Source organism: Acomys minous (assembly GCF_964271855.1).
Source record: "Acomys minous genome assembly, chromosome: 7".
Taxonomy (NCBI): Eukaryota; Metazoa; Chordata; class Mammalia; order Rodentia; family Muridae; genus Acomys; species Acomys minous.
In genome coordinates, this window is record NC_140488.1 from 6,615,929 (window position 1) to 6,687,790 (window position 71,862).

A 71,862-nucleotide genomic window follows, 5' to 3' on the forward strand; every position below is an offset into this window, starting at 1 on the left:
ATTCTGAGAAGAGGTATATATGTGAGCCCAAAATAAGAGGCGGATCCTTTGGAGACTTGGGGATAATTTCGGCTATTCATTCCTGTGCCTCAAGGTGCTCCTAGAGAGAACTGCTGGAGGGAAGGCTTCGGGGCTCTGGGCTCCATTTGAGGCTATGGGTTCTGGTTGCTCCAGGTTCCTGCAGAAGAAATCCTGCTGATTCTGCCAGGATAACCATTCCTTAGAACTGATATCTTTATGGTTTCATTATTGTATTTTTAAAACTCTTTTTCTTATTATTTAGGTTAGTCGGGTTATCAGTGAGGTACTCTTGGTCAATAAGTTCATAATAAAATCTATTTGCTAAGAACATTGAGCCTACAGGGAAGAGTCAGGCAGATATCTTGGTGACTGAGAGAAGAACATACAGTGACTAGAGGAGGGAACCAAGGGAGAAGACCCAATTGGGCCAGGAAAATAGAAGGAAAGATGCAATCAATTAGGAGGGTCTGATCTCCCAGCATGCTCATCCTTTCACAGGATCAGTGCTTGCTCTGTGCCTTCAAAGGAGCACGGGGAAGGGGGGTAGGGGAGGAGCTGAAGTTTGACTTAGAGATGACTAACATGTGTTTCTTCGCCTGTTCCTTGTTTTTAGGATCTTGGAGAGCTTCAGAAAACAGATGAAGTCCCTGCTGTCAGTCAACTGTCTTAACCTTACCTTGTAAACCCAGGAGTCAACAAAGGGATTCATAGATGATCCAGGTAAAAACTCAAAGTATTGTCTTGATTCTCCACCCTAAATCCCAGATGGACATGGCTAGACACTGGTCATTGGCAGGTGACACATGTGGAATAAAAAATCAGCCCTAAACCAGAAAACCAAACCACTTTTCTCAAGGCATTTACTGTGCACAAGTACCCTCCTTACACTGGCTTGCCTAGCAGACGGCATACCCAATGCCTCAGGTTTAAATCATCCCATGATACCAGCCCTCTCCTAAAACCTAGAGGTTGTTTCCTTGCTGAAGTCCTACCCCACTCCCAGTCAGGTGAATTTCCAGCTCCTCTTCCACCTACCTTCCCCACAGGCTGGAACTTGGATTACACAAACACTTGAATTCGCTATTCTAAATACTGCAATTTGCCTGTCCTGTCTGCTGACCTCGGCCTCTCTGTATTTGACATGGTTTGATTCTGTAGGGTTGTGGGTTTTGTTTCATCACCAAGGTGACTATGTGGTTAATTACCCTTTGACTTTTGGGGTCAAGGCCTCCATCTGGGCAGGAAACATCAGTGACTCCAGAAATTTCACCCATTCACCACCCCCATGTCTCTGCAGTGTCAGGACTTGTGTGTGCCATGGAGGAATGCCCAGAGGCTAACTGGAGCCACCAAGTTGTTGGTAGTGTATTGAGCAGTCTCATCCACCAAGTTTCATTAGCTCCCTGGTTTCATCAGACTGCAGCTAAGCCAGGGGCCAGATCTACTGGTAGAAGGGTCTCACTCCAAGGACTAAGCCTAAACCCATTTACTGGTTAAGGTTCATAAGCTTAGGACAAGTTTATACTTGAGGCAGAAAGACAGAGCAGAGGTGGAATGCTGTCTTGCCTGATCATCTTAGCTTCTGTGCAGGGCTACATGCCAGTCTTTATTTCCCACACGCTCATGTCTCAAGTAACTGATTTTCTTTGGGCAACATTTTCCTAGTGTTGACTAAGCACCAGGGTCACAAGCCTTGAATATTTGTGGAAAGCCAGTTGAGTTGTGCAAGGCTCTCACTTCTGGGAGTAGTAGGAACATCTAAGACCTGAGCCAACCTCTACCCATCCTGGGAGCAGTTTAAAAGAGCACTGATGCACTTATGGCAGGTGCTGAACAAAGTCAAGAATGGTCTAGGAGAGCCAGGGGTTCTTCCCACTGGGGCACTTCCCACCTGGGGCTCTTCCCACCTGGGGCTCTTCCCACCTGGGGCTCTTCCCACCTGGGGCTCTTCCCATGTGGGGCTTTTCCCACCTGGGGCCCTTTCCTCATGGAGCCCCTTCCACTTGGGGCCCTTGCCATCTGGGGTTCTTCCCACCTGCGGCTCTTCCCACGTGGAGCCCTTTCCACCTGCATTGTGGGCAAAGATGCAGAGACAAAAGAGAACTTTGTGCTGCTTATGATATTGGCGATGCACGAGGGCAGAAAGTTGCAGAACCTTTGTATCATACCCAATGGTTCACCAAAGCTGAAGGCAGAGTGCATGCTGAGAGGAAAGAAACAACTACAGAGGGAAGGAAAAGATAGGACCAATAAGGGGGGACTGGGATTGCATTGCATAACAATAGATGATCATGCAGCAGAGCCTTGCTTACTGTTCCTGCTGAAAAGCCTAATCATTTAACATCCCCTGTGGCATAGTTAATGGAAACCTAGCTCTGAATCTGAGAGTTGATTTTTAATTTGGTGTTTGAGAATGAATAACATGTACTTTGATCAGTCTGTCCTTCTCCCTCTCCCCTAACTCCACACATTAGTTTTCCTACCACCACTCTCTGCCCACTGAATCTCTTCAGTGCAGCCAGTATGTGCACGGGTGTGGAGTCATTCACTGGGACACAGACAGCCCATGAGAGAGTCTATATTGCCAGAAAAACAACCCTCAATCTCCTTCTCCCAGCAGCCATTTGTTGTCACTGATGACCCGAGCTTGAGGTTAAAGTGTTGGGGCCACTCCATGGTGATGTGTAATTTGGGTGGCAAGAGTAGTCCTAGGTCAGTTAGTGCAAGGTGAGGCTTCTGGCCACACACATTAATCCTTCATCGGGCGAGCAGGCTCTTGCTTCAGTTAGTCAGAGAGCCTGAGGTGAGGGTTATCAGTGGGGTCTATCAGGCTGTCCTCTGACAGAGTTAGAATCCCAGCAGGAGTTGGGAGTGCAGCAGGGGCTCAGGAGCAAGGCTTCAGGTGGCTTGAGATCACAGTGGGTGGGACAGTTATTAACAGGAACATGTCTCCAGCCCAGTCAGGGTGAACAATACCTACAGGCTACAACACGTCAAGCCTACTTTCCCCTTCATTGTCCTCAAGATACACTTCAAAATATTGCTCAATACATAGCCCTGGCTATTGGCTGCTACTGTGGCATGAAAAGATGTGGAGGAAGGGTGTGGACTGAAGCTGATAGTCTTAATAATGCTCTTCCTTTTTTATTATAAAATGCATTTGGGACTAAGAATCTTTATAAATGTTGGATGCCACAGAAAACTCATGAATATGCAGCTGTAAATCTGCGTATATATAATATTCCATTATATATAAGCCAAGTCTTGTCCTTTCTATGTGGAAATGAGCAAGTGTAGAAGTTAAATTAAACCATGTCTGGAAGCCCTTGTGAATTTCATCATTTCCCCTGCATGAGCCACACTAATATGTAACTCCTGAGCTCTCCCTGGAGGGTGAATTGAACTTGGCCTCATGTTGAAAAGATAAACAAGGTCAAACTGACTCTACCACCCCATGTCTCCTCACTGGGTTATAGTGAGGTGCTTTCAGCTTGGGGCCACTTTATTGACATTGTTGTTGGAGTGGAGAAACACAGGAGAGGGTACAGAGCCACCTACTTTGAATCTTAGAGCTAATGACTACTGTGTTGAGGATGGAGAAGGCAGGCTAGGTCCCGGGGCTTCCTTTCCAGGCTCTTCAATCTAGAAGGTGTTGCAGCTGTTCTGTGGTGTTCGAGAGAAGGACAGAGCTCCTGGGCTGCAGCTGTTGACTCCTCTGCTCACAATCTCTGGAGAACTTCTCTGTGCCTCTACTTACCCTCAGCTGGTAGGAGTTGAGCATATGCAGGAGGGGCAACAACTACAGCAGGAAACTCTGGTGAGTGTCAGCATTTGATGAACTACCTGACAACGTGAGTGTGACTGTGCTCAGCCATTGCAGGGCTGCTCAAGGAGGTTATCTCCAAGAACAACCACATTCTAAGCAGTGGGCAGAAGCAGTCATGCCCACAGGTGGCCTCAGGCCTCCTGGAATTCCCATGCCTTCCTAAGAAGCGCTCAATCTTACCGCTGTCCTCAGCAGTCCTGTGCTTTGTGAGGAAAGTGTTCTGCTCCCCAATGGCATATTCTTCAGCTGAAGAGCAGATTGCTAAAACAACTTTGCAAATGCAGAGCTTAGGCTGTGATTCTGAGAACTATGGATGCTGTCCAGCAAATTAGAGTGAACTCCAAAGTCACACTGGGACCAGGGTGCTTGAGTAGCTATCAAAAGCCCACATGCCACCACCATCCTTCTGTTGCCCTCAGGGCCATACCTCTTTAAGACCTCATCTCCAAATGGGGTGATTTCTGGTAGAGCTATCCATGCCCCTGACCCCCCCACACTCCTACCACTCTTAATATAGTGTAGAAATGTTCTTCTTGGTACATGACCAACAAGCAAAATCACCTTTGTGGCCACAATTCTGGGGAGATGATCCCTGAACTGTACTGGCCAGCCAATCTAGCCTGCTTGTGAGCTCCAGGTGCAGTGGTAGACACTGTCTTTAAAAGTAAGATGGGGATAACACACACACAAAGACAAATCAACCAACCAAAAAGGTTGCAGGTGCAAAAAGGGTGCCTATATTCATAGCCACAGAGGAGGGTTCCAGCCATTGGAGTCTGTAAGTGTAGAAAACAGGCCAATGTGCCAGGAACAGGTACTGCATGAAATGTTTCTCTCTAGAACATAGGCTCTTCATCAGGACATAAGTGTGGGTCTACCAAGTCAGTAATATTCCTAGGATTTCAAAGTCAGCCTCACAGACACAAGACTTGCAGTACAATATAGTGTTTATTAAGCAAAGACATACCCTTTTTTGAACAGATATTACTTCTCAAATTGGTTGTCTGGAATATAGGTTACAAAGTGGCATAGGACCACAGAAGACATATATGAATAAATCAAGATTAAGGCCCGAGATTTAAAAAAAAAAAGGGCATGATGGAACAATATTTTTCTGCATTTCAAACCTCTGTGGCATTTCCTATTTTGGCAAAAACATTAGTACCCTAGAATTCTGCCCATTGATGGCAGCTTGCCCCAGCAAAAGCACAGATGTATATACGTATACTTGAAAAAGTGTGGGGCAAGCAGATGGAAATGAATAGTAGTTATCACACACTAATCTGGATGTAATAGTTTGCTTTTGCAGCTTCCTTTCCATTAAACTCATTATGCTTAAGAAACAACTAAAAACTAAACTTATGAGTAAAGAAAATAACCCACCCACCCTCTCACATCAAGGGACTCTTGTATGTCCCTTTCCCATATAGACCATGGACTTAGGTCTTCTGCCTCATCTTCCCCTTAGGGGTGAGGATTGATGGTGTTCTCTTCAGTCAGAAAATATGCAGAATTATCTTGACCAGGCTGCCTGGTCTCTCTCAGGTAAGCAGAAGAGGCATGCTGCAAAGAAAAAAAAAGCAGGGAGAGTGGTAAACTGAAATATTCTGTGGTGATAGGAGTATTCCTTTATTTCAAGCCAGTGAGCCACTGACAAGTATCTTTGCATTATTGGTTTACAAGGTACTAGCAGAGGAGAGAGAGAGGCAGGGGGGGATGGAGAGAGAGAGAGAGAGAGAGAGAGAGAGAGAGAGAGAGAGAGAGAGAGAAACAGAGACAGAGACAGAGACAGAGAGACAGAGACAGAGAGAGACAGAGACAGAGAGACAGAGACAGAGACAGAGACAGAGACAGAGACAGAGACAGAGACAGAGACAGAGACAGAGACAGAAAGAGAGCTTGGAAAGTTAGGATTCCTGTACTATTCTTCCTTCCAGATGCCCCTTGGCTTAATGGCCGTCCTGAGAACCCAAAACTTCCTTTTAGTCTGCAGCATCTGTGTCTGGCCTTCCACTCCCCAGCTTTTGTGAAGTCAGACCTAGCCAAAGTCTCAACTTTAGCCTTGGATTGAAGTCATTTCCGCACTTACACAGTGGAAGTAAAGGTGTCAGCTCCCACCAGGAAGTGGAGGAGGACAAGCACAAAGGCAGTGTTACAGGTATCAGTTGTAGAACTCTTTTTTGACTCTATTTTGAAGTGATTCAGGACCAAGTAAGTGGAACCAAATGGGGTGAATGAGGAAAATAGATTCAGGAGGAGTTGGGTTTCAAGCAGACAGCTGAAGACCAGGACAGGAGTGAGCAGAAAGGAAAGAGCCCAGTCAGAGTCATATGTCCACAGGATGAAACTCTTGCCCTTCCTACTCTAACTCTTTCCCAATGAGCTATCTGAAACCCTACGTTCACTGCCTGGACGATTAGATCAATTTGCTGTCAACTCTGATTCTTATAGTTCCACTCAAGAACATCATTGTATTGGTAATGGGCACGAAAAGGGCTACCTTTTGGAGTCTACTTTGCTAGTGAGCCCGTCAGACCATTTGCCAATTTTAATCTCGGTATGAGATCATAGGGACCCAATTTCTGGTGACACTGATTGCCAGGGACCAAAAGGCCTGAGGCCGACTCCCACCCATTCAGTATTTGCAGCAAACATCCTGCTGGGCCACTCATTAGGTATGCAAGGCATCTGGCTTAGTCCTGAGAAGACAGAGATCTGATCCTAAGATATTCACAGAGACATCCTGCTTTGTCTCACCTGAAAGACCCCTCCCCTTGCAAATGTTCCCGGGGCTCAACCCAGAAGATTTTGTACTTTTCCACTACTCCCTTGCGTACCCCGCCCTCACTAAAGCAGGTTTTAAAAAGCCTGCCCTTACCTTTAATAAACGAGCTCTTGACAAGCAATTGTTCGCTTGAGCTACTGTCTCTCTCCCGCCCATGTCTTTATGTACAGGTTGCGACCCCCCTCGATCCCCCAATAACTGACCAGCTGGACTGGTTGGTGGACTAATTATCGTTACATGGATTAATTTCATCTGGCAACCACGAAGGGATTCGAGGTGCGGGTTTCTCCCCGAACGGATTAAGGGACCGGTCCACAGGAGTTTTCATGACCAGCCGAGCTCGCCCGGCCGGCTTCGTCATTAGGTGAGTCATCCGTTCGCATATCTCAAGAATGGGCCATTCGCTGTCCAAGGAAGCAAAGTTCATAAAAGGCTTAAAGGACGTACTCAGAGAGAGAGGTATTAGGGTAAAAAAGAAACATTTGATCGAGTTTTTTGTTTTTATTGACCAGACCTGTCCCTGGTTCATGATTGATGGACCTACTATTCATTCTGAAAAGTGGCAGAAGGTGGGGCGTGAGCTTAATGCACTTATTAAAAAAGATGGTAATACAGCGGTGTCGAACAGTATTTTTTCTTATTGGGGCCTTATACGGGACATAATTGAGTCCGGCGAAAACGAAAGCGGAGAGAGGCAGCTCCTCTCCGTGGCTGAACTCTGCCTGCGCGAATCTCTCCCTCCTTCTCGTGTTCCTTCCTGTTCCTCTTTGCAGGGTTCCTCTCTTCCTACATCCTCGGAGCCCTTAAAAAATCTTTCCCCTGCGCCTGCGTCCAAGCCTTCCCCTTCCTCCCGCCGTCTTTATCCGTCGCTTCCTCCCACCTATGAGGACCCTATTTCCGCTATGGAACGCGGGTGTTCACCACTTTGTGCCTCTGTTTTTCCCCCAAAAAGGACACCCTCTGTCCGGTCCGGTCCGCCAGCCTCTCCTGTTCCCCCTTCACGCGCCTCCCGCCATTCCGCCATTTTCCTTTCTCAGGCCCCAGATGAGCCCTTGGATCCGGATGCTGCTGCCACCCTTGAGGAGGAGGCTGCTCGACATCATTCCGATGATGGCCTCCTCCGCGCGGCGCCAACCTTTCCCTCCTCTACCTTGCTCACTCTTCCCCCTCCCCTTACTAAGCCCTACCCTGCCTCCCGGCTCCCGCCACCTTGTTCCCTCCCAAACTGCTTTTGCCAGACGGAGGCTCATCTCCAACACCAGATCTCCCATGCGACGAAGATTCTTCAGCTTCAACAACGGCTTTCGCTTTTAACAACGCGCATTTCCTCCACAGCTCCGTTTATTTTCCCTGTCACCCGTTCCCAGAGCCAGCCCGCCCTGAGCGGGGCGAAAACTGAGGCCATTGATTCAGGCGCTGCTTTGGGAGACCCACCTGCCCCTACACCCTCCCAGTCGTCCGCGGCCCTTGTAGATTCTGATAGTGAGCATGATTCCTCAGGTTCGGAGGGAGAACAGAAAGGTGGTGGAACGGCTCCTGACCCTACCCCCACTGCTTATCATAAACTCAAATTTAAAAAGCTAGAAAAACTTAACACGGCTGTCCGTAGTTACGGACCTAATGCGCCGTTCACACTCTCCCTCCTTGATGATTTGGCAGATGGAGGTCATCTAACGCCCAACGAGTGGATCACCACTGCACAGACTGTCCTCACTCGAGGACAGTTCCTTTCTTGGAGGGCGGACTGGGCTGATCGTTGCCGTGACCTTATCCGAAAAAACGTACAGCAGGGACATCGCGAGACCCGTGAATGGTCTCTTGACAAACTCCTTGGCCAGGGCAAATATGCCACTGACGAAAAACAGCGTGCACTCCCCTTTTCCTTACTTTCACATTCTAGTTCTGCCGCTCTCGCTGCTTGGAGAACTATTGCTTCCACGGGCTCCGCCCTGTCCCCTATTACCAAGATTCTTCAGGGACCTCAGGAGCCCTTCAGCGACTTCGCTGCGCGCCTCCTGGAGGCTTCAGAAAGATCCCTTGGTCCTGGCCAGACAGACAGTAAATTTCTCACACAATTGGCCTTTGAAAATGCCAACTCAGCCTGTAAGGCAGTTCTTAGACACAAATATAAGGGCAGGGATCTTGATGAGATGATTCAGCTTTGCCGAGAGGTTGATCCCCTAACTGATAAGTTTACCAAGGCCATTATGGCCGTCGGAGCCCTCCCTAGCGGGGCCTCCTGTTACCGGTGCGGCCAACCGGGACATTTTGCCCGCGCCTGCCCAAATGAGCGTAACCGCCCACCCTCACAGGCTGGACAGCCGCCGGTCGTTCCGCCACCCACTGGATCCCGGGGACCTGTGGCCCGGCCCCCCCCTACTACGCTCTGCCCTCGTTGCCGTAGAGGTCGTCATTGGGCGAACACCTGCCGTTCCACTGTTGATGCCATGGGTAACCCTCTCCCCCCGCATTCGGGAAACTCCTCTGGGGGCCAGTCCTGGGCCCCTCACCCTATCCAATTCCAGCCTGCGTCGGGACCGGTGTCACAGGCTCCCCCCAATTTACAGACCCGCTTCCATCCACAGACCTCCTACCCCACCTCCCAAACCCAACCTCCTCCCATTCCAGCGGCGGCCCCTTGCCCTCCCCCACAGGATTGGACTTCCGTGCCACCACCTCTACAATACTGACGCCCGAGGATGGAACCTTGTCCTTGCCTGTCGCCCTCTTTGGAAACCCTCCCCCTCTTCCCCTCCTGGTCCTCGGCCGTGCCTCTTCTGCCCTTATCGGGCTACTCATCTATCCCCTCGTTTTAAAACACCCGCTCCCTTCTCCTACGCTCCTCCTTGCCGCCGCTACCCAGGGCCCTCTCTCCATCTCTCCTGGTCAGATTCTGGCCTGGGCCCTTCCGTTAACCCTGGCTGACTCTGTTGTCTCTCCTCCCGCCACCCCGACTCCCTCCCTGCCCCCCTCCGCTTTTTGGGTCCAACGCTTAACTTCTGATAGACCCCATCTTACACTAAGGCTTGATGGCCGCCCCTTTGAAGGCATCATTGATTCCGGGGCAGATTCGACGGTCCTGTCCCAATCTTCTTGGCCCTCGTCTTGGCCCTGTCAGCCCTCCCTTACTCACCTTCAGGGCATCGGAATATCTACCAATACCCTTCAAAGTTCTAAGGTCCTTCGCTGGACTGACCCTGATGGCCAGACAGGGACGGTGCAACCGTTCATTGTCCCAGGGTTACCCGTTAATCTGTGGGGCCGGGACATACTCTCTCAGATGGGGGTCTTTATCTATAGCCCCTCCTCTCCTGTCACGCATCAGCTTTTGGATCAAGGCTATTTGCCAGGCCAGGGCCTCGGCAAGCTGGGACAGGGGCGTCTCGAGCCCATTGTCCCTATGCCTAGGATTAGTCGCCAAGGGCTGGGATATGAACAAAATTTTTTATAAGGGCCACTTCTCCCCCTGCACTCCAGGCCGATAAAATTACTTGGAGAACTGATTCTCCTGTCTGGATCGATCAGTGGCCCCTTCCTTCCCGTAAACTGGCCGCAGCCTCAAGGCTGGTGCAGGAGCAACTTGATGCAGGCCATGTTGAGCCCTCTACTTCCCCCTGGAACACCCCCATTTTTGTCATCCAAAAAAAGAATGGTGCCTGGCGACTCCTCCAGGATCTCAGGGAAATTAACAAGACCATGATGCCCATGGGAGCTCTGCAGCCTGGTCTCCCCTCTCCTGTAGCTATCCCTAAAGGATTTCATAAACTTGTTCTCGACCTTAAAGATTGCTTCTTTTGCATTCCCCTACACCCTGATGATTCCAAACGTTTTGCCTTTAGCCTCCCTGTTGTTAATCATGTTGGGCCCTCACCCAGATTTCAATGGCGGGTACTTCCTCAGGGCATGGCCAACAGTCCCACTCTTTGTCAAAAATATGTAGCCCAGGCCATCGACCCGCTACGCCTTAGGTACCCACATTTATATATTATTCATTATATGGATGACATCTTACTTGCTGGCCCTAACACGGCTGAGCTCTCTCTCGTCACCCAGGAACTTGTTAAGAGTTTGGGTCATCTGGGACTTAAAATTGCCCCAGACAAAATACAACTACACCCCCCTTTTCTTTTTCTGGGCTATGAACTTGGGACCTCTTCAGTCAGGACCCAAAAGGTCCAGCTCCGCCGAGACACCCTTAAAACACTTCATGACTTCCAGCAGCTTTTGGGGGACATAAACTGGCTGCGCCCCTACCTTAAGCTCACTACTGGAGAGCTTAAACCCCTTTTTGATATTTTAAAAGGCAACTCTGACCCTTCTTCACCACGCAGTCTCACTGCTGAAGCTTCAGTGGCCCTACAAAAGGTCGAAGACGCCATCTTCCACCAGTCCATCTCCTATTATGACCCTACCCAGCCTTTCGCGCTCATAATTTTTCCTTCCCTCTTTGCCCCCACAGGACTGCTCTGGCAACGGACCCCTCTCTTTTGGCTTCATCTCCCCTCCTCCTCCACTAAGGTCCTTCCTACCTATCCTACTCTGGTTGCGTCTCTCATTCGACAGGGGCGGGAAGCGGCCACCAGGCTTTTCGGAAGGGACCCTCACTCTATTATCACGCCTTACTCGGCCACACAAATAAGGTGGCTTTTTCAAAATTCAGATGATTGGGCGGTCTCCTGTATTTCTTTTTGCGGCCTATTAGATAATCATTATCCCCCAGATAAACTAATTCAATTCCTGCAGCGACAACCTGTCATCTTCCCGAGAGTCACCCGCTCCAGACCCCTCCCCCAAGCTTCCCTGGTTTTTACTGATGGCTCCTCTACCGGGGTTGCTGCCCTTTCTGTGGACGGAGCTATCCTGCAAAAACAAACCCCCCATACCTCTGCTCAGCTTGTTGAGCTGGAAGCTGTTGCACACGCCTTTACATTGCTTCCCCATACTCCCTTTAATCTATATACTGATAGTGCCTATGTAGCATCCTCTGTTCCACTCCTCGAGACGGTTCCTCGTATTAAGCCTGCTACTAATGCCTCTCCTCTCTTCTCCCGTATCCAACAGCTTATTCTTTTGCGCTCTCAGCCTTTTTTCGTTGGTCATATTCGCGCTCACTCTACCCTGCCAGGGCCTCTGACTACACTTAATGCCCAGGTGGACTCAGCCACGCGCCCCCTGCTTTCAGGGCTGGCCGTTCCATCCGCCAGTGACCCCGTTGCTATGGCCAGGGAGGCTCACGCCCTCCACCACCTTAATTCCCAAAGCCTCCGCCACATGTTCTCCATCACTCGGGAACAAGCCCGGGCTATTGTTAAAGAATGCCAGGCATGTGTCACCTTTCTTCCCGAGCCACATACGGGAGTCAACCCTCGTGGCCTCATGCCTGGACAGGTCTGGCAAATGGATGTTACTCATTTCTCCTCTTTTAAGAAACTTAAGTATATTCATGTGTCTATAGATACTTTTAGTGGATTTATTTGCGCCTCTCCACACGCTGGAGAGTCTACTAGAGATGTTATTGATCATGTTTTGTATTGCCTTATTGTACACTGGAGAGTCTACTAGAGATGTTATTGATCATGTTTTGTATTGCCTTATTGTATGATGGAGAGTCTACTAGAGATGTTATTGATCATGTTTTGTATTGCCTTATTGTATGATGGAGAGTCTACTAGAAATGTTATTGATCATGTTTTGTATTGCCTTACTGTTGCCCCCAAACCCTTTACCTTAAAGACTGATAACGGCCCTGGGTATATAAGCTCTGCCTTCAAGTCCTTTTGTGCCCAACTGCAGATTAAACATGTTACGGGGATACCTTACAATCCCCAAGGACAAGGAATTGTCGAGAGGGCCCACCAGACACTTAAAACAATGCTTAATAAATTACAGTTTTCCAAAGGAATCCTATATCCCTCTACAGCAGGGCCTCGCCTGCTTCTCAATCATGCATTGTTCGTCCTAAATTTTCTACAAAAGGATGATCTTGGCCATTCGGCGGCCGATCGCCTTTGGCACTCTTCCACCTCCTCCACCTATGCCAAGGCTCTGTGGAAGGATCCACTGACCCACCAATGGCATGGACCCGACCCAGTCCTTATTTGGGGCAAAGGTCATGCCTGCATTTATGATCAGAAAGAACAAAATGCGCGCTGGTTACCTGAGCGCCTAGTCAAACCTTTTAACCCCCCTCTCCCAGGGAACTCCCCTGAGGAAAAGATGTAATTGTGCTCTTTTTTAGGATAAAAAAGATACCGCCGATGCATCACGTTGCTACTCACCACGTCGCTCCTTTGCCTCTGCCTCCCTGAAGTGATTCTCGCCGCATTTCTGCGCCAACCTCAGCCTTATACAATCTATAATTTTATCTGGGTCATTATTAACCAAGCAGGAGATATTGTTAGTTCCTCCTCCTCTCAGGGCATTAATCCCCAGTGGCTCGATTTACAGGTTGACCTCTGTGCCCTGGCCCTGGGAGGCCCCTCTTCTTGGGGCGTGGAAGACATTTTTTTTCTCTCGCTCGGTTGGTGGTCCCAGTCCCGGCTGCTGTAATGACCTGGAGCGCATCATGCTCCACAAAACCTTACACCAAGATGGGATTGCTTGGGCCGGAGGGCTCTATGTTTTCCCGGGACCCTCTCATCGCTGTGGTGGGGCCCAAGATTTTTACTGTGCCTCTTGGGGGTGTGAGACCACTGGCGACACGTACTGGAAGCCATCCTCTTCTTGGGACCCTTAAAGACCTTTGCAATGTAGCTCGTTCAGTCACCAATGGCTGGTGCAACCCCCTGACCATTCGCTTCACTGAGCCCGGTAAACGTGCCATTTGGACGGGTCGTGGATTTAAATGGGGCCTCCGTGTTTATAAATCAGAGTACGATTTTGGACTTACGTTTTGGTTACACCTCCTGAAAAAGGTACCCAGTAAGGGCGCTGCAGTGGTTGGGCCTAATCATATTTTCCATCATCCTGTTCCCGTTCCTGCTCCTGACCCGCCCCCCCCCCGCCTAAACCCGCCACCCCCATGCCTCCCTCCCCTCCCACCCCCTCCCTTCCGACCTACCCTCCCCCTGGGCCCCCCCCCCCATTTCGGCTGATGTCATTCCCCAGTTGACAAATGCCTCCATATGGGCCTTAAAAAAAAAAAAAAAATGAATGACTCCTCCTTGTCATTTCCTGAATGTTGGATGTGTTTCTCCCCCTCCCCGCCCTTTTACGAGGGTATTGCTCTTCTTTCCACCTTGCTCTTTACTAATGTTACCCCACCCTCACCGGCTTAGCTCCCGACAATCGCATTACCCTCCAGCTTGTTTCCGGCATAGGTACTTGCCTCCTGGGTCCCCATATGCTCCCTCCCCCAACCTCTTCCCCTCAGCGACGTTCGCGCCCAGACTGTCATTCCCGACCTCTCCCTCCCCTACATTCTCGCGCCAAATAACACCCATTTTGCTTGTTCCTCTGGTTTAACCTCGATCGTCTATGCCCCTACCTTCCTTTCCTCCAAAGACTGGTGTGTCCTTGTTATTCTTCTTCCCCGTTTTACTATTCATGACCCCGACTCATTTTTAAATTTTCTGAAAGGGGGAATTTCCCCAACCCTAACCTTGCCTCCCCCTGGCTTACTACTCTTCTCCCCACCCTGCTCGGGCCCCTCGTTGGTGTTCTCCTTCTATTATCCTTTGGCCCATGGACTTTAAACCGTCTTACAGGGTTTGTTAAAAGTCAGGTTGAAGCTGCCACCAAGAATATCCAGGTTCACTACCGCAGCCTGGAGACTGAGGACTCAAATGAGACTTCTATTTCCATCCAGGAGATTTCACCTACGCCTCAGTCGGTTAACTACGGGCGGCCTTTGCAGTTCCTATGGGCGGCCTTTGCAGTTCCCGAGGATGCAGAATGCTGGATGGTGAGCCTGGTTGTGCCCTCGGTGCCTTTGGTAAACCTGTGCAAGCCCTCCCCTATATCTTTTGGCCTGAGCCCACCTTGACCTGACCCGCGATAGTGCCTGGTAAGTCAGAGACGGAGCGATCGAATAAGTCTCGGTTATCAGACGTCGGTCGGTCCTTGGTGGGAGGACAGACCATAGGCGTGGTAAGATTGAGCATCGATCCTCTAGCAGGCTCAGGCCATCGCGAGGCCCCCTCTCCTTGGGAATTTGGCCGGTCCAGAATAACTGTTGTCCTGAAACATTGGACATTAGTGATTCTTAAATATACCGCCATCCTGTAACAATGACTGGTGACCTCCTAAAGGTCATTCGCTGGGCTGTAAGGTCTCCCTCAGGCCAAAGTAAACAAAAGGGGTGAGGATGCCAGGGACCAAAAGGCCTGAGGCCGACTCCCACCCATTCAGTATTTGCAGCAAACATCCTGCTGGGCCACTCATTAGGTATGCAAGGCATCCGGCTTAGTCCTGAGAAGACAGAGATCTGATCCTAAGATATTCACAGAGACATCCTGCTTTGTCTCACCTGAAAGACCCCTCCCCTTGCAAATGTTCCCGGGGCTCAACCCAGAAGATTTTGTACTTTTCCACTACTCCCTTGCGTACCCCGCCCTCACTAAAGCAGGTTTTAAAAAGCCTGCCCTTACCTTTAATAAACGAGCTCTTGACAAGCAATTGTTCGCTTGAGCTACTGTCTCTCTCCCGCCCATGTCTTTATGTACAGGTTGCGACCCCCCTCGATCCCCCAATAACTGACCAGCTGGACTGGTTGGTGGACTAATTATCGTTACATGGATTAATTTCAACTGATGGTTCATTTGGTCAAGGCATGTATATGAAAATGGTACACATTTAGCTATCTAGAATTTCTAAACATTTAAAATGAAAATACTTTTGATGTCTTGCTTCTTTGCCAGATTGAATGTTTCTGCTCCTTATAAGGCTAGCTGGGACTTTACATGAAGAGCTAAATCTGCTGGGTTATTTTTATCAGGACCAGTTTTATTCTGTAAGTGTAGCCCTTAAAGATGGTCCCCAAGGTCTGTCTGCCCTGTCTAACATAAGGCAACTCCATAGATAAATGCCAAGCACACTCACTCAGCAAAGGGAATTTTAAGGAACTTTTTCAACATGATGAGACCTATCCAAGGTAGGTTCTAGACTGTATTGCAGTATTGCAAAATGGATAATCTCAGTAAGGAATCTGGATTCAGTGTTGAGCTTGGCACTAAAGTGAGGTGTGGCTGGGGAAGACTGAAAGTCAGATTGTATTTAGGAATCATTTATGCAGCTCAGTCATACAAGGATCTTTGTAGCTGTTACTACTGCAATAAAACCCAATGGTTTTACTCAGCAGTGAGTTCTACCATCACATGTGTGACTTCCTTCACATTGATAATGCTTTCAACTCTGCATACCAAAAAGAGAACATATTGCTGGGGCATTCTCCTTATGAAGAAGAGTCCCAGATCAAAAGAAAAAAGCTATAGGGCATTTCAACTCTATCATACAGATTCCCTCTTAGACTGTAGAGCCACAAGTTGAAATAAGTCACAAATGACTCTAAGTCTCACAGACAGGAATTTACACAAGCAAACTGAAAGTTCCATGCAAAACCTCTGAAAAAATGTCTGTAGTAAAATTATTCATAATTATCAAAAACTTGAAAGCAATCCAGATGTTCTTCTGCTGATGGAGGGATTAAAATTGGCAATATAGTCATAATGTGGAATAAATGAAAGTGATCCATTGTTTCCTGTGACATGAAATTTGCTAACTGTACATTTCTAAGAAAAGGAGACAGATGAAAATGTCCTCACATTGGTAATAAGAATGAAACCAATGTTGTTTTGATTATGTAATGTGTGACATTAAGGGCATCACAATGGAATGGATAGGTATTCTTTTTTGCTTTTGTCCATCTTCCCGTGTATTGCTCTTTCTATTCCAATTACTTTATTTTTGCGACAACTTCCATGAATCCCAGGATGGCCTTGAACTCATGGCATAGATAATGGCCATGAAGCCCTGACCCTTCTGCCTCTCCCTCCTGACTACTGCATTGAAAATTTTCTCTAAGTCCAAAATTAGTTCAAAATGAAAAACATTTACAAAATATAAGCATCAGGATCAGGCAGAGTGCCCCACCAGATACCTCCCAATTGCTCCACGCAGCTTCAGGATGCACACTTCACAACAATGCTATGGATACAAGCAAATTGCACTTCTTCAATCATTCAGTTAGTTTTATATATTCCATTTTAGTCCTTTTGGAAAATTCTAGTTCCCTGACAGTTTCAGTGCTCAGAGCTTTGACTAAACTTTTCTGCTATCAATCACTTCCAAATCACTTTTGCATCTTAATAGTATATTTGCAATTTTCTGGTTCCAAATGAAAAAATAAAATAAATATCAGTAAGCCATAGCAAGCACTCCAGATGCTGCTAAATTTCAATGTCTCTTGCTGGTTATCTGGCTTTGCTCCTCTGACTGGAAAGGCTAGCTGTGGGATCTTATAAGGATTGCTCCACAGCTGGTTTAAAAATAATGAATATAATTCCACAGAACAACCCTACAAGGTAACTTCAGATAAGTACGTTAAGTGCAATCACTCTTCATGTAAATGTTAGAAATGGTCACACACACACACACACACACACACACACACACACACACACACACCTACCTTTGTGCTGTTTTCAAAGAACTATTTGGAAAGGAGATCTGAAACTTACAGAAATAATGGAAGTGGTGCTACTAAAACTATTTGACAATTAAACCTACATTTGAAACTGAGGAGAAAAGAAAGATGAACCATAATAAGTGAAAATGTCACAATATAGCTTATCTGCAATGAGATCCATGTCTCAAGTGTTGCAGGTTTTATACAAGGGTATAATTAGGACTTTGTTATAGAAACACATAAAAAAAGCAGCAGTATTTTGGAGGGATTAACCACCTTCACTGCTACTTCCATTACATTGTCCTGGCAACACACATGCCTATAATTCTGTCATCTCTGCACTCAGGAGTGGAGCTAAAGGGCCCGTTCTGACTTCTAGGACAGGGTGAACAATACATAAAAAATTTGCGGCAAAACATCAACAAAACTAACAACAAAAACATGTTGTTACACTAAGACACTGCAAGGACATAAACAATAAAGTGTTATTTATTCAAAGACAGATCTATCACAATGTTTGCAGTATTAAAATCAAAAGCAAGTGAATAATACAAATTCAACAGAAAAAAGGAGAGTCTGCACATTTCTAACTGGGGTTTCTAAAATGTGTAAGATCAGTGATTGCTTGAATCTATGAGAAGATATTTACTTATATTTCTCTGAATCATCATCTCAAAGATTTACAGAAAATGAGCAAAATTGGACATGACACCTGTGATTTCACAGTGTTATAAACAGAACACTATTTTAAACCTCCTAACAACCTTGAAGGTCATCTGATTTATTTCATCCACTTCCAAGTAGCTCATTGTACCTACTCGATGTCAGGGGTGTAAAACCCGTGGAAGAAAGGCTTGTCCTCGTACCTGTGCACTTCCTTGTAGTTGCACTTATGTTTCTGCTTGTGCTCAACCGAGCTGATTTCCTGGTCTGAATTGTTCCAAGTGGCCTTTGCCGAGTGGCTGGTCGAATATCTACAATCTCAACCTGAGATTCCACAAGAAGAGAATACATTTGACTAGCGGGATAGAATAAGACACAAATAATAGGAAACACAGGCAGAACCCAAACACTTTAAACATAATAACATACTTCAAGCAATTGAGAAGCCAACACTGTGTGTGTGTGTGTGTGTGTGTGTGTGTATGTGTGTGTTTGTGTGTGTGTTTGCAACAGACATGAAGTACATAACAACATTAGAGGGATAAAGGTTCATAGTTCTACACAACGGTGGTCAGTGTACATACTTCTGAGTCTGAATTAGGATGTTCCATTTTCGCAGCTTCATCCTGGCAAATTCTTTGCAATTCATTCTTCTGGCGTCGTTTTTCAAGCCTCAATAAAGCCATAAAGAAAGAATTATCAAAATGTGTGTTGTGTACTGGCCAGGAAACTTGCTCTTTGTTGGATAGCTTTCATTGCACTAGACAGGGTTATATAAGCTGATGGAGGGAGAAAAAAAGTCAGTGACAGTTTTGCCAGCTGTGAACACTGTCATCAACAATAATGACTGGCATGGCACAATATGCCCACGTTTACAACAGTTGCATCAATGTTACGTGGCAACCGAGCAATTTCTGAATGGATTGATGGCCATACCACGGGAGGAAACATATGTCTGGTATTATAAATCTGATCAAGAACACAATGCTGGGGAGTTCACCAGCCCCAAGAGTGAATCTACTTGCCATTACCTTGCTAAATGGTCATAGCGTCAATGTGCTCTCTAAATTAATATCTTTATGCAATTCGTCTTTATGCCCATGGATTAGTGCAGTTCTCAGATCTCATCAGAGAAGTTCATTTACGCAGTATTCAGTGGTTAAAATTGAAACTCACAACTAGTCAAGCTATAGAGAATTAAGTGTTATTGGCATGTTTAGATATACATGGTACATCTGTAAGAGCCCCTTCCACACAAGGCTTAGGGAGTATTGCAGAAGGTAGGGCAGGAAGGCTGTAGGAATCAGAGATCAGGGAGATAACAGTGTCATGTGGACCATGACGGGAACACTGCACTCAGGAGCTCATAATAGTGGCATGGCCACATGAGACCCACAGAAGCCCTACCTCCTGTAATACTGCTCCAAAGAGTGTTTGTTCTAATTGACCTCTTTAGAACAATATAGAAATATGATCCAATGAGAAGCCACTGTTAGAACCCAATCTCTGCTCTGAACACAGTAAAGACATTCATAAACAGAAAGAACTCTAGCTCAAGGACGGGAACTAGCCACTCAGATGTTTGTTTTGATAAATCTCTGGGTATTGTGTTTATTTCATACTCCATTAATTTTCCATTTTTAATATATTATCTATTTTTCTCTTTATGGATTAAGTTTAACATCCAAATGGTATAACGAGAACACTTTTTTTACACAATGAGAAAGACCAAGGACAACCTATTTTAAGTAAAGCAAATGGTTTCAGAAGGCCTACTCAGGTTACATATGCTCATGGTAAGGTTTTGTCAACTAGTTCATATTTTATTTGCTTTCTCAGTGTCTCTACTTGTAAAGACAGAGTTGACAGAGGATAACTGTGAACTATTGATTATCCTTACTCCATATCTCAAATGCTATCACGTGTGCTTTCAATACTCCTGTTTTTAAAAATATGTATTTCTTTATTCAGTGTGTGTGTGTGTGTGTGTGTGTGTGTGTGTGTGTGTGTGTGTGTTCATGTATGTCACTTGTGTGGAGGACAAAGGAAAACATTCAGGAATCAATCCTCTTTCTACTACGTGGGTTCTAAGAGTTAGGCTCACAATCTCAGATGTACTGTGTATATTTTTTTCTTGTTCCATTATTGGACCAATCTAGAAAATAATGCAACAGACACCAGTTACATAGTTCCTCACATACATGAAAATACACAGATTTGGAAACCAGCAAATTGGTCATCTTAGATTCATTTGAAATCCTTAGTTGATCATGTTTTGTATGCAATTTCTTTAGTAAAAAAATGTGTTTCAGCTCTGCGTTACTTACAGCCATGATACCTCTTACCTGGGGCACTTCACAGGAATGTCATCATCCGAGTCAATAACTATAACATTGGATTGAATTTCAGTGGGGTGTTCCTGCAGAAAGATTAGCATATCCATTTCCGTTGTTGCCATCATCATGTTGGCATCTTTGAGAGTCAAACCCACAGTCAAGCCCCAGCCTAATTTCCACTCAAATGTATCTGCATACTAAAATATGCTTGACATATATAGCATCCATTACATATTCTAGTTACAACTGATCCACAGGTCAGTGTGAGGAAGATACCAGGTTTATAGGTATAAAAACAAAGTATACACAAAATGATTTATCCCAAGCCTAGTAGATCCAGAAGAGGAATTTCATTTTCACTCAAGTTCACCGCTCACGATTTTATGCCATCATACTGTAAAGACTGTAAAGACTCTTCTGACTGCTGTCCTTCTGTTCTCATCTTTTATAAAATACCCACCAGTATAGGAACAGTGTCCTAGAGGCCTAGAGAGAAAAACTGGAGTAAATCACAAGTAGACGTCCTGGTGCCTTGATGAAGGCTAGCGGAATATGGATCGGCCAAGTAAGATTCATTTTCTCTTTCTCAGAAGAGGAAGCAGATCTTCGGACTGAGTCCTACATCTTTGAAGTCTACATTCTCATGGCAGATGACAGACAACTTCCTTCAGTTTTCGCTTCTATACAACGTTCATTACTGTTTTCAATATGGAGAGGCGGTTTATTCTAAAACTGAATGTGGGAGTGATGGATCTGCTACACCACCACAAGAGGATCATGTACCACAGGCCAGAGGTCTTCATCTAGGCTGCTAACACTGCCCTGTCCATGGTGTTCTACTTATGCCCCCATTGGTGCCAAATCCTTGAGATTCCATCCACTGTAATCACTGTAATCAGTCCAGATTCCTGCCATTCACCTCCTAAACAAATATACAATTGCTCTTTCCTCACTGAATACTGAGTCCCTCTGCACTGATGTCCAGCTGCTGAAAGCAAAAATGATGTGCCCTTCAAAGTGAGGGAGACATAAAACATACTCACTGATTCGTGTGGCTTACGAAGGATGGAAATGGTTCCCACGAGATAGTACTGTTGCTCCCCTAACAGCCTTGGAGCTAATGACCGAATGTTTCTGCTGTTAGGAACATATTTCTTCCAAATCATAAATGACTCTAAAGATGACACAATGTCAATTAATTTAAAAAGTATACTGGATAAATAAGGTGGCAGCTAAATAATACATCACAATGCTGTTTGCCACCCCAATGGCATTTTTCAAGATTTTGAGCCATGGTATTTTTCTTGTCTTCTTTCATTGACAGCCAAGCTCTGCAGATTCCCCAGATGGTCATCACCAAAATATGAAAACCAAATGTAAACTTGTGCTGAGGTCAGTCGTTTGCTGTTGCTCAATTGATTGTTGTGGAAGTCTCTAAAAAAACTGTGTGTTTGTTTGTGTGTGTGTGTGTGTGTGTGTGTGTGTGTGTGTGTGTGTGCATGCATTTTTTCCATATGTTTTAAAGATATTTCACCTTTAATTTCTAAGAAACATGAAAAATATTTTAATTAGCATTTGGTTACCTGAAGCACAAACTATACCTCACCTCTGATTGTCTTGTATATTTTATGGCTCTGAAGCAGTTAACTTTTTATATGTCAATTTCTCTGCTTGCACATCCTTAAACCTTAAAAATTAAACATCAGGCCCCATAGCATACATGCCATAAATGTGGAAATAGCATAGATTTGTCTAGTGAAAATGTTAGAGAGATGACTTCTTTCCCCAGGTTAGTGTGCAGAACTTTAGTGTTTATATTTTATATATTGGTCCTTGAGAGGATGCTAGAATTCTAGACCCCCAACCCAACCAGTAATTCAATCTGTGGTATGATTTACAAGCTACACAATCCATTTGTAACTTTAGGTGTTCATAGAGTTGCCTTTAAGCTTGGCAGTGCATTAACCTTTTCTTTTTTTATTAAGTTTTAAAAATATTTTGTTTTCTAAGGTGAGACAGCCATCATTTACCAATGTCATCTACCATATTTCTATATGGGACCACTTTATAAAAGTCACTACTATTTTTTTAATGCCTAATAGGCATAGCCATAAATTGTGAGTCTATTGATGTTAGATGTTTTGTAAAGGCCAATAACACAAGAACATGTATGCTAGCAATCAGGGAATCCATCACACCTGATCATCATGTATATATCATGGGATGGACTGCTTACCATCATAATAATTCTGCAGGTACAAGATGAATTTCACATAGGCATACATTTTGTTTTTTTCATATTTGCCTCTGTCAGCATCTCTTTGCTGGGCATTCTGATATGCATTTCCTTTTCTTACCCAACAGCAAAATTCAACAAGACTTCCAACTAAGGAGAGCAAGAGGCAAAGTTATGTAGTCTGCGGAATTATTTCACACAATGAAAGTCTTCCTTAGTTAAAAGAACATCTTAAAGAACACAACTTTCTTCCCATGAACACTGATACTCACTGAGCTATCATTGTTGTATCTGTAGACTAGTATACTGGTATTTATATAGCACTACTAAAATCAGAGAATTACTTCTGTAATTAGGGCTTAGGATAAAGAACAAGACAGAGTGGAGGATGATTATTCCATAAAATAATTTTCTTGATTCTTTGATAATTTCATATATGCATGTGATATATTTTGGTCAAGTTTATGTCCCATGCCTCCCAAACTCTCCCAGATCCAGTTTCACATCTACTCATAACCCTTTGGGGGACAAATGACCTTTTCACGGAGTCACTTAAGACCATTGAAAAACACAGATATTTACATTAGGATTCACAGCAGTAGAAAAATTAGTTATGAAGTACTGGTGAAAATAATGTTATGGTCGGAGGTCAGCACTGCATGAGGAACTGTACTAAAGGGTCACAGCATTAGGAAGATTGAGAACCACTGGGACAGAGCATGCTCAGCCAGCCAGGGACCACGTCATTGAAGAAAACCCACTCACCTTCCCCCAGTATCCACGAAATGTCACTAGCTCCTTGGCTGAGAGTCAGGGCCCATGAACTACTACTCCCTATTCCTCCAGAGGAGATAGATTTTAATGTAAGAAATGTTGTGAATAAAATTATAGGCTATAAACTTAAATGAATATATGATCATCAGCTATATTACCTGATATTTTTTTGACAAAAATTGCTAAGGGGTAAGAGAGAAAGAAATTATTCAACTGAGTGTTACTGATCACTCAAAAATTCAAAATTAAATTGAAACAAAACAAAGCCATGTATACATACCTGCATTTGCCAAAGGAAGTTGGAGAATGATCTTCTGAGATATTTCATCCTTTTGATCATCAAGAATAATATCTAATAAAGTCTTTCCCACAATATCTTCCTGGAGAGAGTGAGAGAGAACAGCCTTTGCTTCCTATACTAATACTATTAGTCTGCCCTGTGAACCTAGCTCTGCCCTTGCCCACCTATGGCTATAGGTAGGTGCTGAGCTTCAACCCAATTGCATTGCCCTCCAGTAACTGCTCCATGCTACAGCCCATTCTGGCCATGGTTTTCCTATGTATTATCTACCTCAAACAGTTGAAGCCTTTCCTATCCATCTCGGAGACCACCAACGCTGTAACCACCACCATGTACTGTTTCCAGAATTTGTTTTTATTGACTTGACACGAAAACCAGTGGAGAAGATGATGAAATATGGGCATAGTTGGATACCAATGGGTTATATGAGGCTAAAAGTAAATCACCCGTAAACAGGAAACCATAATGACCCGCTTCTCCAGAATCTGGAAGAACTTACTGGACGGTGGCCAAGAAGAGGTAACACATTCTGTGATATAAAAACGACTTTTCCATCTATGTTCATGATAGTTGAAATGTTTTCCAATGGCTAATAAAGACATAATAATAATATAATTCAATAGTGGAACAATAATAAAATGATAGCTTTATTTCTAAGTGCATAAATAATTATAATAGAACACTGAAAATGTTTTCCATTTCTTACATATCGTTAAGGTAGGACCATACCTAATTAAATTCTTCCTCCTACACAACAGAATCTACTTAACCTTAGGCATGAGATACTTATCAAATGATGTGTCACTTAAACAAATGTCAGTGTGCACCCAATTAACACTAAACATGGGAATTTTTAGACATGAAAAGTGCACTTAACATACGAACATAGATAACATGGGTTTTTTGAAGTTTGATGTGATCTGAGAAGTGAAATGTAAGCAAAAGGTCTCCAAAGAAAATTATCATAGAAATATCAATTTGGGGGCTGAGGCTATAGCTCAGTGGTAGGACATTTCCCTAGTGTTTGTGAGGACCTGGGTTCCATCTTTAGCATAAAAGGAAAAGAAGACATCAACTTATAAGTTAAAATACATGGTAAAACACAGCCAGAGAGTTTTGTATGTGTTTATGTTGGTAGAGTACTTACCAGGTGCAAAAGGACCTGGTTTATAATCCCAGTAACAGAAAAAAACAAATAAACAATGACAACAACAACAAAACAACCACCCAAATCAACAACTACAACAACAACAACAACAACAACAAAACTAAAGTAAGCCTAAAGCCAGGACCTGATAGGACTCTGACTGCAAGTTTTAGGAAGATTTTCAGGGAATGTCACTGAAAGGTTAAAATGAAGAAACTATATGACCAGTCCTCAAGATATTAGAGGATACCATAGACGCTAATGGTTCTTCTTCTAGATATACATGAGGAAAAAAGCAGCGCCTCAAAGAACTGTGTTTGTCCACATTCTTGGCAGCATTATTCACAATAGCAAAAAGGTGGAGGCAATCTACTATGGTTTGGATATGGCCAGTCCTGCAAGCACTCATGCCTTGAAAGCTTGGCCCCCATTGCACACTGTGAGAGGTGGTAGGGTCTGTAAGAGGAGAAGCAGAGTGCTAGGTCACTAGGGATACTGCTTACCACTCTTTGGCTTTCTGTCTTACAGTATGGTTGTTCTCTCACTTGCTACCTCCACTGTAAATCCAGCTCCACCATGAAGCCATCTCACAAGCGATACAACCAAGCGGCCATCCACGACGGAAGCAGAATTTTGAACTTGCACTAAATAAACCTCATTTCTTAGAAGGCAGCTACGCTCACCACTATACCACCAATGCCACATCAAGCTTTTTGTCTTTATAGAGTAACCAAACTTAGAAGTTTTATTTACCGCAGAGAAAGCTTAACATATACTCCAAGCAACTGACAGATAAAAGGCTCTGAAAAATGTAGCATAACAAGTAGGTAAATCTTATTTAGCCTTTACAGGGAATTCTGCCACCAAATATTTTAGTGAGTGAAATAAGCCATTCCAGAAAAGAAGCATGTTTCATTTTATGACATCTGTAAAATAATTAAATTGTAAGGAGAAAGAAAAAAGTGAAAAGCAAACCATAAAAATAGTAAAAACTTTTAAAAAGAAAATGAAAATCAGCTCTTTGAAAAGAGAAATCCTGGTGATAAGCCCCTGATAAAGTGAATTGCATAATGAAAACCACAATCTTCAAAAAACAAGTTTATTTTATGTGTATGAGTGGGTTTTTTTCCCTGCATACATGTCTGTCCGACCCTCTGGGACTGGAGTTACAGAGAATTGTGAGCTGTTGCATGAGTGCTGGGAATTAAACTCAGATCCTCTGAAAGAGCATCAGTGCTCCTTTTTTTGGGGGGGGAAGGGGGAGACAGGGTCTCTCCATGTAGCCTTGGCTGTCCTGGACTCACTTTGTAGACCATGCCGGCCTCGAACTCACAGTGATCCATCTGCCTCTGCTTCCCTAGTGCTGGGTTTAAAGGCGTGTGCCACCACACCCAGCTAGCAGCCAGTGCTCTTAACTGATGATCAACAATTTTAAGAACAAAAGGTAGACATCATTACAGAACCTTCAGCCATAATAAATATGACTCGAGAACGTTATCATCAATTTTATGCCAGGACAATTGAAATTGATTGGATAAATAAGTTCTTAGGAAGTAGTTTACCAAAGATAACTCATGAAAGTAGAAAATTTGGATCATACCTTGATCACTATAGAATGGAACCATTACTTTCACATATCCACTTATTACCTGCTGTGGTTTCAAACTGGTTTGAGTGTATCCTCACCCAAAGGTTCACACACATGGAGATATTTGTAGCACAGAAATAGCAACTGACCAGCTCCTGGATTCATTATGTGTTAATCCAAAAGACTATGCTGCTTTTATTGGTGTCAGTGTATTGACACTGCTAGGTAAGTGCTGCGACTGAGCTATAACCCCAGCCTCAGTTGAAATTAAAAACAAAAGACGAAAGAAAAAAACTCCACCTTCTTTTCATGGCTCAAAATAATGGCCCAAGCTACACCTCGTTCCAGAGGCCTTAATTTTTTAAACATTTTTTCTGCTTAAAGACAGCTGTGCTCATACTTACAGAATGTTTGTGGCACGAAAAGCTTCTCTAAGAAAAGGTTTTCCAGGGAAGTTACTCACACATGACAGAAGCTAAAAGGTGGCAGAGGAGGCATTTCCCCCTGCACTTGTGCCGATAAACATCCCTGTGGTTTATAGTCACCTTCTATAGTAGTTCAAATATGCATTAGGTTTTATACAAATTATTGAAAGACTTCAAATGATAATTTTGAGGCCTCTACACAACACAAATTTCATTATATGATACTTACCAGTCCTTTTTTTTTTTATATAATGAACTGCATAAAAGGAAGAAAGAAGTCCATACGTGGCTTAGGTTTTCATTTAAGAATGTGTACTGTTGTAATACTTGTTGTATTACTTGAAGGCCTTTAGTCTTCCAGCTATGCTTTGAGATGTGCTGTAGTGCATCTTGTATTATACACAATCTACACATAGAGTACGCAACAAAAGCACCCTTACCATAACCGCCGTCTGATGGTACTCTTTATGGGTAGTGAAGACAGGAGCTTCATTTTTTTCAAAATTGGCCCTTACGTCTGACATTCCTTCTCAAAAAAGAAATGCGAGATGTTATATTAAGATAATGAGCAGTTGATATTAGAGTTCTCAAAGTTACGAATTAGAAAAAAAGTATTAGTTTTTGAATGGAGGTGGGATTTGTGTATACCATAGCTTATAGTGGAAGTCAGAAGAGAACTTTGGGAAGTTAGTTCTCTACTTTCACTTTTATGTGGGTTCTGAGGAGTGAACTGAGGTCATCAGGCTTACATGGCATGTGCATTTAACCACTGAGCTACCTTACCAAGGCAAAGTTATAATTAGTATCATAGAGAAGACTTAATCTGTGGAATACAATTCAGATTAAAAATGATGGCATTGAAAATTCACCCAACAACATGCAATTTTCCATTTGGTTCTGTGAAAACTCAGGATCCACAATATGCCAGAGAAGGTTAACAACTCTGCTTGGATCCATACCACCAGTCCCTAACTAAAAGCTGGAATTCTGCTCTTCATTTCTGGACAAAGGCCTTACACTGGGGGGATCTTCAGGACATTCCCAGGTCTGCTCAGTGAACACCACACCTCATCTTGTCCTCTGTTCCCCTTCACAGCCCTACCACCTCTCCTCCTTGACCTGAGTCAGTAAAGACATCAGTAACACAGCCTCCCACCTCAATGTTTTATGTCAGTAAGAATTAGCTCCTCTACTCACAAGAAAAAGAAATAGTCGGGGTGTACAACGTTTGTGCTGGGGGATTCTGACTCTAGGTCAAGAGTCTCACAGCATGCCCTCAGAGTGCACTCAAGTGCCTTCACTAACAAAGCAATGAGAATAGGGTGTGTAGCATTGGTGCCATAGGATGAAGAGTGTAGCAGCTATGGCCTGGCTGATGATGACTGAAGAAGAAATGCAATGTGATGGAGTGGACACAGGGCCTAGAAAATATTTTAGGATGTTTAGCCACAAAGAAGGCATAGAAATAGGGAAAGCCATAGAGGAATAATGTAGTCAAAAAAATAGTTGCTTCAGTGTATTCCATGAGATTGTTAACTGTGGTATAAATAGTATTGCTCAAGAAGAGGACAGACATTTTATAAGCACCAAGTTAGACAACTAAGCTTACATAAGGTATATACTTAACTACATAACTTTAGACTAGACTAAAAACTTATATAACTGAAATGTGAAATTATGAAATCCACAGTTTACAGTTGGTGAGTTCCCCATCCCTATATCAATGATTGGTACAAGATTAGACAAAAAAATAACTCAGTATTTTGCCATTACAACGGAGCTCCGAGTCAACCTTACCTTATCACCCACTTGAAGTAAAGTGGTCTTCTGTCTACTGTATCCAGGCAACTCTAGAATGCACACTGATTAGGAGATTGGCTGAGAACATAAAAGCCACTGACTATGATTGGTCCTAAGAGGTAGGGCTGTGATTGGTCAAAACACAAGTTTAAGTGACTGTGGTTACTGTTAAGAGCAAGGCTGTGATTGGCCTAAAACACAAACTTCAATGACTATGATTTGTTCTCAGAGTCAGTGTTGTCATTTGTTCAAACATAATCCTTAATGAATGTGATTGGTGGTTAGTGGTGAGGCTGTGATAGGTCTAAAATGTAAGCCCCAATGACAGTGGCTGGTTCTACAAGGCATAGCAGTTAGGCTCAATGAGTCTATAGGGAGACATTCAGCAGTTGCTGCTTTCCTGATTTGATCTTTTAAACATATGTCTCTATATGTTATATTTTGATTACTTTTATTTTATTAAATGTTTTCCCTGAATGTATGTATACCATGTGTATGTCTGACACCTATAGAGATCAGAAGAATGTATTATCTCATTGAACTTGAGTTACAAATAGTTGTAAGCCACTATAATGGGTACTGCGAACCAAACTCAGGTCCTGTGCTGGGGCAAAAAATGTTCACAACCACAGAACCATTTCTCTCTCCTCCTCGAGTTATATTCTGTTGCCTCTCTGCATAGTACCACACAGAAAAGACCACTGTCCCGGGACACTAGAAAAGGTCCATAGAGCAGACAAGTCTTTAGGCTAGAAATGTTCCCAGTCTTTGGCTAAGAGCTCTAAAGCTAGCTTGTGTTAATGGCTAAGAAATGCCCCCAATTCTTATGCCTATGCAAGATTTATAACACTAGCTGCTGCCAAAGGATGAGACAATTCAATATCTGAGCCTGCCTTGGATTACAAGTCTAACTACAAAGCAGGAGTGGACATTCTCTACTTCCTAGGATCAGACAATAACTGGAAGGCTCAGTAGGCAAAGAGTCTCAATACCAGAGGCCTGCACAAGAGCTGCCATACTGTAGGGTGTCACCTCCTGTTGCTCAGATTACTCTGGACATTTTTCATTTTGGTTTTATTTGCTTTAACATGGGAAACAGTGTAACCTAGCTGCCCCCTCAACTCACTTTAGGTCCTTAAACTACTGATCCTCCTGCCTCCAGTCCACAAGGACTAGGATTAGATGCCTCTGCCACCATGTAAGATTCTTCATGGCTTAGATGGAACACACATCATCCATATCACCATCCCAGTATTTTGTGATAACTTTGTGAAGTCTTTTCCCCATTAATCTAGCTGTGGAAAATAAAAAGCCCCAAATCCTGCACAGTAATTTATGAGTAAGAATAAAATACAGAATGGGCCTTTACTTACTAGATATCAAGAATTATTATAAAGCTTCAGTATTCGAGATTGTTGACAACACTGAAGACATGTAAAATATAAGGAAACAAATGTGAAAGACACATAGCACCAATAAGATCCTTGCCAGGCCTTCCACCCGCTGCCACACTGACCTTTGCGTTCTCAGCATTATCTACAGGGCCTAGAGGCATGGGAGCTCTGTTTATGGCAAAGGAGGGGAAGGACAAGTGGAACCTCAAGAACAAGGCCTTGCTCCACCTCTTGGCAAGACCACATATTACTCTCTGATCTTCAGCAAGTGAATTGGCATCTCTGTGCCTCAGTTTGTTTATCTGCCAAATAGGAATGAGGCTAAAAGTGCCTGCTTCAAAGAGTTGCTCAGAGAGTCAGTGAAGTGATCAGTTAAAGCTGGCCTGGTATTTACCAGTGAGCTTAAGACACAGTGAGTCTGACTTGCATTCTGTACATTGGGTGCCTCCTCTTTCTTGGAACTAGGGACCATGTATCTTTTGACATCACTGGAATCTGGCACCGGGGCTTGTGGGGTGCTACTGGAGAGGTCAAACTCTGGCATATCAGGATATCCAACTGAGTTCAGTCCATTACACTGGACTCCCTTTCTCAGTGGGGCTCTCCCTTCCCCTGATCTGAGACCTACAGATCCTCTCAGGAGTATCATGTAGCCCTCAGGGAGATTACAACCCCAACCGTTTCCTGGTAAGAAACTGTTCAGCAAGCACCTCCAGCCTCCAGCAAATGACCTTTATTATTACCTGGAAGTTCTTCCTCCATCCGTAGGATAATTATGAAAGGACCGCATGCTACTGCATGTTAATGAGATACTGTATCCCTGCATGTAAATCAAGTGTCCTGGCACATAGTGTATCAGACACCCTCAAACCTCTCCCCACTGCCCAAGGTTTACAAATAAAAGTCAGCTGGCTGACTGGCTGGCTGGCTGGCTGGCTCTCTTGTGCTCACGCCATCCTTCTACCATGACCTTCTGAGACTCCATTTATTCTGGGGAAGAATCACTGTTGAATGCCTGGGGCTTGAGTGTTGATCAAGGCAGGCACAGTGATGGCAGAGCTGCTACATTGCTGATAGCTAGGTGCTGACCACTGCTGAAGCACCACCAGCCTGTGTCTCACCTGACCTGTCTGCCAGCCAGTTTCAAACATCTACCTGCTTCTTCTGCCATGCTTGGCACAGCAGCTAGACAAAGGGCTATAACATGTTTGGTATCATCATGGCCATGTAGAACTCCAAATTCTCCACTGCCTTCTGATATCAGAGCTAAACTGTAACACTCCATGGAAAACTCAATTTCCACCTCCCATGGTAAGACCAGGAAAGTCACGTAGGACATGGGCCTCACCCTAAAGCACTTTAGCATGTCCTGAGAAAACCAGGACCTTTGACCTCAAGGTCCATTCCTTTTCATTCAGGAGCAAGAGGCATCTGGACAGAGCCACTGTCTTATCCACAACAGGTGTTTGCTAAATCTTTTTAGATCAAAAGTTGGATTTGCTTCCTCCCTCAGCAAACCTTGACCACCCTGTCCTCCCTTGTCCCTCAACTTCACCAGTCCTATCTCCTCCTCTTCCTGTTTTTTCTCTCCCTTATGCCTTCTTGCATTTCTGCCTATACCTATTTGCAGCCACATTAATTATTTTCCTGACATGCTTTCAACAAAATCAAACCTCTCTGTGAGTCTTCCTTTCCAAGCCTCACTTCACCTTCAAGTCCTGACCTTTCCTCTACAAAAGACTCGTGTTTCTCTATGAATTCTTCACCCTCTACACACTAGTCACTGGTTAGATTGTAGTCTCAGTTGTACTCCTTCAGTCCTTTCCATGGTGGCCCTCACCTCACTGCTCCAGACTGTAACTGCATTTGGAGACAAGGTCTTTAATGAGGGAACTGAGGTAGAATGGGTGGGCACTGGTGCAATGTAACTGCGGTCCCTATTACAGGGGGCAGATAAGACACAGTCATATACAGAGTGTGATCCTGTGAGTGCACTCACTGTAGACCGCCATCTACAAGCCAGGGAGAAAGATCTCAAGAAAGAACCAACCCTGGCAACATCTGGACCTTCAACTTCCATCTTTAAAAACTGAAAAAGCAATATATTTTTCTGTTCAAATCACTGTACTTCAAGGCTTTCCTCTGATATCCCAAAGTCACATATCCTATATTGTTCAGTGATGTCATATGTCAGGTACACTTCTAGGACCTACAAATAGAGATGACAATGAGCCAAGCACGAGCCACTACCTCTTGTACATTAGGCCAGCCTCTCTCCAGGAAGTCAAATATGCAGAACAGTGAATGAAGACTGGCTGTATGGAGAAAAGTGGAGCAGAGTAAGGTAGCCATTGAGGGCTCTACTGAGAGGATGTGCTTTTTGCTGAAACCTGAAGGACAGGAACTATCTTGTTCTGGATACACAGACTTACAGGAGTAAGCACCACCAAAGCACAGCTTCCTCTAGTATGTTTTAAGGTAGGGGTGGGAATCATGCAAGGCCTCCCAGGCCATCACAGGAGACTTTGACCATCAGTTTAAATGGCATGGAAAGAAACTGAAGGCTATGAATCAGGGAGCACCATAATCTTTTCTGTCTTCAAGTAACCCGTCAGACTTATTTCCTAATGAAAATGAGATGTCACACGTAGAAGTTAGGACACTTTTGGGAGGCTGCTGGAACAATCCAGGAGAAACGTGACACTGACTTGTATCAAACAGTGGGAAGGAAATAAAATTCTAGATGGAGTTTGATGGAAGAAATGTGAATATTAGATGACAGCATGAAATTTAATGAATACTTACAAACTGGAGTCAAGGAGGGTGCTCAGAGTATTAGTCAAAGAAACATGAATGATGGAGGTGGTTTAACTGAGATGAAGAAGACAGGGTAGAGCCGGTTACATAGAAAGGTCTAGAGTCCTGAGTCAATATCAAGGCTGGAAATGGGAATGGGCAATTATCATTTAATTACTATTAAGCCACAGGACAGGCTCTTGGCAAGATTCTGTATGTGGTACAAGAGAAGCACCTTCAGAACTAGGCCCTGAACAATCCTACATTTTAAGGCAGAATAGAGGACAAGGAGGAAATGCAAAAGGTGAAAAAGGCGGATGGCCTGGCAAGAAGTGAAACCACCAGGCTATGGGGGAAACCAACAAATGGCAGCATGAAGATTGGGGAAAGGGGGGGGCAACTGTAATCCCAATCCCTCCCTTGAGAGATTTATACAGGTGGTTGAGTTTAAGAATACCCTGGGCTTGGTAGGAGTGCCAACCCAGGCAGATATTCAGCAGGGATGAGTATAGTCTAGTGATATGAGGGGAGAAAACTTGCAGTAGTCTCCTGGGAGACAGAAGGGTGGATGCTCTCTGGAACTTTGGCGTGATTGCAGGGCTGCATCAAGAACCCATCTGAGGATTAATGGCCCTTACTTTAATAAGAGAGTATTTACTCAGGGTGGCTGTGTGGGTTTCTGCAGCCACATTCAATTGCACTGGTGCAGGCTCAGAGTTGTGGTGTTTCCACATGAATATAAGGAAATGACACAGGACTGTCAAAAAAAGTATGCGGATTCAAGGAAAATATTCACACAACTAATTGTCAACTTCTGGCTGCACAAGGAAGGCTAGAAGGAAGGAAGGAGGGAAGGAAGGAAGGAAGGAAGGAAGGAAGGAAGGAAGGAAGGAAGGAAGGAAGGAACAAGCCATAATTTGGTAAGAGCCAGGATTTGGTGAACCAGACCCAGAATCTGTACCTGGCTGTTGGGGAGCTGAATGCAAAATAGGAAATACAGAGAAGAAAGCAGCTGTGGTGGTGAGGAGAGAAGTATGCTGCCAAGTAGGACCACAAAGCATGTGTCAACACAAAATCACCAAGAATGTGTACATCCCATGCCTTGGATTCACTGCGAAGCTGAGAGATGCCACGCCCATGACTGTCCCCTTACCCCACAGCCTCACTGCTCCCTTAGGCTCCCTTGCCCTGTCCATCACCCCAACACTGAGCTCCTCCCTCAGCTGCACTTCTCATCCCTTCCTCACCCATGTCCTTGAGCCTTTTCTCCTTTTTAAAATAAATAAATAAATCGCAGCACTCCTGTACTCCACTTGATTTATAAGTTGAACTTTCTGAGAGGGGTGCCTACATAGAAGGTGTTAAAAGGTCCAGGTTGCTTAGCCCTCATTTGGTAACTAAAAATACCAAATACTACACAATCAAAAACCATTGGAAAACCAACACAGTTGAGTGAAAAAGTCCACCCTTGAAAACTTTGTTCCAGATACACAAGTCATTTCAGGCTATGTGATAAGGTTTATTTTAAACAAAATTGATTTGCATTTCTCTGATGACTAACGAGGCTGAGCATTTCTTTAAGTGTTTCTCAGCCATTTGACATTCCTCTGTTGAGCATTCTCTGTTTAGTTCTGAACCTCATTTCTCAATTGGCTTATTTGGTTTGGTGGTGTTTAATTTCTTGAGTTCTTTATATATTTTGGATATTAGACCTTTGTCAGATGAAGGATTGGTGAAGATCTTTTCCCAGTCTGTAAGCTGTCGCTTTGTTCTACTGACAGTGTCTCCTGCCTTACAGAAGCTTCTCAGCCTCATGAGGTCCCATTTATTAATTGTTGACCTTAAGGCCTGGGCTGTTGGTGATCTGTTCAGGAAGTTGTCTCCTGTGGCTAGTCCCATGAAAGACTTTACTTACCAGGAAAGTGGGTCAGAGGGGAGGACATACTATTGGGACTTTAGGTGAGAGAAGCATGGGAGAAAGGGGAAATAGAAGGATCCAGAGGGTCCTGGAAACCTACAGGAAGAACATTATGACAGGCGGATCTGGATCCTGGGGTCCTGTTCAAACTATAGCACCAGCCAAGGACAATACATGCAGTAAACTTCCAACCCTACCCAGACCTAGCCAATGGACAGGACATTCTCCACTATTGAGTGGAGAGGGAGGTCTGACTTTCAAACAAACTCTGGTGCCCCATTTTTGACCAATCCCCTGCATGGGGAGGCCCGGTGGCACTCAAAGGAAGGATAGAAGGCTACCAAGAAGAGACTTGATACCCTATGAGCATATACAGGGGGAGGAGTTCCCCCTCAGTCACAGACATACGGGAGGGGAGTAGGGGGAAATCAGGACGGAGGGAGGAATGGGAGGATACAAGAGATGGGCTACCAATTTAGATGTAATACGAATAAAGTAATAAAATATTTTAAAAAATAAAAAATAAAAATAAACAAAATTGAGTCTATGTTTGGATTACAGTCTCATTCCTATGACATTTGATTATATACATGTATATTCCAAACACCAAAATCTGTATCTCTTCTTGCCTCAGGCATATGAAAGAAAGTAGACTGTTTGGCACTCTCCACTGCTTCTGGCATCCACTGGGGACATTGAGTGTTAGGCCCCAAGAGTAAGGGGAGAAAAGTATATTTGGACACAGGGAAGGTTCTTCGCTGTTGCTAAGATCCACGTGGCTCCTTCTGCAAATGTCACAGCTACTGGATAGAAGCTCAAGACAGGGTACCGAACTGGATGTCTTTGGAGTAAAATATGTATTAGAAGAGTTAGTAACACTCTGGAGAGACAGCAAGGATGAGGGTGCTCAAGCCCGTCTGTGGATTTGGAGTCCCTTTTTATACATTTTATACATTTCAGAGGAAGGGAAGCAGCCCCATGCCGGGCAACTTATGAGCAGTCCATGCTACGCACTATGATCAGGCTGTCTGTAATTCCTAGGTGGCAGGGATGAATGTGTGACCTTTAGGGTGTTGGGGAAAGGGGAGGAGAGAACCATTTAGTTAATGTGTTTCCATCATACCTGTGTTTGCAACACTAACTACTGATAGCTTGGAGTGTGCTGATCTTGGGCCTGTATGGAAAGTCAACTATCATGGCAGCTTTAAAAAAAAAAAGTATCACTTCAGAAAGATCTTTGAAGGAGAGTCTTGCATTAAAAGATCCATGATGGGTAGAGTCCTCATCCCCAGTGAGTGATCTCGCAGCTCTTCTGTCGCTGGTCCATACCTGCCACACCAGAGCGTGATGGTGTGTATGGATCAGAAGGACTTCTACGTGGGCGATGAGGCCCAGAGCAAGAGAGGCGTCCTGACCCTGAACCCCACTGAACACGACATCGTGACCAACCGGGACAATATGGAGAAAATCTGGCACCACACCTTCTATAACAAGCTGTGTGAGGCCCCCGATGAGCACCCTATGCTACTTTCCGAGGCCCCCCTGAACCCCAAGGCTAACCGTGAAAAGATGATTGAGATCATGTTTGAGACCTTTAACACCCCAGCCATGTACGCAGCCATCCAGGCTGTGCTGTCCCTGTATGCATCTGGTCCTACCACTGGCATTGTAATGGACTCTGGAGACAGGGTCCCCCACACTGTGCTTATCTATGAGGGCCACACTCTTCCTCATGCCATCCTGCATCTGGACCTGGCTGGCCGGGACCTGACCTCGTGAAGATCCTGACCAAGTGTGGCTACAGCTTCACAAGGAGAGCTGAAAGGGAAATCGTGCATGACATCAAAGAGAAGCTGTGGTATGTTGCCCTGGACTTCTAACAAGAGATGGCCACTGCTGCATCCTCTTCCTCCCTGGAGAAGAGCTATGAGCTTCCTGATGGCCAGGTCATCACAACTGGCAATGAGCAGTTCTGCTGCCCTGAGGCTCTTCTCCAGCCTTCCTTTCTGAGTATGGAATCCTGTGGTATCCATGAAACTACATCCAATTCCATCATGAAGTGTGACCTTGATATCTGCGAAGACCTCTGTGCCAACACAGTGCTGTCGGGTGGCACCACCATGTACCTAAGCATTGCTGACCAGATGCAGAAGAAGATCACTGCTCTGGCTCTTCGCACCATGAAGATCAAGGTCATTGCTCCTCATGAGCACAAGTACTCAGTATGGATCGGTGGCTCCATCTTAGCCTCACTGTCCACCTTCCAGCAGATGTGGATCAGCAAGCAGGAGGTCAATGAGTCCAGGTCCTCCATCGTCCACCACAAATGCTTATAGATGGACTGTTACTAAGCTGCGTTTTAACACCCTTTCTTTTGACAAAACCTAACGTGCCCAGGGAGGAAAAAAAAAAAAAAAAACGGGAGACAACATTGGAATGGCTTTATTTGTTTTTGTTTTATTTTTAATTTTTTCTAAAGTTTTTTTGTTTGTTTTGGCACTTTTGACTCAGGATTTAAAAACTGGAATGGTGAAGGCAACAGCAGTCTGTTGGAGCAAGCATCCCCCAAAATTCTACAATGTGGCTGAGGACCTTGATTGTACATTTTTTGTTTTGTTTTTTGTTTCGTTTTAGTCATTCCAAGTATCAATGGGATATGGCTACAGGAAGTCCCTCACCCTCCCAAAAGCTACCTTTAGTCCCTAGAGGAGGATGGCCAAGTCCACTCCCTGAGTTCACACTGGCGAGGTGACAGCATTGCTTCTATATAAATTATGTACTGCAAAAATTTTTTTAAGCCTTCTGCCTTAATACTACTTTACTTTTGTTTTTTAATTTTTGAATGGTCAGTCAGCCATCCGTGCTCCCCCTTTGTTTTTTGGTCCCCTCAACTTGATGTATGAAAGCTTTGGTCTCCCTGGGGGTGGGCTGAGGTGTTGAGGTAGCCAGGCCTTGCCTGTGCACTGACTTGAGACAATTTAATAAAAGTGCACACCTTACCAAAAAAAAAAAAAAAGATCCATGAGTAATGTGGGAGGCCCACAGTTCTTGACCATTCATTCTATACGAGGAGAAACACTGCTGCTTCAGACTAAATAGGGCACAGAGATTATTATATGAAAAAAGGCTGTCTGAGCACCAAACACCCACATGCAGAAGGCATCCAAAGGCTGATGAAATAATATCCTGGAACTATGCAGTGCCTTATATGGGTGACAGAAGGGTGACTAGGGTGGGAGTGTGGACCCTGAGTGCGTAGCTGCTGCTGGTCAACAGAAAGGGTGAAGCCACCAGCCTCGTTCTTTCTAGGTCTTGAAAACGAACAGGATTTGGTTTCCTTGCATTTAAAATTTGTTTGCAAAAATGGTGGCTTGATTTCATTGTACTCTCCCTTTGTGAATAGGAGTGCATATCACCAGTATTCCAGATCATCATCAAAGTTTGGGAGCCACTGAGAGTCTCTTGATGTTCAGAGCTGTGCTAGCTAGAAAGGCATCGTACCCTAAAAGGGACTATACCCAGAACCGAACCCACACTTAATTTATTTTTAAAAATATATTTTATTAATTTATTCATATTACATCTCAATGGTTATCCCATCCCTTGTATCCTCCCATTCCTCCCTCCCCTCCATTTTTCCCTTACTCCCCTCCCCTATGACTGTGAATGAGGGGGACTTCCTCCCCCTGTATATGCTCACAGGGTATCAAGTCTCTTCTTGGTAGCCTGCTATCCTTCCTCTGAGTGCCACCAGGCCTCCCTATCCAGGGGATGTGGTCAAATATGGGGCACTAGAGTTCGTGTGAAAGTCAGACCCCACTCTCCAGTCAACTGTGAAGAATGTCCTGTCCATTGATTGATCTGGGTAGGGGTTCCAAGTTTACTGCATGTATTGTCCTTGGCTGGTGCCATAGTTTGAGCAGGACTCTTGGGCCCAGATTCACTTATCATAATCAATTAATTTTCTTGTAGGTTTCTAGGACCCTTTGGATCCTTCTATTTCCACATTCTCCCATGCTTCTCTCACCTAGGGACACAACTGGATGTCCTCTCCTCTGTCCCACTTTCCTGGTAAGTGAAGACTTTCATGGGACATGCCCCATGACTCTTTCTGCTTCTGGGTTAACTCACTCATTATGATCATTTCTAGTTCCATCCATTTGTCCACAAATTTCTGCAATTCCTTGTTTTTAATAGCTGAGTTTAAATGATGAAATTTGAGATTTTGGAACTGATAAATTTCAGATAATAGTGATTCTTTTTAGATGCTGCTATAATAAATGGATGAAATATTTGGGAGCTATAGATGGGATGAACACAATTGTACATGAGAGAAACCTATAAGAACATGCTACAGATAGCCCAGTTACAGTCTCTCCAGAGTATCCACCTTCTTGTCTCCATAACCAATGAATATGTTACAAGTCCAGTGAAAAAATAAAGCTGCAAATGTTATTACATGCAATGATTATCAAATCATAAAATATGGACATGAGACGCTCTCTGGGTTGGTCCACTATGGTCCTTAGCATACTGCAAAGGAAAAGGATGACAAAAAGAGAAATGAGCCAGAAAAATGTCATGTGACAGGTCTGTACCTCCCGTTGCTAGATCTGAAGATGGTGGAAGGATCAAGGAGATCACAAACCAAGGCATGCAGAAGGTTTCAAAAGCAAAGTTTGGAATGGACAACCACCTTGCTGACACCATGGTTACATCCCAAAGAGACCTATGTTGGGTACCTACTATGCAGAATTGCAATATAATTAACTTGTGCTGTTTCAAGGCACTAGGTTTATGGTTAGTTGTTACAGCAGGAATACAGAAATACACATGAGAATAGAAACATTCTACTAGCGATTCTAAGCAATGCTTTATTCTTTTTCTTAATTGATTTTTTTTTTACCTTACATCCAGATCGCAGCCCCCTCCCTCCTCTCCCCTAGTTCCCGCTCTCCTACCCTCTTCTGCCTTTACTGCTGCCCTTTTCATCACCCACTTCCTACCAACCCACCCTGGCACATCAAGTTGCTTCAGGACGAAGCACATCCCCTTCCACTGAGGCCAGCTAGTGGAAAGTGATCCACAAGCAGGCAATAAAGTCCGTGTCAGAGACAGCCCCTGCTCTGCACTCAAGGGGACGCACATGAAGACCAAGCTGCCCATCAGTTACATATGAGTCAAGAGCCTAGGTCCAGCCCATGCCTGCTCTTCGGTTGGTGATTCAGTCTCTGTAAGCCCCCATGGGCCTAGGTTAGTTGACAGTCTTGGTCTTCCTACAAAGTTCTTGTCTCCTCTAGGTCCGGCTATCCATCCCTCCACTCTTCCACAGACTTTCTGAGCTCCACCTAATGTATGCCTGTGGGTTTCAATATCTGTTTCCTTCCGCTGCTAGTTGGAGTTTCTCAGAGGACAGTTACGCTAGGCTCCTGTCTGCAAGCATAGCAGAGAATCATACATGGTGTCAGAGGCTGCTTCTCTCCCAGGGGTCGATCTCACATTGGACCAGTCATTGGTTGGACATTCCCTCTATCTCTGCTCCATTTTTATTCCTGCACATCTTGTAGGCACAATAAATTTTGGATCAAAGGTTTTCTGGATTGGTTGGTGTCCCCTTCCCTCCACCGGAAGCCCTGACTGGCTAGGAGGTGGCCTCTTCAGTCTCGATGTCCCCTGATGCCAGGAGTCTCAGCTAGAGTCACCCTCATATACCCCCAGGAGCCTACCCTGTCGTGACTCTTCAGCTCGTCTCAGAGATGGCCTCTGCCCACAGTTTCTTTTCTCTCTGAAAGCCCTCTGTCCTCCTGGCCCTGCTCTCCCCACATCTGATTCCTGCCCGAGCTTCCCTCAGCACCCTCTCTTCTATCCTGTACCCTCTCTTCAACCACTTCTGCTCTCCATTCTACTTCCTCTTCTGAATGAGATTCAAGCATCCTCCTTTGGGCCCTCTTTCTAATTTAGCATCTTTGGTTCTGTAGATTGTAGTATGTTTATCCTTTACTATATGGCTAATATCCACTTATAAGTGAGTACATACCATGTGTGTCTTTCTGAGTCTGGGTTGCCTCACACAGGATGATCTTTTCTAGTTCCATCCATCTGACAATTTCATAATTACCTTGTTTTTAGTTGCCTAGTAATATCGCACTGTGTAAATAAACCACAATTACTTTATCCATTCTTCAGTTGAGTGACATCAAGAATGTGTCCACATTCTGGCTATTATGAGTAAAACTGCTATGAACACAGTTGAGCAAATGTCGTTTTGTATGGTGGAATATGTTTTGGGTACATGCCCAGGAGTGGTAAAGCTGGGTCTTGAGGTAGAGATATTTCCAATTTTCTGTGAAAGTGCCATATTGATTTGCAAAGTGGTTGTACAAATTTGCGTTCCCACCAGAAATAGAGGAGTGTTCCCCTTTCTCCACATCCTCACCAGCATGTGAGGTCACTTGAAATTTTGATGTTAGACATTCTGGTAGGTGTAAGATGAAATCTCAGAGTCATTTTGATTTGCGTTTCTTTGATAACTAAGGACATTAAGTACTTCTCTAGGTGTTTCTTGGACATTCGCTATACCTTTGTTGAGAATTCTTTTTTGCTCTATACCCCATTTTTAAAATTGTGGTGTGTGTTTTGTTGGTTTTTAATTTCTTAAGTTCTTTATATATTTTGAATTTTAGCCCCTTGCTGCATGTAGGATTGGCAAAGATCTTTTCCCAGTCTATAGGCTGCCAGTTTGTTCTGTTGACAGTGCCTTATGCATTACAGGAGCTTTTCAATTTCACAAGGTCCCCTTTATTAATTGTTGATCTTAGAGCCTGAGCTGTTGGTGTTCTGTTCAGGAAGTTGTCTCCTGTGCCAATTAGCTCAAGGCTGTTCCTCACTTTTTCTTCTAATATATTTCGTGTTTCTGGTTTTAGGTTGAGTTCTTTGATCCACTTTGACTTGAGTTTTGTGTAGAGCGATAAATGTGGCTCTATTTGCATTTTTCTATATACAGACATCCAGTTAGACCAGCATCATTTGTCGAAGATGCTTTCTTTTTTCCATTGTATGGCCTTGGCTTTTTTGTCAAAATCAAATGCCCATAGATGTGTGGGTTTACTTCTGGGTCTTTGATTTGATTCCATGGATCAACCAGTCTGTTTCTATGCCAGTATCATGCTGTTTTTATTACTGTTGCTCTATTGTACAGCTTGAGATCAGGCATGGAGATACCACCAGAAGTTCTTTTATTGTATAGGATTGTTTTAGCTATTCTGAGCTTTTTGTTTATCCAGTTGAAGTTGAGAATTGTACTTTCATGGTCTGTAAAGAATTGTTGGTAGTTTTATGGGAATTGAAAATAGACCTCTTGAAACTGAAAAGCTTCTGTAAGGCAAAGGACACTGTTAATAGAACAAAACAGCCGTCCAAAGATTTGGAAAAGATCTTCAAGAATCCTACATCAGATAAAGGGCTAATATCCAAAATATAGAACTAACTCAAGAAATTAAACATCAACAAAATAACCCAATTTTTAAAATGGGGTGCTGCTTAAGCAGGGAATTCTCAACAGAGATCTCAAGTAGCCTAGAAACACTTTTTAAAATGTTCAGCATCCTTAGTCATCAGGGATATACAAATCAAAACGACTCTGAGAGTCTGTCTTACATTAGTCAGAATGGCTAAGAAAAAAGAACTCGAGTAAAAGTAAGCTACCTGGTCTTCAACTCCCTCAGAGACTTGAGAAGAAATAAACTTGATTATCTGAATATGCCAGGAGTGCAGGTTAGTAACTCTCCAAATGAAAATATAACAGAGACAGTTTTCTACCTGAATAGTCTCCCAAAACTCTCTATAACGTTGAGCATCTTCTTCGGCCTTCTGGCCCAATATCTCTGACAGAAACTTAGTTTTACAATGAAGCTTAGTTGTTTAGGGGTTAAGATGTATTCAGGTCTAGATAGGTGTTCTAAGTTGATAATGACAGTATGTGATGGAGACTGATTTACATTCAGAAATGTAGATGCACCAAGATAGGAAAGATGTCTTCTTCAAGGCTGTCAAATACAAATAGCTAAAACACTAAGAATGTAACATTTATATAATTCCTGATTGTGTCATGGTTCTTCTTGCTATAGATAATCTATTGTGTGTGTGTGTGTGTGTGTGTGTGTATATATATATATATATATATATATATATATATATATATATATATATATATATATACACACATATATATGTTAAAATAATTTTTTTTAAGATCCTAACGTATAGCTTATATTTTAGCCCTTTGAGGTCACATAGTGTCTTTTCTTGGGAAGTTTAACTTTGCTTTCTATCTTTGTCTTAGTGTCAGATGGTCTCCTGACCCAGGACAGGTATGTAGGAGGAAAATTTAAAACAAGCATGCTTGGGTTGGGAGACAGGGTGTCTAATCCAACTCCAGAGCCAGCTCTTTAATAGAGTAGTACAGCATGAAGCAATAGAATTTCAACCAAAATTAATGAAAAGAGATGGGGAAGAATATGCCATTCTCACCAAAGGAAAAGCCTACCAACAGGGCATTCCAATTCGGAACATCTTTGACCAATATCCAAGGGCACCCAGAGTTATTTTAAAAAATATAAAAAAATCCAAAACAAACTTGTTATTAAAGGTAAAAGCACAGAACGATGCAGATACCTCAATTGTGGGAGAATTCAGTGCCCCATTCTATCCAACGGACAGATCACTGAGGCAGAAACATAATAGAGAAACAATGAATCCAATGGACCCAATGGTTATCTACAGAACTTTTCACCCAACAAAAAAGAGTACTCTCTCTTCTTTGTGCCGCATGGAACCTTCTCGAAAATTGGCAGTATATAGTCGGACACAAAGAAAAACCGTATACAAAAATTGAAATTACTCATTCTGCTTTCCCAGATCACCATGGATTAAGATGGATCTGAACAACAGAAATATCAAAAACCCTACACAATCATGGAAAATGAGCAACTCCCTACTCAGTGACAACTGGTCCAGGGAAGAAATTTAAAAAAAAAAGAAACTAAAGACTGTCTAAAATTCAATGAAAATGAAGGTGCAACATACCCAAGCTTATGGGACACAATGAAAGCAGTACTAAGAGGAAAGTTCATAGTACTAAGCGCCTTCATACAGAAATTGGGGACATTACATACTAGTCAATTAACAGCTTCTCTGGATGCTTCCACAACAAATGAGGCTGACACACCCAAGAGGAATAGATGGCTGCAAATAATCAAACTCAAGCTGAAGTCAACAAACTAGAAACAGAGAACAAGACTAAGAGTGAACAGAAGCAAGAAGCAGTTCTTTAAGAGGAAGAATGAAGGGAATCAAGGGGCAGTCCTATCAGAAAGTCAACAAGATAGACAAAAGACACACACTTAGCCAAACTAACTAAAAGGCAGAGAGAAAATATCTAAATCAACAAAATCAGAAAGGAAAAACAAAACAGAACAACATCTCCATAACCCCTAGGAAAAGAAGCAGTCATTGTATGTCTCCCAACCAGGGGGGGGAAAAAGCCTCAGGGCCAGATGATTTTAGCTCAGAATTCTACCAGACTTTCAAAGAAGAGCTAATACCAATACCCTTCAAAATATTGCACAAAATAGAAACAGAAGTAATATTGCAAAACTCACTTTATGGGGCCACAATCATTCTGGTACCTAAAACAGACAAAGACCCATCAATGAAAAAAAATTCAGGCCAATTTCCCTTATGAACACTGATGAAAAATATACTCACAAACTGAATCCAAGAACTCATCAAAGATATCACTGGCCACGACCAAGTAGGCTCCATCCCAGGCATACAGAAGTGGTTCAACATATAAAAGCCCATCAACGTAATCTGTCATATAAACCATGGAAGGAAAAATGAAACATGATCACCTCATTAGATGCTAAAAATCATGTGGCAAAATTCAACACCACTTCATGATAAAGGCCTTGGAGAGATCAGGGATAAAAGTTCTGATAAGATGGAACACTGACTACTTACTAATTACTCCCAAGCACAAGATTTTAATTTCCCTTTGGTGGTATACTGAATATAGACCTGAGGGTGCCTCTCATCATGCTAGAAACAAGTCTGCCCAATCTGTATACCAATTCTTCTGAGTGAGAAAAGAATGTCCACGCTTTTACTGGGTCTCAAAGGCATAAGCCTACCCCAGATGTCTTATAGACACAACTTTAACTTTTGTCCCTAGTCTGTATGTGCCTCAACAAGTTTTTACCTGGCTAACAGACTCCATCCAGAGCTGCTGAGAGCTGGACCTACGGGAAGTTGATATAAACCAATCTCAAAGATGGGACTACTCTCTGTCTCTTCAGCTGGATCAGCTAAACAGATGCTTTTGGTAAGTGCCCCATTACCTAGCCTTTGACTACCTTTTCAGCCTTTCTAGGCCCCAATAACAGCACCCCTAATGTCACTAGGGAAAAAAAGTGACAGAAGAGAATGACATTGCCCATTGTCCCACTTTATAGGCTGAAATGCTGAGTCAAGGCCAACTCTCTGGCAGGAGGGACAAATGGCCACAAGGAAAAAAGCTCTTAGTTCTGTTTAAACCAGTCAACCTTGCCACTGCATTTGGACTCGGCTGTTGGGTGGTCTGGTCAGAGAGTCTCTCAAAACTTGGGTAGAGCATTCATTGTTAATAACTCCAAATATGCCTACTTAAGATAACCAGAGCTGAACACTTAATATTCCTTCCAAAAAGGAAATAGGAAAGAGGCTTGGCCCTTCCTGGGAATGTCCAGTCCAAATGCAGCCCACCTAGGAAAGCACTCACAGCCCCACCCACAAGAGTTGCTGCAGCACACACAAACAGGTTCCCTCTTCTCCACTGCATTCAGTAGTTTTGCCAACACTTTACACTTCACTCAGCCCTCATCTTGTCCATCAACTGGCCAGACAGGAGGCAGACCTGTCACTGCTCAAGTCTCCTACCTTGGCTTACAAGCTCTGCCCACTATGCCTACATCATCAGCCTCAGCTGCACTTAAGCATCAAGCCCCGCCTTCCACTACTACCTAAGTCATCACAACCCCATTAAAAACAACTCCAGTAAAAGCTACCACAGCAGAGAAAGCTTCTGTTCTCCCACCTGCACCTACAGCTCTTTAACTCAGCACTCACAGCTTCTCCCTGTGAATGTACAATGCTTCACTACCCCCTACAGACAGGGTTCTCATCCCCTGGGGCTCAACCCCCACAACAGCTATGTATGTTGAGGTTCCATTTGTAACAGTGTCAAAATTCCAGTAATGAAATAGCAACAAAACACATGAGGGGCTGTGTTAAAGAGTCACAGCATTAGGAAGGTTGAAACCCACTGCCCTTCCTTGACCTTTGCAACCAAAGCCCCCACCCACTACACTATCTCAGCAGGTCACAGTGCCCCACTGCTACAGGTGTTCTCTGCCAAATGAAGGTCAAGTGAGGATTCAGCCTTCTGCCCCCTCCTCAGAAAGTGACCACTCACATCATAGCCTTGGCCTGGTGCTCTGCATTCCCTGCTCACTTATCTCACCACTCACACAGCCCAGCCCACAACAACTGCCACAGCAGAAACAGCCCTTGGACACTCTTCTCCTTCGGCAGGTCCAGGCAACACTCAGTAGTTATCAAAAGTTATACAGACACAATCCAGCACTGAGCTAAAGGCCAGACTACATCAATCAAGCCCTGCTTCAGCAGGAGAGCTCAGTCCACCACTCTTCAGTCAGCTCTCACAACCCCACACTAGTATACACCTACAGTACCCCATCCTGCTCTTAGGGTGACCCTGCCCCCTCTCAGGTCAACATCCAGAGCCCAGCCCTATTTTGTAAGAGTTAAGTCCCTTAACTCCATGCTGCAGGATCCATAGCCATGCCCCCAACACCCCACCACTTCTGCTTCCCTAGTAATTTACTGGGCCCAACACATCCAGGTTGGCCCTAACACCTGTGCCTCAGTATGTCTACCTTTCTGGCTCAGGTCTACGCACTCCAGAACACCGCCCATCCCCCTCCCCTGCCAGTACCTTTTCCCAAGGGATTCCACAGTGCACAAAGTTTCCTTCTCTAACACTTACTAGGTCCAGATCCACCCACCCTTCCACCCTAGCCTACAAGCCCCGCCCAGCACTATGACCTCCACAGTCACAGCCCCACCCACAAGAGCAGCACCAGTCCTCCTGCTGCAGGGCACCCTATCCTTACTTCCACGTTTTCTCAAGAATCCTTCTCCATTCAGCCCTGGCTCATCCCCTGACACTCCTTTTTGACTTCTTTCTGGGCCTGCTGTTATGGACCCTTGCCCCTGCCCTCTTTAGAGGTCCTCAGGATGTGCCTGATCCAATAGTGTCCCTAATGGTTAGAGCAGCCTGCTCCAGTGATCTCACAGTGGTCTGCAGAAGACCAAACCTCAAATTTCAACACTCAGGAAGCAGAGGCAGGCTGAGAACTGAGTTCAAGGCCAGCCTGGTCTACAAAGTGAGTTCAGGATAGCCAAGGATACACAGAGAGCCCCTGTCTCTGGGGGAAAAAAAGAAAAAGAAAAGAAAGAAGAAAGAAAAAGAAAAGAATAGATGTGTCAGGGGCTGGACAAAGGCACCTGAGTGGATGTCTGTAAACTTCCCTCAACAGTTTTACAGGAGCAGCTTGGGCAGGTCTAACCAATGGTACTCTGTGGTGCTGTGCATCCCCTCACCTGGGGTGGGTGTCTTTCGACTTGAACCTGGATGCATGGCCAGGACACTGTGAGCTGGAGGCCTGTGCTACCTGATGACCACAAGGCTGAGCCCAGAATGGGACCCTAAGACTGAAAGCCTAGGAAACCCCTCGAAGGGAAGGAAACTCTGGAGCAGAGTTTGTGCCCTTTGCCCTCCTGTGGCTGTGATCTCCCTCCTGGAGGGTCTCAAGCATTCTCTGTGTACTTTAAACAACTTACTTGAGATTTTATAGGTTATGAGAAAGCTTCTTGCGTTTTTTTTTTTGCAAATACCTATCCATCTCAATCTTTATATACAAACCCTTATATATCAAAATATGTTTATTTTAGCTGCATCACATTTCTATCTATTAATACCATGAGATTGAATAGTACTATAGAGAAAGCCGATCCCACTTTAATATAAAATTTCCTGAGAAGGCCTGCTTAGAACAACTAACTACTCTTTTTTCTTTTCTTTTCTTTTTTTTAAAAGATTTATTAAGTACACAATGTTCTGCCTGCATGTAAGCCATCAGGCCAGAAGAGGGCACCAGATCTTGTTATAGATGGTTGTGAGCCACCATGTGGTTACTGGGAATGGAACTCAGGACCTTTGGAAGAACAGCCAGTGCTCTTAACCTCTGAGCCATCTCTCCAACCCAACTAACTACTCTTTAGGGAATTGAGACACAACCGAGGCTACCTTCCTTTAGCAGCTCGTTACCCCTTACAACTTTAAGTATTTTGTTGTTGTTGTTGATGAAATTTGTCAGTGGCAAACTGTTAGTTTTTGGAAGTACTACGTTACTGTTATGTATCGTGTAAAACTGTATAAAAAGTAAACTAAACATAACATCAAAGTCAAAACATAAACTTCATGTGTCCATGAAGTTGACCTCATAGGTAGTTGATAGGGTGGGTGGAGAAGAGAGGAAGGATAGATACATTGTAACTCTCCCACAGACAGGGATCTCAACACATGGGTTGCACCCCCCAAACCAGCTATGTATGTTGTGGTTCCATTTGTAACAGTGGCAAAATTCCAGTAATGAAATAGCAACGAAACACATGAGGGTCTGTGTTAAAGAATCACAGCATTCAGAAGATTGAAACCCACTGCCCTTCCCTGACCTTTGCAACCACAGCCCCCACCCACTACTCTATCTCAGCAGGTCACAGTGCCCCACTGCTACAGGTGTTCTCTGCCAAATAAAGGTCAAGTGAGGATTCAGCCTTCTGCCCCCTCCTCAAAAAGTGACCACTCACATCATAGCCTTGGCCTGGTGCTCTGCATTCCCTGTTCACTTATCTCACCAATCACAGAGCCCAACTCACAACAACTGCCACAGCAGAAACAGCCCTGGGCCCCCTTCTCCTTCAGCGGTTCTGGGCAACATTAAGTAGGGACCAAAAGTAACACTGACACAATCCAGCACTCAGTGAAAGGCCAGACTATCTCAATCAAGTCCTGCATCAGCAAGAGAGCTCAGCACACCACTCTTCAGTCAGCTCTCACAACCCCACACTAGTATACACCTACACAGCCCTGTCATGCTCTTAGGGTGACCCTGCCTCCTCTCAGGTCAACATCCAGAGCCCAGCCCTATTTTGTAACTGATCACCTAGCCTCCCAGACAGGCAGCCCCTTACCTCCACACTGCAGGATCCATAGCCACGCCCTCAACACCTCACCACTTCCTGCTTCCCTAGTAATCAGGTGGGCCCCTCACACCATGGTTGGCCCTCACACCCCTGCCTGAGTCTGTCTACCTCCCTGCCTCAGCTCTAAGCACTCCTGAACACCGTCCCTCCCCCACCTCTGTGCGCATCTGTTCCCAAGAGATTCCACATTGTACAAAGTTGCCTTCTTTAACTCTTACTAGGTCCAGATCCACCCACCCTTCCACCCTAGCATACAAGCCCCGCCCACCACCATTGACCTCAGTAGTCACAGCCCCACCCACAAGACCAGCACCAGTCCTCCTGTTGCAGGGCACCCTATCCTTCCAAGTTTTCTCATAGACTCCTTCTCCATTCAGCCCTGGCCCATCCCCTGACACTCCTTTTTTACTTCTTTCTGTGTCAGCTGTTATGGACCCTTTCCTGCCCTCTTTTGAGAGCCTCAGGATGAACCTGATCCAATAGTGTCCTTAATAGTTAGTGCATCATGCTGCACTGATCTCACAGACTGCATGTCTGAAGACCAAGCCTGTAATCCCACCACTTGGGAGGCAGAGGCAGGTGGAGAACTGTGAGTTCCATGCCAGCCTGGCCTACAAAGCAAGTCAAGGACAGCCCAGGGGACACAGAGAAACCCTGTCTCAGAAAAAAAAAAAAGAAAAGAAAGAAAAAGAAAAAAGAGAAAGAAAAGAAAAAATGTGTCAGGGGCTGGACAAAGGCAGCTGAGTGGATGCTTGTAAACTTCCCTCAACAGTTTTACAGGAGCAGCTGGGGCAGGCATGAGCAATGGTACTCTGTGGTGCTGTGCACCCCCTCACCTGGGATGGGGGTCTTTGGGCCTGAACCTGGATGCATGGCCAGGACACTGTGAGCTGGAGGCCTGTGCTGCCTGGTGACCACAAGGCTGAGCCCACCCAGCGACCCTAAGACTGAAAGTCCTGGAATCCACTGGAAGGGAAGGACACTCTGGATTAGAGTTCATGCCCTTTGCCCTCCTGTGGCTGTGACCTCCCTCCTGGAGGGTCTCAAGCAGTGCTGGGTCTGCCCCACCTCCTGCCACCCACTCTTTGTCCTTCCTTCTGACTGTGGAGGCAGACAGGTGGCAAGCTCTGTGCTGCTCCTCCTGGGCCCTCCCCTTCTTGCCATTAGGCTCTGAGCTCAGTGAGGAGGCCCAGGTCAAATGTCCTGTGTGCCCTGAAACTCCACTGACATTGATGCTCTGCTCCTTCTCAACATCATGCACAGCAGTGGGGTTTTGCTTAAGGACAGGCCATGCAAACCTGGGGTTTGGTGCTCTTGTGCCTGTCTGTGCAGTTTGAGAGTCTGGGGTGGGGGAGGGGAAGTGGCACTCACTGGATAGGATGGAGGTTCTAGAGAAAGGCTCCACAAGGTCCTGCCAACAGAAGTGGCCATGCCTGAGAGAACACAGAGGAGGGAGTGTTCCCTTGCCCTATTCAGGTGTCACAACTGTGTGAGTTGACATCAGCATAGAGACAGTCAGTCCTCTGATTGTCCTGCCTGCTGACTCACTCTGAGGTCACTGCCTCCAGTACCAACCCTAACTTCAGCTGAGAAGCATTTACAGAAGAGACCATGCTGCCCCTTTTGGTCAACACATTCTGGACTGTTAGGTCCAAAGACATCTAGTTCCCCTTCACCAAAAGGAACCGCTTCCCTTCTGACAGGCAAAATGGGCAGATAGCTGTGTCTGATGCCTATGAGCACAACAAAACTCATGCTGGCTTTCTGGTTACTTCAGTATAACAAATGTCTGCTTAAAAATAAGTAAGTTTAAAAAAAAAACACACAGCAAGGATTACTAAGCATGGTTGCTGGGATCTCACTGAATGACTTACTTTGTGATCATCATATTTTACCTGGGTAAAGAAATCTTTATTTTGTTTTATAGATAGGATTTCTTTCTTCTCTCTCTCAGGAAGTTGTCTCCTGTGCCAGTATGTTCCAGGCTCTTCCCCACTTTTTCATCTAAGTGACTTAGTGTCTCTGGTTTTATGTTGAGGTCTTTAATCCACTTTGATTTGAGTTTTGTGCAAGGTGACAAATATGGGTCCAGGTGCATTTTTTTACACATGGACATCCAGTTAGACCAGCACCATTTGTTGAAGATGCTATCCTTTTTCCATTAAATGGATTTGGCTTCTTTGTCGAAAATCAAGTGTGACCATATGTGTGTGGATTCATATCTGGGTCTTCGATTTGATTCCACTGATCAACCAGCCTGTTGCTGTGCCAGTACCATGCTGTTTTAATTACTATTGCTTTACAGTACAGTTTGAGATCAGGTATGGAGATTCCTCCAGAGCACATTTTATTGGACAAGATTGTTTTAGCTATTCTGGGTTTTTTGTTTTTCCATATGAAGTTCAGAATTGACCTTTCAATGTCTTTAAAAAATTGTGTAGGTATTTTGATAGGGACTGCATTGAATTTGTAGATTGCTTTTGGTAGGATGGCCAGTTTTACTGTGTTAATTCTCCTGATCCATGAGCAAGGAAGATCATTCCATCTTCTCAGGTCATCTTCAATCTCTTTCTTCAGAGTTTTGAAATTTTTTTCAAACAAGTCCTTCACTTGCTTAGTTAGAGTAACTCCTAAATATTTTATATTGCTTTTGGCCTATGTGAAGGGTGTGGCTTTCCTAATTTCTTCCTCTGCAAGCTTGTCATTTGTGTATAGGAAGGCTACAGACTTTTTTGAGTTAATTTTGTATCCAGACAATTTGCTGAAGGTGTTTATCAACTGTAGGAGTTCTCTGGTGGAATTTTGAGGGTCACTTATGTACACTATCATATCATCTGCAAATAGGGATAATTTGACTTCCTCCTTTCCCATTTGGATACCCTTGATCTCCTTCTGTCGTCCTATTGTTCTGGCTAGAACTTCGAGTACTATATTGAAGAGATATGGAGAGAGTGGGCATCAATAGAAGAATGGATAAAGAAACTGTGGTACATATACACTATGGAATACTATGTAGCTATTAAAAACAAGGAATTCCCGAAATTTGTGGATAAATGGATTGAGCTAGAAATGATCATAGCAAGTGAGTTGTCCCGGAAGCAAAAAGTCTCAAATGGTATATACTCACTTATATCTGCATATTAGCCCAAGGGGCATGTCCCAGGAAAGCCTTCACTTACCAGGAAACTGGGAGAGAGGAGAGGACATCCTATTGGGAATCTAGATGAGAGAAGCATGGGAGAATGGCAAAGTAAAAGGATCCAGAGGGTCCTAGAAACCAACAAGTAGAACATTATGATAGGCAGATTTGGGCCCAGGGGTCCCACTCAAACTAAGGAACCAGCCAAGGACAATACAGGCCATAAACTTTAAACCCCTACCCAAATCTAGCCAATGGACAGGACATTCTCCACAGTAGAGTGGAGAGTGGGATATGACTCTCTCACATACTCTGGTGCCTCATATTTGACCATGTCCCCTGGAGGGGAAGACCTGGTGGCACTCAGAGGAAGGACAGCAGGTTACCAAGAAGAGACTTGATACCCTATGAGCATATACAGGGGGAGGTAATCCCTCTCAGGAACAGTCATAGGGTAGGTGAATAAGGGGAAAAATGGGAGGGAGGGAAGAAAGGGAGGATACAAGCGATGGGATAACCATTGAGATGCAACAAGAATAAATTAATAAAAAAAATCCCTAAAGAAAACTGAAACAACCTGATGTTAGCATTTCTGAGTTCCTGTAGATGTTGGCTTTTTATAGTTTCCTGTTTAATGCCATCTAGGATACGGATAACTATATTATTCTACAACTGAATGGCTTACTTGACAAATACTGAATAAGCTTTTCAGGGTATCTGCCTGCATCTGCAGACACACACAAACGAGTTAAAATGTAAAATAAAATTATCAGTCTAAACTATCTTGTTTGTAAGGACCAAACAAACTCCCTTTGGAAAAAGAGACTCCATTTTGCAAAGGACACTCCATTTTGTTTTCAATCTAGGCAAGGGCTGAACCCAGATTCCAGACTAAGCACACACTAGCCTAAACAGAAACAATGTTCACTGGCCACTCAATCAGCTCACCTTGGGAAAGTCCAAATACACTCTCTGCTGGTCAAGCTGAGAAGCAGGGTGTCTGGCACATAGCAACAACCAATTAGGAGAGGCCAGGTCAAGGTTCCTAGTGCCCCCATGACGGCCTCAGCCAATATTTTCTATAGGCCAACTTGCCCCTACATCTATTACCCAACCATGAAACTCTAAGTCTTGTAGCTCTCTGCTTGCAGCTTTTCTGCCCAGATGTCATCCAATCATATACTGTAGAACCCAATTCTTTGTCTAAAACCTATAACAAACCCCTTTCCATTGAGAATCCAGGCCACTTCCCTGCACCTGCTGCATCAGCGCATTGGAGGTGTGTCCTGGGTTTCAACCTGCAATATAAACACAACCTTGTCACTGCATTTGGACTTGGCTCTTGGGTGGTCTGTTCGGAGAGTCTCTCAAAATTTGGACATAACATTGTTAGTAACTCCAAACATGCCTACTTAAGATAACCAGAGCTGGATTCGTGAACACTTAATATGCATTCCAAAAAGGTGATAGGTAAGATGATTGGTCCTTCCTGGGAATATCCAATTCAAATGCAGCCCACCTAGGAAAGCACTCACAGCCCCACCCACAAGAGTTGCTGCAGCACATACAAACAGGCTCCCTCTTCTCCACTGCATTCAGTAGTTTTGCTAAAGCTTTACACTTCACCCAGCCCTCATCTTGTCCATCAGCTGGCAAGACAGAAGGTCGACCTACAGGCCTGCTTAAAGCTCCTACCTTGGCTTGCAAGCTCTGCCCACTATGCCTACACCATCAGCCTCAGCTGCACCTAAGCATCTAGCCCTGCCTACCACTGCTACCTAAGTCATCTCTCCCCCACTCACAACGCCTCCAGCACAAGCTACCCCAGCAGAGACAGCTTCTGTTCTCCTACCCGGACCTATAGCTCTTTAACTCAGCACTCAAAGCTTCGCCCTGAGAATGTACAATACTTCACCCCCCCCCCTACTGACATGGTTCTCATCCCGTGGGTTGCGACCCCAACACCAGCTATGTATGTGGAGGTTCCATTTGTAACAGTGGCAAATTTCCAGTAATGAAATAGCAGCGAAACACATGAGGGACTGTGTTAAAGAGTCACAGCATTAGGAAGGTTGAAACCCACTGCCCTTCCCTGACCTTTGCAACCACAGCCCCCACCCACTACTCTATCTCAGCAGGTCACAATGCCCCACTGCTACAGGTGTTCCCTGCCAAATGAAGGTCAAGGGAGGATTCAGCCTTCTGCCCCCTCCTCAGAAAGTGACCACTCACATCATAGCCTTGGCCTGGTGCTCTGCATTCCCTGCTCACTTATCTCACCACTCACACAGCCCAGCCCACAACAACTGCCACAGCAGAAACAGCCCTGGGCCCCCTTCTCCTTCAGCGGTTCTGGGCAACATTAAGTAGGGACCAAAAGTTAGACTGACACAATCCAGCACTCAGAGAAGGACCAGACCTCAGTGAAGCCCTGGATCAGCAAGAGAGCAAAGCCCACTACTCTTCAGTCAGCTCTCACAACCACACACTAGTATACACCTACACAACCCCATCCAGCTCTTAGGGTGACCCTGCCTCCTCTCAGGTCAACATCCAGAGCCCAGCCTAATTTATAAATGATCACCTTGCCTCCCACCCTGGCAGGCCCTTATGTCTATGCTGCAGGATCCACAGCAACACACCTAACACCTAACCACTTCCTGCTTCCCCAGTGATCAGGTGGGCTCCACCCCATGCAGATGCAGGTTGGTCCTCACACCCCTGCCTCAGTCTGTCTACCTTCCCCCCTCAGCTGTTAGCACTCCAGAACACCGCCCCTCCCCCACACATGGTCCCCCTTCTAGTGCCTGTTACCAAGGGCACAAAGTTTCCTTCTCTAGCTCTTACTAGGTCCAGATCCACCCACCCTTCCACCCTAGCATACAATCCCCGCCCACCACTATTGACCTCAGCAGTCACAGCCCCACCCACAAGACCAGCACCAGTCCTCCTGCTGCAGGGCACCTATCCTTACTTCCAAGTTTTCTCATAGACTCCTTCTCCATTCAGCCCTGACACTCTTTTTTGACTTCTTTCTGGTCCAGCTGTTATGGACCCTTGCCTGTGCCCTCCTTAAAGGTCCTCAGGATGAGCCTGATCCAATGGTGTCCCTAATGGTTAGAGCAGCCTGCTGCGCTGATCTCACAAACTGCCTGTTTGCAGAAGGCCAAGCCTTTAATCTCACCACTTGGGAGGTAGAGGCAGGCTGAGAACTGTGAGTTCCAGGGCAGCCTGGTCTACAAAGCAAGTCCAGGACAGCCAAGGATACACAGAGAAACCCTGTCTCAGAAAAAAAGGAAAGAAACAAGGAAGAGAATAAAGGAAAAAGAAAAAGAAAAGAAAGTATGTGTCAGGGGCTGGGCAAAGGTAGCTGAGTGGATGTTTGTAAACTTCCCTCAACAGTTTTACAGGAGCAATTGGCTCAGACCTGACCAATGGTACTCTGTGGTGCTGAGCACCCCCTCACCTGGGGAGGGGGTCTTTCGTGGTCATAAGGCCCCTCAAACCTCTGCATCCCCATCTACATCCATGGGGACATCTTAAACCAGAACCTGGGGCATCAGTAGCCATTTTACGAGATTCCTGAAGGGAAGGAGCCTGGTGGTTTATGCAGCATTCCTGGGACTTGGGATGGGTCTCAGAGCCATTTTGTGACACAAGTATTCCAGCACCTGGGGATTTGAAGGAGCAGCCTTTTAGTGCCATGCCCAACAGAGAGATGGTGAGGGAAATAGGCAGGTAGCTTTTTTTGGCATCCAGGGACTTGGGGTAAGGTCTCAGAAAACTTTTCTAATGCAAGATTTCCATCATCCGGGGACTTGAAAGAGGAGCCTTTTGTGCCATGCCCTACTATGTTGCTGCCCTTTCTGAGTCACAGTGGGCAGTTTATAGCCATGAAAGGCCCTTTTCAGGATAGAGACATTTTAAGATAAAGCAGTGTTCACACTAGTTAGTGTGTCTCCAAAGGCCTCATGAGAGTTGGCATGAAAGCCTTGCCTGCGGCCAATCTCAGAGGTCCCAAAGGCAGCATGGGAGTGGGAGTAGGAGGCAGGGAGGCCAAGCACCAGAGAGAAGGGCCCACAGTGTTTCAGCTCTTCCCCTGTGTGATCACTGCAACAAACAGAGTCCCATTAGCCAGAATCAGCCTTTAACCCAGCCACTTCCTGTGGACACAATGCTAAAGGGCTGACTTTTGGAGGTGGAGTTACTCCCTACAGTGTCTTAGTGGTCATTGTGTGTGGGACCCAAGAGGACAGCAGAAGCCACACTCCACCTCGCAGGAACCTCTGGACTAGGGAGACAAGGTTCACACCATACTCTCACCTGGTTCTCAGGCATGGGGCCAGTTTTGGGTTTCAGAAGCAGGCAGGGCTCCAAGCCAGAGCCCAGACAGATAGGTAGACAGGGAAATTGAAGCTACATTGTTTTCTTTTGAGGCTCTAAGAAACCAGCCTAATCTCACTTGAGGTTATTTTCCCTGCTCTGCCTTCCATGTCTGTGTCTTAGGACTTGAGAGTGTGAAAGCTGTGTTTTTAGGTTTCTGCTGCTTAGAGGTTGCCTGAGGGCCAGCTGACAGGGAAGATCTCCTTCTCTGCCATTTCCCATGCAAAAGAATTTCCTGGAAGGCAAGGCAGGCTCTCAGAGGCAAGGTGACAGCACCAGCTGAACTATAGAGTTTTCACACACACACACACACACACACACACACACACACACACACACACACATACACACCAGACAGCAGGCACTCTCTGTAACACAGAAGAGACAGACACATATAGGGAGAGATACACACAACAAAATCACAAGACAGCTTTCAGGTAGGCACATGTTCAGACTCATCCAATCAAGAGACCGGGGACCTTAGACACAGGGAGCATGAACTAATGGATTCAAATCTGGGCTCATTCTTGCAGTTGGAGCTCAGTAAGAACAAGGAGGGGTGAGTTTATTTAGCAGTCAGTCTCAGAGGCTGAGAACGTCCTAGGCCTGGGTTAGAGTGTACAGAGGTAAGGAGCTTCCAGGACCAGGCCTAGGCTAGCAGACAGAGGCACTAGTCCTTTGAGACAACAGTTGAAACAGGCAAATAAAAGAGCCTTTCACAGGACCCCATTCAGAGCTTCTGGACCAGGTTCCCTCTATTTGCTTTTGCTGCTGTGTCTTAGGTGGACACCTTCTGCATGTCCACTTCCCATTGCAATTCTTCCTTAGTCAGGCAAGATTCCTATGAGCCAAGTGCTGAGCCAATCATGCAGGCTTTATTAGCTGTAGCAGTGGCCATAAAACTATCAGCATAGCTAGGGGATGCGCCATTGCAGGCCTCACAGAGGAAGATGCTCCTGCCTAGATTCCCCTGGCAGATACTGCACTACAACCCATCTCTTTTACTCTGTCAGTTTCTTCTAGGTCTCATGTGCCAGGTGACTCTCACCGAGGAGCTGGGCAGAAGGGATTGTCCACCCCAAATATAGAAGACACATAACAAAGAAGAATTCCATTTAGTTTGGCTTGTCGAACCAAGGAGTTTAGTGAGGTCACCACAGGACTGTGGATAACTCCAAAGCAGCGATTCTGTTGGGGGATTCTGTGCTCAACTGAAAAGCAGGCACACTATGGAAGCATTCCACTCAGCTTCATAAGACATTATAACACAGAGAGTCACCCAAAGCAGGGGACACGGTCACAAATGTGTACCACTGAGGTCTTCCTTCGGGCTATACAAAGGCACATATGCTCTTCCAAAGATTATTACCCTTGGGAACTGTTTCATTAGGTGAAAAGAGTAGTAGTTTATCGACCAAGGGCCCCTTGAGGATCCCATGACACCTGCCAAGTCCATGGGTTCTTTGAGGCCTAAAAGCTCCCCTTTTTCCTTCTGAGAAAACTGTAGTAGGCCCAGTCTCCTCAAGGACTTGTACAGGTGCTTAAGGATGTACTAAAACATCATGTGCAACCTTGGGCAAACAGCCCCAGCAGGCTGAGTGAGGCTAGCTTCCCATGGTAACCCTTCTGGAGTAGACTGATGTCAGCTCTAAATTCAGCTCAGGGTTTACACTCCCAATCCCTTTGTCTATTCAGAGACATTCTTTTTTTTTTTTTTTTTTACAATCTTGTGTGGGTTTGTTTGTGTGTGTGTGTGTGTGTGGTTTTTTTTAAACAAGATTTCTCTGTGTAGCTTTGCCTGTCCTAGAACTCAATCTGTAAACCAGGCTGGCCTAAAAGTCACATAGATCTGTTTGCCTCTGCTGCCCGAGCTCTGGGATTAATGGCATGTGACATCACCAGCAGCTCAGACATTCCTTAAAATGGGACAGATTCTATAGCAGCTGCAGTGGCTACATAAACACAAATGAATAAAGGCACTTCAAAAACGGCGACTTTCACAATCTCTTCCACACCAGTCCCTTCCCACTCAAGGACTCTGTCCCTATACGTGAGTGGTCACCAGAGTTAATAGGCTCCTGCCATAGTGTGGACGTTGAGTATCCTCCAGTGGTCCATTGTGGCAGGGGTTTGCATTATTAAGGCATGCCTCTGACAGACTGTGGTCGCTAAGGGCAGAATGTCTCCCTCTTCTCTCCCCTGTTCTGTCATTTAAGCACTTGGTCCTGTCACACTCGCCTGCCAGGATGTGTTATTATCTCCTGAGCAGAAAAAGGCATGGGAAGAAACTGAGATTACTGTCCTTGCAAACTGCCTCAGGTGTTTCACTGTGGTAATATGAAGCTGGCTAAGGCAGCTTGTAAAGGCCCCCAAGAAAGTGCCAGCCTTGGTCTCAAGGACATGTGTAAGAAATGTGAAGTTTCTCTACGTGGGAAGGACACAGATTGCTGAACTGAAAAACCCTACAATTCAGAGGCATCCAAAGCCCTACACCCTATTTATTTACATGCAGGAGCTTACTGATGAAGTCCACAACACAGAGGAGTGTCGGGAGCCAACCCAAGGTCTCTCAAGGGTAAAAGAATCTACTGGCTATGGAAAAATACTGATGGCCCATTCCAAAGCTAACTTCTTCCTTTCAGCCTTGTATAACTTCCTCCTTTCACCCCCTGCAGATGTTGTTCAGCAGGATAGCTAGGGACTTTCTGAGAGATAGAGAGATAGTGTTCTGAGATAAACCACAGGATGTTCCCCTGATGGCATCATCTGGAGGCATTCTTGGGCCCCCGCCCCTGCTGCTTAGCCCCTCCCTCCACCCCATATAAGCTTTTGCTTTTGATTCAATAAACAGACCTTGATAGGAGTTCTACTTGGTCTCACCTCCTTCTTTCTCGTCCCATCTTTTCAGGTATGGCTCCCCTCGTGACCCCGTAATTACTGGTCCTGCTGGACAAGACAGAGGAGGGCAGAGAAATCATGTAAAAAGCCTGAGGATAATGGAGGAAGCGTGCACCCAGGTATGGGACATGAGTAAAACTGGTGAGCCGCCTGGACAGAATCTTATTCAAGTCCTCTTCCACTAAGCATGGGAGGCTTCATCCTCTCTGCACTACCACTTTGAAACAGGGTGCTGGTCTTAAGAGAGGTAAGACTGGGCTACATACTGGGAGGCAGGGTACCACTCCTGTTCTATCTGGTTGTGGATTCCCACTGTAAATCTGTATCTCCCTCTGCAGACTGGTGCTGGAGGCAAATGAACACACCACAGCCTCTGCTGCCCCTCACTGAGGTGGAGCGCGGCTTCCTTCCATTGCACCTTCCACACCTAGACTCAGTCAATAAACACATGCGCAGTGGAGCCTATTACTATGTTCAAAGTAGCTCCCAACATGTCAGTGATGGTGCAAAGCTAAGGAGTCTTTGACTGGGTGAACACAAGTATTGTTATTGGGTAAAGGGAGGCCAAAAGGCTGTTTTCTGCTTAGGGGCAGCCTCCCTTAAAGTAATAGTAACCTCCATTAACCTGCTCCAAAGAACAAAATTCTTGGGCAAGGCCAGTAGTTCAGGGTCAATCCAAATGTCCTGTACCAGTTCAAAGAACCCACCCTACGGATCGTCGTAAATATAAATGTGCTTCCTTACCTACCATTTTGGTTCTGCTCTCTTCTACCCAAGAGAGAGAGAGAGACAGAGAGAGAGAGAGAGAGAGAGAGAGAGAGAGAGAGAGAGAGAGAGAGAGAGAGAGAAGGAGGGAGTGCCTTTGCAGCTTAATCTCCAACAAGCCTTTCTGCTGATGGAGCAGGCTAGTTAACTGTGCTCTTACTTATACCTATTAGGTTTGGATGACTTCAGTCATGTCTAGCTAAGCAAGTAGAAATTCTCCTTAGGAATTAACTAAAACTATTTTATTTTATTTTTCCTCTTCCTCCTCCTCCTCCTCTTCTTCCTCCTCCTCATTCTCTCTCTCTCTCTCTCTCTCTCTCTCTCTCTCTCTCTCTCTCTCTCTCTCTCTCTCTCTCCCTCCCTCCCTCTCTCTCCCCCCTGTAGGTGTGGGTGGTTTGGTGTCAGGCAGGGTCCATATGAAAAAACTCAGTGAACAACTTGTGCGACTTGCTCTCTCCTGTGGAGGGCTGGGTTGTGCATCTGTGGCTTCCCTGAGGCCCTAATATATGTGGAGAAGAGGCATAGCTCCTTCTTTAAACCAAGAATATGCTTGGAGGAGCCAGTAATGGTTTGGAGCCAGGGCCTTGAGGACTTTTCCCTGAGGCCCCAATGTAACCATGAATATACTTGGCAGAGCTGCTAACGGCCTGGGGCAAGCCTGGCTACATATTCTGAGAACCCCACTTTTCCCAACATTTGGGGCTATGGTTATCAGACCCAAGGCCACTGCTGTGTGCTTGGCTGTGTCTTGCTCTTGAGATGACCTGTCCTTTTGTGGCATTGCTTGATTAGCTTCTTCCTGATTTTATCACATTTTACCCCTGTAAATAATCTATAAGATGCTGTACCTTTCTTTTTCTTTCTTCAAGACCTGGTTTCACTTTGTAGCCCAGGATGTGCTGAAACTTGCTCTATAGAACAGGCTGGCCTTGAGCTCAGAGATCCACCTGCCTCTGCCTAGAAACATTGGGATTAAAAGTGTGCACCGCCATGTCCAGTGATGCTGTGCTGGTTAAGAAGCTTGTTTGGCATAAGAGATTGCTTTTATAAGACCTTCTGCCCACAGGTTTATCTTCCCTATTTCCAGTTTTTCTATCTTTCTCGTCTCCTGGCACCTCCCTCTCAGGATCTTGTTACTGAAGAGTGACCAGCAGGTTCAGGCATATGGCCACCTGAAGGGGTGTACCTGAGTACAGGAGAGAGACTAGGCATTCCTGTGATACCTCTGTCCATATCTGTATACTGATTACGTATATATACATGAGAAGTCGTGCCCAGCAGAGAGGAATCAGCAGTAAATGTGGGACAGCCAAATTCTGACGACGACATTTGTCACTTTAGACACTTTGCTTGTGCACTCTAGTTCTTATAATGAATTATTAAAGCACTTCAAAAGCTTCTTTATTTTCGTTCTAAAAGCCTGCCCTTGCTTCCCTGACAAAGTTTCTGTGAATTTAAAGGCATGAGAACATGCAGGTAAAACTCAAAGACAGAACACCACCTATTAGGGCCAACTAAGCTTCTACACCACCTACCCCCAGCAGGGGCGGAGCCTAGTGCAAGGGAGGAGCAAGCAATGGAGGGATAATTTGAGCTAGGAAATTTGCTTTAAAATTGCTTAGATCCACAGGATGAAGTTAATTTAACTGTAATACCACACCTCAAATTTCTGGTTACTCCATAGTCCAAAGCAGACTGGAGGAGAAAACATTTTTTAAAAACTTTAAAAAGGTTTAGGAACAAAAAGTGACATCAGTGCTTAAGTTACTTCATGATGCCAGAAGGAACAAGGAAAATGGATTTTTTTTGTGTGTTGGTGTTATGTTTTTGGTTCTGTTTTTGATGAAAATAGTTATAAAATCTCCAAAAATGGCTCCTACTGGTTCCTCTGAGCCAGTGCTCCTACCACAGCAGGGGTTTTACAGACCAATGGGCCAAAGACAAGAAAAGACACATGAAAATATTAAGAAAATTAGGAAGATCAGCTGCAGTGGCTGGGTGGCTCTGAAGGCCCCTGCACTAGCTCCAGGAGGTGACAGAACCTACAGGAGGGGAGGAAGCTTGCCTGTGTGGGGGCTGTTGTTTGGTTATTCACTCACTCACTCACTCACTCACTCACTTGCTTTACATCCCTACAGCAGCCCACTCCCTCCCCTCCTCTGGGTCCCACCCTCCTACCCTCTTTTCTCTCTCAGCCCCCTCCCCTTCTCAGAAAATGAGAGCCCCCACCCATCAACTCACCTCAGCACATCAAGGGTGTTTTAAAGGTGGCCTAGATGCTGGTGGCTGGGGGCACAAAGGGTGGGGTGACTGGCAGCCTGGCAGCCTGGCCTTAGTCCCCAGACCCTCCTCCACCCCAAGCCTCTCAGGAGAGCCACTTGCTAGTGAAGGTCAGCCAAAGCCATGGTCTGGCATGTGGCACAGATCAGGCAGGACAAATGTGCCTGAGAGGCCACAGGCAGGCGTTGACACTCACAGCTTCATAGTAACAATGCTAAAATATTTCTGACCTCCAAGTCCTTTTTCTATTTTCTCCTCTGCTCTGATTAATTTCTGCACATCAGGTTTTACCACCTCAAACCTCCAATTGGAAACACTCTCGTGGATGCAAGGAGGTCTAATGAGCTCCCATCAATCCAAGCAGAGCACCTGTTGCTCTCAAAATGACCTGTGGCATTTAAGCCAAAGGGCTGACAGTAGAATGTGGGATTTGACCCTCCCATTTCTGGTTCACAGGTATTTTTTCTTTCTCCATATGTCCTTTAACCCCGTCTCCTGGGTCAGTCCGTCAGAATAGTCTTCTGGCTCTGTGACAGGGACAAGGAGAACAGAGCAGCATAACAGATAAATACAAAAAGTCAAGGCTAAAACTGAGCTGGTAACATGTCCTTGAAGAGAGTTACAATGTATCCTTCCTCTCTTCTCCACCCACCCTATCAACTACTTATGAGATCAACTTCCCGGACACAAAGAGATGTTTATGTTATGATTTTGATGTTTTCATTAGTTTAATTTTGATACAATTTGACAGGATACATAACATTAACATAGTACTTCCAAAAACTAACAGTTTATGGCTGACAAATTTCAACAACATCAACTACAACAAAATAAAGTTGCTAGGGGTAAAGAGCTGCTAAAGGAAGGTAGCCTCTGTTGGGTCTCAATTCCCTGAGGAGTACTTAGTTGTTCCAAGCAGGCCTTCTCAGGAAATTTTTTATGAAGGTGGGATGGGGCTTACTCCTATAGTACTACTAAATCTCATTGAATTAATAAATAAAAATCTGATGTGGCTAAAATAAAAATATCTTTATAAATAAGGGTTTGTATATAAAGATTGAGATAGATATATATTTGCAAAAAAAAAAAGCCAAAGAGGGTTCCTCATAACCTATAAAATCCCAAGTAAGTTATTTAAAGTACACAGAGGATGCATAAGCTATATAAGGTATATGAAGAACAAAAATTAAAGGCCATATTATGCTGTTGAAGTTTATAAGGTCCATGTTTAGCAATTAAAAACAGGCTGTAAAGTATATCAGATTAAGTTTTTAAAATATCTGACTCTCATTACATAATAACTGAAAGTATCAGACTGAGGTAACGGATCTTCTGGGTGATTTTCATGTGCTGCCTTGCACTGCTCTCTTGAATGATTCTGGGATATCATCAACTATCCCTATATGTTTGTCACTGGGAGGTCCCTATGTGTCCCTTCCATCTTTCAGACCTATAAGGCTTAAGGCTTTGGGGTGCATGGAGACTGATATACAGTGCTTAAAATACTACTTCATTCATTAACTGAATTTTCCTTTATCTAACAACCCACAAGTTGCCCAAGCAGATAGATAGTCCCCAGGTTGAAATAAAGAGCCAATGCTCTGCTCTCAAAGCGCAATCCCCCTTTGGGTACTGTGTTCCATGGCTCTAACATGGTCCCTGGTTCTAAAGGACTCTGTGCCTCTGGATGGACAACAGGAGGGGCTGGTTCAATTGTCCTGGGAGGGTCCACCTGCTCATTGTTGATATCCTGAGATCCCCTCATTGAACCCCATCCTGTTTTAATGTCTACAAAAAGGAAAAAAATAATAAAAGACTCAACTAGACTTTTGGCTGTTAGCCACAGCTCTGAACCTCTTGAACATCTATGGGACTTTTAGAGAGGAAAAACAACTGTAATATGTTTGGAATCAGTGCTTATGTTAGCCCTCCACATATATTATTTACTCGGAAAGTACCTCTGCTCCAAAAAGTAGGGATTGTTTCCAGATTATTTGTATCAGCTGTTTCTCTCTAATTGTATAGATTTCCCATCTAAACCAGCCAAAGATACACTGTACTAGTTACAGGATTTAATCTGCTTTACAACCTTCTACCTCCATTCAATATTATGATTAGAATACGTGTATTGATAATTCCTTTCACAATGCTAGAAGGTATTAGTTGGTCAGAGAACATAAGTGTCTCTTGGAGATTCAGACACTGGTAAACTCTTCTGGCCTTTAAAAATAAATAATAATTAAAAAGGAGGGAACGTCTGAGGCCTGGACTGATCAACCAAGGCTTTCCCTGAGGCCCTGACCTATGGACAATGCAATATATCCTTCTTCTCAAAATTAGCATTGTGTTTGGCAGAGCTTATAATAGTCTGGGTCCAGGACTTGGGAGCCTGATGCCCCCCAGAAGCACTGATGTATAAGAAAGGAAGGAATGTAGCTCATTCTTTAAAACCAGAATTATGCATACTAGAGCTGGTAATGGACCGGGGACCCAGTCTTGGAGGAGCTATGGCTCCACATCCAGCAACCTCAAGTCTTCCATCACATGGAGCTGTGATTACCAGAACCAAGGCCATTATGTGCTCAGTCTATAATGCTCTGGAGGTGCCCTGTGTTTCCCCTGTGATTCCCCTGTGTAACTTTGCACAGCTTCCTGCTTACTGTGTCCCACTGTATGATAACATCTCCTGACTTTGTCCCATCTCTCCACTGGAATTGGTGTATAAGATGTAGTACTTCTTATAAACCTGCTTGGCCTAAGACAAAGATGTAGCAAGATTTTTGGTGTCTTAAAAAACCCAGTTATGGTATGTAAACATATTTTGGTTTTAATCCCAGGCCTGGGCTATGTGGCTGCTTCAGATTGTCCACAGCGGCAGACTATTTGCCTCCTGTGTGGTTGGCAGGACTGCAGTTCTACCAACTGGAGATAGTTTAATTCTGGGGACTCTAGAGAGGGGATAAAAAGGCCAGAGCCTCAAGAGAGCAGGCCTGGCTTTTTGTCTTGCTGCTGCTTTGTCACATGGTCATGAGAAAAGAGGTGATAAGTAGATTTTGGAAACCAGGTGCTGTGTTGCAGGCCTGTAATCCCAGCACGTGTGGGAGTCAGAGACAAGCAGATCTCTGTGAATTTGAGGGAGTCCAGGACAGCCAAGGCTATACAGAGAAATCCTGTCTTGAAAAACCAAGCAACTAAACAAAATAATATTAAGAAGAAGATGAAGGAAGATGAGGATGAGGATGAAGAGGAGGAGGAGGAGGAGGAGGAGGAGGAGGAGGAGGAAGAAGAAGAAGAAGAAGAAGAAGAAGAAGAAGAAGAAGAAGAAGAAGAAGAAGAAGAAGAAGAAGAGAGATGAGCAAGGCTCAGGATCCAGGGCTCCTCAGGTCCTCAGGGTTGAGATATCCCTTCCTAGCAGCAGCAGCAGCTAGAGAAGGAGCCCTCGCAAGATTTTTGAGAAGGAAAGCTGGAAGACCTTTCTTTGCCAGCTCTGCTCTGGAGAAGACTGGAAAATCATGGTAATTTACAAAGCTTTTCCTTGTTTCCCACTTTTTGGGAAGAGAACCTCTTCCTATCTACACACCCCATTAACAATGTGCTTCAAGCTCCTCATTCAGCAGACAGTGTTGTTTACTAAAGGGTAAAAGACTTTGACAATGCACTCCAGTTTGTCCCTTTAGATGTCTGAAGACAGGCAGTCAGGTAGGCAGAGGATAAGCCAGTTTATGTCACGTACATGTATTGTAAGGCCTCCTCTCTCAGCCAGCCTGGGAACATGACCCAGGCAAGCTTGGGAAAATGACCCCAAAAGAATTGAAGTTCAGCTCAGCTTCTGTTTCTGAGATCAAGGTGGCCAACCAAGATAAACACTTTCAACTAAGGAAATTCTCTGAAATCTCCCCATCACCCCTCTTTGCCAAGAACAGCTCCCGAGGCCAACGACCCCTGCAGTAGCCAATAATAATTAGACAAGCACCCCTAGCCAGAGTCAATCCTAACATAGGGCATGCAGCCCCTCCTAACCTTTGCGGTTTTAGCCTTAAAAGTCTGTAACAGTGACTCAGGGTGTGCCTCCCTCCCTCCCGAGTGAGTGCTTAGGCCCCCTGGCCAGCATAAGCAATAAACCTTGTGCTTTTGCATCAACACTGTGGTCCTCAAGTGGTCTCTCATGATGACCCCCTACTGCCCGAGTGGACTCTAGTGTCCAACAGTATCACCACCTTACACATGAGTCATTTCTCTTTACTGGGGTCCTGCCACAGCACAGCACATCTTTTGCCTGCCACTTCTGTCATTCTCTGCATCACAAAAAAGACCAGTAGGGTGTCATGTGGTCAGTACAGCTGTGTTTCAAATTGGCTAACCTAATCCATTTTGTTTTATATCTATGGCTACTTCAACTTCCAGAGGGACAAGCCAGAGCTCCTGGGGAATACTGTGGGGAACAAATTGACTAATGTGGCTGTGGTGAGCGAGGCACAATCTCCATTCAAAAGTGCGGGGCCACATCCACAAATGGATGAGGCTTTTACCTCCCAGACATTCCCCTCTGAAACATAAGGCCAAGAAAGATGGCATGAAGTCCCAACAGGGGTTTCCCAACACACAGACACCTGCAGGCAGCCTTTCCCCAGGGCCTTCTAGTACACTGAAAAAGAGCAACATCCCTGTAAGTGGCCCTGACAACTGCCCACCTCAGGACACAAGTGGCCTGAGCAGAGAGGGCACATCTGATCATGGGATGGTTCCTCCATCGGATACTCGAAAGATCGAAGGGGCAGTGCCTGCACCAGGTAGCTCCACAGCATACCTCTGGTACGTGATGTCCATACCTCTGGTACGTGATGTCTACGTAGACTTGCCATTCCATCATGAAAGCTGACCTCTCAACCATATCCCTAAGAGAGGCCACTGAGGAGGAAGAGGAGGAGTGAGAGGAAGTGGAGGAAGGGGAGGAAATGGAGGAAGAGATAGACAAGGAGGAGCAATACACAGATAACACAAGTATAATCTGCGCACCGTTCAAAAACAAAACAAGCTCATGAAATCCCAGTGCACTAAAGACTGGGAAAAAGTCACCATTTTTTGAAAATAGGCCAGTTTCAGTTCTTACTACATGAAAACAAATCTCGTGATGCTGAATAAATATCTTAAAGTTGAGCCAAGAGTCTGCCTCCTATGCTATCTGACCCTTGGAACTAACCAGAAGGCCCAGGCTTCCACACCCTTGGGTCAGCCTTGCCCTTCCATGGACAGCCCTCAGCGAACTGGATGCATGAGGGAATAGCTACTGACCCTATGGTGTCACCTCACATTAGTCAGGTATCTGGAAGCAGGAGATTCCATTCTCCAGGGTCCCTCCCCTCTGCACCTGTTACCAGGAAATATCTGAGTAGCAACCGAGGTTCAGAGCCAAGCATCTCTTAGCCCTGTATAAGCACACCTCAAACTACTGCCTGTCTGCTAAGAGATGGACACTACTGTACCCTGGCCAAGGAGATGCAGGCCTTTCCTCTCAGTGCCATGGGGTAGGAAATTGCCTGACACATGAGCAAGACAGACACTAGAAACTTTGTAAAGGAACCTGCAAAGGCTTGCTACAAAATATCCTCCACTTAACATTTTTTTTGGCTTATTGAGATGGGGTTTCTCTTGGTAGCCTTGGCTGTCCTGGACTCACATTGTAGACCAGATTGGCCTGGGACTCACAAAGATCTGCCTTTCTTTGTCTCCAAGGTGCTGGGATTGCAGCTGTGTGCCATCTCACCTGCCCCCCCCTAATACATGTTCGTCAACCTCAAGGAATCAGAGCTATATTTAGTATTTGTAAGATAAGAAATAGCTGGATGGGAGCTAGCCTTCCTTGCTGGGGAAACCTCTCCACAGAGCTCTTGCACTGCAGAAGGACTAGTGGCTTTCCCTTTTCATCACACATTCGCCAGGGCATCAGTGTCGACTCAGTGCCTGGCCCTGGACTTGGCACCTGGTCTCCTGGATGTTGTTCATACCCTACATGGGTCTGGGCTGGAATAACAACATGAGGAAGCACACATGATGTGGGGGGCGGGGCACAGACACTAAGTGCTGTTTATCTGTGCAATCCACAGTGCAGCAGGAGATCTTTAGATCAGAGGGCATTTCCTTGCAGTTCTCCATTTCCCTAAATACTGAGATACTTGGGGCCATGTCAGCAAGGTTGGGTGCACCGCAGGAGGGAGGGCCTCTTTACCATCCCCATCATGAGGGCATGACAGTCTGGATGGGGCTGGGAACAGCACAGAGTGGGCCATGTTCTGCAAGCCAATGGTGGCTCAATGTTGCCTTGCCTTTAGAGTCTGCACTGTGAAAGTGAGCTGACAGGGCCTTTACTTAGCTGCCTTCTCAGCATCATTCCACCCTGGTTCCTCTGAGCCCACAGTGGTCAAACTGTCCTCCCCAAGTGAGGAGAAGTCCATTTTGGAATATATCCTCCTCCTCTCTCCTAGGTATGGGCTTCTAGCATGGCCTTTGGGGTCTGAAACTTGGTTCTGGTGGCTCAGCTGCAGCCTGGTGAGTAGAGATTGAGCTTCCAGCTCCACACAACCTTGTAGGCTGCTGAGAGTTCTGGGCACAGCAAACACGGCCTGATGATGAGAAACTGCGGATCTAACGACAGAGACCTGCCCTCCTTGCACTTCTGGAAAGCTAAGAGGAGGCAGAATGAAGTTAATCACAGCATAATAATAAGATGGGGTGAAGCTGTACATTTCTGGCCAGACCCATTGTATCTAGCCTGAATCTGGAGTGACAGCAGTTAAGCTGTGAATCTGCCTTTGGTCAGTGATCATTATCTCAGAGTCTTTGTGTCATTGTGTTGAAGGTTTCTCAGAGCCTTTGCAAAAACCCAGTGCTCTGACCTGTCTGGCAACCCAGGAAGTCTCATATGCCTGAGGTGATGGCTCTTTCCAGATAGCCCCTAGATCAGATAGGAACTTTGGCTGTGTGGAAATTGACTCGAAAAAGATGCCTTTTCTTATTTTGAGACAGGGTTTCTCTGTTTTAGGCCTGGTTGTCCTGGAACTCACTCTGTAGACCAGGCCGGCCTTGACCTCACAGAGTTCCACCTGCTTTGGCATCCCCTGAGTGAGTGCTGGGATTAAGTGCAGTGGTACCTCTTTTATGTAAATAAAAGTGATTTTAGGGCCAGGTGTTATGGTGCATGCCTGTGATCTCAGAACTAAGGGAAGCAGAGGCAGGCAGATCTAAGTGAGTTTAAGGCCAGCCAGTTCTAAAATGTGGATCTACAACAGACAAGGGTACACAGAGGAAGCTTATCTTCGGAAAAAAGAAAAAAAGGAAGGAAGAAGGAGAGAGAGACAGAGAGAGAGAGAGAGAGAGAGAGAGAGAGAGAGAGAGAGAGAGAGAGAGAGAAGAGAAAGAAAGAAACCTTATCTATACAAAGTAAGTCATTCAAGGAGATCCCAGCAACCATTCTTAGTAATCCTTCCTGTGTGGTTTTTTTCCCCAACTCACTGACTTTTAAACAGACATGTGTTATACTGAAGTAGCCAGGAAGTCGGCATGAGTTTTGTTGTGCTCATAGGCATCAGACACAACTATCTACCCATTTTGCCTGATAGAAGGGAAGTGGATCCTTTTGGTGAAGGGGAACTAGATGTCTTTGGACCTAACAGTCCAGAATTTGTTGACCAAAAGGGGCAGCATGGTCTCTTCTGTAAATGCTTCTCAGCTGAAGTTAGGGTTGGTACTGGAGGCAGTGACCTCAGAGTGAGTCAGCAGGCAGGACAACCAGAGGACTGACTGCCTCTATGCTGATGTCAACTCACACAGTTGTGACACCTGAATAGGGCAAGGGGACACTCCCTCCTCTGTGTTCCCTCAGGCAAGGCCACTTCTGTTGGCAGGACCTTGTGGAGCCTTTCTCTAGAACCTCCATTCTATCCAGTGAGTGCCACTTCCCCTCCCCCACCCCAGACTCTCAAACTGCACAGACAGGCACAAGAGCACCAAACCCCAGGTTTGCATGGCCTGTCCTTAAGCAAAACCCCACTGCCGGGCGTGCTGTTGAGAAGCAGCAGAGCATCAATGTCAGTGGAGTTTCAGGGCACACAGGCCATGTGACCTGGGCCTCCTCACTGAGCTCACAGCCTAATGGCAAGAAGGGGAGAGCCCAGGAGGAGAGGCACAGAGCTTGCCACCTGCCTGCCTCCACACTCAGGAGAAAGGAGGAAGAGTGGGTGGCAGGAGGTGGGGCAGACCGAACACTGCTTTAGACCCTCCAGGAGGAAAATCACAGCCACAGGAGGGCAAAGGGCACAAACTCTGCTCCAGAGTTTCCTTGTTTCCTTCGCTTCAAGTGGATTCCTAGGCTTTAAGTCTTAGGGTCCCTGGATGGGCTGAGCCTTGTGGTCACCAGACAGCACAGGCCTCCAGCGCACAGTGTCCTGGCCATGCATCCAGGTTCAAGCCAAAAGACCCCCACACCAGGTGAGGGGAAGCACAGCAGCACAGAGTACCATTGGTCAGGCCTGAGCCAGCTGCTCCTGTAAAACTGTTGAGGGAAGTTTACAACCATCCACTCAGGTGCCTTTGTCCAAGCCCTGACACATCTATTCTTTTCTTTTTCTTTTTGCTTTCCCTCTTTTCTTTTTTCGTTTTCTTTTTTTTCCTAGACACAGGGTCTCTCTGTGTATCCTTGGCTATCCTGGTCTCACTTTTAGACCAGGCTGGCCTTGAACTCAGTTCTCAGCCTGCCTCGGCCTCCTGAGTGCTGAGATTTGAGGTTTGGTCTTCTGTAGACATACAGTCTGTGAGATCACTGGAGCAGGCTGCTCTAACCATTAGGGACACCATTGGATCAGGCTTATCCTGAGGACCTCTAAAGAGGGCAGGGCCAGGGGTCCACAACAGCTGGCCCAGAAGGAAGTCAAAAAGGAGTATCAGTGTTGGGCCAGGACTGAATGGAGAAGGAGTCTATGAGGAAACTTGGAAGTAAGATTAGGGTGCACTGCAGCAGGAGGACTGGTGCTGGTCTTGTGGGTGGGGCTGTGACTGCTGAGGTTAATAGTGGTGGGCGGGGCTTGTATGCTAGGGTGGAAGGGTGGGTGGATCTGGACCTAGTAAGAGTTAGAGAAGGAAACTTTGTGCTCTGTGGAATCCCTTGGGAACAGGTGCTGGCTGGGGAGGGGGAGGGGCCGTATTCTGGAGCACTTAGAGCTGAGCCAGGGAGGTAGACAGACTGAGGCAGAGGTGTGAGGGCCAACCTGGATGTGTTGGGCACACTAAATTACTAGGGAAGCAAGAAGTGGTAAGTTGTTGGGGGTGTGGCTATGGATCCTGCAGTGTGGAGGTAAGGGGCTGCCAGGGTGAGAGGCTAGGTGA

General features: G+C 45.2%; 1 protein-coding gene, 1 long non-coding RNA gene and 1 pseudogene across 6 annotated transcripts; 2 read left to right on the plus strand and 1 right to left on the minus strand.

The window, feature by feature from the left end:
• Nucleotides 1-4,776: 4,776 nt before the first annotated feature.
• Nucleotides 4,777-45,012, minus strand: LOC311601312 (uncharacterized protein). Of its 3 annotated transcripts, XM_084788713.1 has the most exons (6): nucleotides 22,492-22,611; nucleotides 21,299-21,429; nucleotides 20,265-20,338; nucleotides 18,504-18,591; nucleotides 18,123-18,243; nucleotides 4,777-5,410 (listed from the first exon to the last, which is right to left on the minus strand). In XM_084788713.1, the coding sequence occupies exons 1-6, from the start codon at nucleotides 22,538-22,540 to the stop codon at nucleotides 5,361-5,363; spliced, it is 513 nt and encodes a 170-aa protein (XP_084644839.1). In that variant the 5' UTR covers nucleotides 22,541-22,611; the 3' UTR covers nucleotides 4,777-5,360. The 3 variants fall into 3 exon arrangements, 2 of the variants coding, with proteins under 2 accessions (XP_084644839.1, XP_084644838.1); XM_084788712.1 differs by lacking the exon at nucleotides 4,777-5,410 and having other exon boundaries at nucleotides 17,728-18,243; XR_014780470.1 differs by lacking the exons at nucleotides 20,265-20,338; nucleotides 21,299-21,429; nucleotides 22,492-22,611 and adding an exon at nucleotides 44,400-45,012.
• On the plus strand, nucleotides 21,413-25,669 carry LOC311601325. 2 transcript variants are annotated; one of them, XR_014780503.1, is made up of 3 exons: nucleotides 21,423-21,647; nucleotides 23,846-24,085; nucleotides 25,242-25,669. It is a non-coding gene; the product is annotated as an uncharacterized lncRNA (long non-coding RNA). The 2 variants fall into 2 exon arrangements; XR_014780502.1 differs by lacking the exon at nucleotides 25,242-25,669 and having other exon boundaries at nucleotides 21,413-21,647; nucleotides 23,846-24,223.
• Nucleotides 35,916-37,014, plus strand: LOC311601438 (actin, cytoplasmic 2-like; annotated as a pseudogene). Its single transcript has one exon. The product of its transcript is annotated as an actin, cytoplasmic 2-like (transcript).
• Nucleotides 45,013-71,862: the final 26,850 nt, after the last annotated feature.

What these genes read in the sequence shown, in the direction of transcription:
- LOC311601312 (XM_084788712.1), bottom strand. Translation starts at nt 22,540, where the DNA reads ATGTATGCCTATGTGAAATTCATCTTGTACCTGCAGAATTATTATGAT. An exon ending in TTCGTAAGCCACACGAATCA is followed by an intron (nt 20,339 to 21,298) that starts GTGAGTATGTTT and finishes ATCTTTCTGCAG; the next exon opens with GAACACCCCACTGAAATTCA. An exon ending in ATCCTAATTCAGACTCAGAA is followed by an intron (nt 18,244 to 18,503) that starts GTATGTACACTG and finishes GTGGAATCTCAG; the next exon opens with GTTGAGATTGTAGATATTCG.